The sequence below is a fragment of the Dipodomys spectabilis genome, unplaced genomic scaffold (genome assembly GCF_019054845.1).
Source record: "Dipodomys spectabilis isolate Male_0828 unplaced genomic scaffold, ASM1905484v1 ptg000024l, whole genome shotgun sequence".
In the NCBI taxonomy this organism is placed as follows: domain Eukaryota; kingdom Metazoa; phylum Chordata; class Mammalia; order Rodentia; family Heteromyidae; genus Dipodomys; species Dipodomys spectabilis.
Window position 1 is genome coordinate 12,361,121 of NW_024870701.1, and position 60,948 is coordinate 12,422,068.

At 40.8% G+C, this 60,948-nt stretch overlaps 1 protein-coding gene and 1 pseudogene across 2 annotated transcripts in view; both read right to left on the reverse strand.

The window, feature by feature from the left end:
• The window catches only part of B4galt6 (beta-1,4-galactosyltransferase 6), a 58,447-nt gene extending 44,034 nt beyond the window's left edge, over positions 1-14,413 (reverse strand). The window contains exon 1 of one of the 2 annotated variants that reach the window (XM_042675322.1): positions 13,868-14,413. In XM_042675322.1, the coding sequence (XP_042531256.1) occupies positions 13,868-13,982 (115 nt within the window). In that variant the 5' untranslated portion in view covers positions 13,983-14,413. Of the gene's footprint in view, positions 1-3,771; positions 3,829-13,867 lie in introns of those variants that run through there. The other variant, XM_042675324.1, reaches the window with a different exon arrangement.
• A 10,462-nt stretch (positions 14,414-24,875) lies between these two features.
• Positions 24,876-53,143, reverse strand: LOC122104255 (annotated as a pseudogene).
• Positions 53,144-60,948: the final 7,805 nt, after the last annotated feature.

Below are 60,948 nucleotides of genomic sequence, written 5' to 3' on the forward strand. Positions count from 1 at the left end.
GAAACCAGTAAGATCACACAAACGTTCTCAGGAAGAGGCTGGGCCTGAACATATGCCAACAGACTAAAAGAAGCCAGCAGAAAGAACTGAATGATTTCCATCACTAAAGGAAGAAAAAGGAAGGCAGTGCAAGTGGAGGCTCTGAAGGAAACAGGTGAAAAGTAGTCCAGGATATGATCGACAACCTGAGTTGTTTGGCAGTAATGGAAAAACAAGCTGGCATATCCCAGTATGTGGATGGTTTAAAAAAAAAAAAAGAAAGGAAGAGGAGACAGTATGGATGGGGGACAGAGAGCCAGACAATGAAGGTCCACATGGCTGTGGGGTTCACATGAGGAAGAGCAGGGGGAGCAGAACACAGCTGTGTAAACACCCAGGGCACAGGCACACACAGTAAAGATTTCCTGATGGTAGTGGGGTAAACTGGAATGAAACACAGAATCTGCTGCAGTCATCCAGGAGCGTACTTGTTGAACAGCACAGGTTTCTACAAAGGAGATGAATTAACATTTCCTAAGTAGCAACTTCAGTCAGGCACTGACCACATGAAAACTAGAAACATATGTAAATGAACATATACTTTTCATCAGGTTCTTATAATCACCTCCAGTAGGATGGGGTCCCCCCGCCCCCGCTCGAAAGATATTTCTATATCCTAACTCCTAGGATTTTTTCATGTCCTGAGTCAGATTCTGGTATATGTAATTAAATTAAGGATCTTGAGATGAAGAGCTCATTTGGGGGTTATCTGAGTGGACCCTAAATCCAATGGTAATTCCTCTTACAAAAGAAAAGAGGGAGAGTTCTCATACACATGTACACAGAAGTGAGGACAGAGACAGAAACTACAGTGCTGTGGCTATCACCAACAGGCCCAAAGCCACAACAGAATGTGTCCTACCAATACCTTAATTTCAGACTTCTAGTCTCCAGAACTATAATGACATACATTTCTACCATTCTAAGCCACTCGGTGTGTGGTAAGGTCTTATCTAAGTTTTACAACACTAATAACACCATGGATGACGATAAGACCAGGGGAAAAAGCAAACTCAGAAGCAAGTTATACAGGTGGAATTAAAAACTCAGATTCAATCAAGACCTGAGGGGAAACAATTTGGGTGACACAATAGAGCAAAGAGGTAGAAGACAGGGAAAGACAAAGAAAAAGGTAAATCTTCAGGTTTCAACTAATAGGGGGAGGAAGAGTCTAGCTAGAAGGCACACTTAAAGGTTACAGAAGATAAAATAGTTTTCCATGCTATCTAGAGATCATGTAAGGAAATAATACTTTAAAAAAGCAAAATATTGCTATAGTCTATACTCCTGCAAGTATATTCTGTCAAGTATCTCTGAGTTTCTAGGAATTCATAATAACCTAGATATCTGTTTCAGATGCTGAAAAAAATTATCTTGTTTGCACTCTATTTGATCCATGATTCCAGCCTGGCTTTTTAGTGGTGATTTGGAGATGAAGTCTCTTGGACTTTTCTGTCAGTCTGGCCTATAATGATGATTCTCCTCAGTCTTCTAAGTAGGTAGGATTGTAATAGTAAGCCACTAATACCATACTGAAAATTTATCTTCTTTCTACACTTAGAACAATGCTTGGTAAATCCCCAGAAATTATACCTCCAAACTTGAAAGAAAATGTTATTTCCAATAACAGTGTCGTAACCCCGAGATTAGGCCAAATCGGGTATCAAATATTGTTCATGCTGTTTAGGAAAAAAACATTGCTTGGTTTAAAAACAAAAATATAAACATTGAGGCCATGTCAATCTATTAAACCAATAATTCTTGTTATATTAAAGCACTATTTAAAAAGTATCGTAGGGCTGGGAAGGTGGCTCAGTGGTAGAGTGCTTGCCTTGCATGCTCAAGGCCCTGGGTTCGATTCCTCAGCACCACATAAGCAAAAAGAAAAAAGACGGAAGTGGCGCTGTGGCTCAAGTGGTAGAGCGCTAGCCTTGAGCTGAAGAGCTGAGGGACAGTGCCCAGACCCAGAGTTCAGGCCCCACTATCGGACCCAAAAAAAAACAAAAACAAAAAAGTATCATAGCATGGTGACAGTAATGCAAAACTAGGTAGAAGGCTTAGGAAAATCTTTTGTGCAAACCATTATCAACCTATTCATGGCTTATTAACAAATAAAGAGAATGAAAGAATTCTGTGTCCAGTGTCTCACTTTGCCTAGCAACTAACAAATGCAATGTTCACATGCAGTAGAGATCTATTTCAAATCTTAGCCAACAGCTCAAATTTTGCCAAGGTAATACTAAATATTAACAGGAAATTCTTTACAGATCTCTATTTCACTTCCACACTACAGTTAAAACAGTTTTAAATAAACTTTGGAGATTATTTGTATTTAAATAGTGATTTAAAAACACTTTTTAATGAAAATTGTGGTTCTAATACCTTATAATAAAAATGTTTAGGGGCTGGGAAGGTGGCTCAGTAGCACAGCACTTGCCTTGCATGCATGAGGCCCTGGGTTCGATTCCTCAGCACCACATAAGCAAAAAGAAAAAAGCCAGAAGTGGCGCTGTGGCTCAAGTGGTAGAGTGCTAGCCTTGAGCTGAAGAGCTGAGGGACAGCACTCAGGCCCAGAGTTCAGACCCCACGACCGGACCCCAAAAAAAAAAAATGTTTAGGACAGAAATATGTCTACCCAACATCTATATACTTATTGCTAAGCAATGTCAGAAACCAGGGGACCCTGTGGATTCTTCTCTAAAGAACAAAATCTAGGAGCACGAGTATCTAGGATTGCCTAAAACACAAGAAGTGCTGTTACAGCAACTAGTCCTAGATTAACAACAGCTGATACTTAGAAAGTAGACTTCATAAATGTAGTAACATGGAAACTCTAATCAAAGATAGTTGTGCATCCTGTCAGTGTTCAGTCACAAAGCCATTCACCTAAATAAAGGCATAGCTTCCATAAACTATTAGAGGAACTGAGTTAATGAGCTACACTGGGGGGATGGGGGGAAAATCAGCACCCGGAGGAAATGAGGGAATCAGACAAGGGAAAATGCAGGCAATTAAACTGCTTCTAAAAATCTACATCAGAGCCGGGCGCTGGTGGCTCACGCCTGTAATCCTAGCTACTCAGGAGGCTGAGATCTGAGGATCGTGGTTCAAAGCCAGTCCGGGCAAGAGAGACTGTGAGACTCCTATCTCCAATAAACCACCAGAAAACCGGAAGTGGCGCTGTAGCTCAAGTGGTAGAGCGCTCGCCTTGCTGAAGAGCTGAGGGACAGCGCCCAGGCCCAGAGTTCAAGCCCCACGACCGACAAAAAAAAAAAAAAAAATCTACATCAGGAAACGAAATAATACATACTCAAAGATCTAAATATAAACAAACATACCCAGGAAACATGAACTTTAAAAAAATTAGTGGCTTTGGGGCTGGCGGCATAGCTGGGGTGGTAGAGCACCAGCCAGTGAGCAAAAGGACCAGATAATGAGTTTGAGTCTCAATCTCGGAGGGGAAGAGGGTGGGTAAAATCATTTTATAGTCCACAAGATGAATGTGAAGCAAATCTCTATCCATACAGTGAGAGCTATGAGCTATATGTGCTCTCTTTCAACAATACCCCATTTCCTTATGTTTTCATGATTAAAATGCCTTTTCAAATTTCAGTTTACTCATGAAAGGAAAATGATCTAAAACAAGAAGCAAGAAAAGGGACACTTGGATGAGGAATGAAATTCAAAGACTGCCAAACCCAGAGCTTATTTTCAAATCAGTAAACAAGGTACCTGATAATTCACCTTCAGTCTCTTGATTGAAATGTAAAGTTCAATTTCTCTTGATTCCTATGAGTCAAATTGGAAATTTCACTGAATTGAAAAGTCAAAAAGTTTCCCCCATTTTTAACAGATGTGGCCCCACTATGTCACCCAAGCTGGCCTCAAACTCTTGGGCTCAAGGCGTCCTCCTGGGCCACACCGGTATCAGCACTTGATAAACAGAATTATCAGGACAATCTATGCAACATGGTTTCAGGAAAATCACAGTAACATTAGCAAGCCTCAAATATATAAAAATAACAGAGTATTTCAATCCAGATATCTTGTTATGGCAACTGGCCTCATCTAGCTCTTTAGACAACACTGTAGGTATCATAAGGCTATCAAATGCCAAGAAATGTTATTTTGAAATTATTTCCATTAGGTAATCTATAATGCTGTTCTCTTCAAGAACTTTTACTAATCTTGTTAAATGATTTACATTGTATCTATTAATTAAGAACACTAAATAGCACATTTACAGTCACTGCACTCACAAAAGAGCATATGACACTGGTTCTCACACACAATCTGGATTTTTAAAAAAAATCCTCCTGATAAGACGGTTACCTCAATCTTAAAACAAGTTTTTCTGGTTTTCAAAGAGTAAGATTAGTTTTATGAAGGATTAAATGATACAATATGACCAATGTAGAAAATTAAAGGCATCAAGCATTAAATTTTTTCTCCATCATTTGGAAATACATAGTAGAATTACATGGAGTCTATGCTAAAAATGAATCAGAACTGGAATCATAATCTCTACTGAAAGTCCTAAATGTGTAAAGGGACTCCTAGGGAGGAAGATGGGGTCCAGTGCAGCTGCGGGGGGGGGGGGGGTGTTAAATCAGAGCAGTGAACAGGATACATGTAATCAAGTTATACAACATGCATACATGAAAATGTTACATCAAAACCCATTTATCTGTATAGTTAACATATACGAACCAAAAAGAAAACATAAAAAAGAAAATACAACACATGAGGTTAATCGGACTAAATGATCATACATGCACATGAGAATTACCTTTATGAAACTCCTCTGTACAATTTAGAACATAAAAAAGAGTCAAAAGAAAATGACAAGACAGGCTATGATGGGGTGAAGGCAGGCCAGTACAGAGGGTAAATGGAAGTGAATGTGGATGAAATATGCACATATGACTACAGAAGAACGAACTCTGTTGAAAATGTTTTAAGAAGGGGGAAGGGAAGGCAAAAAGGGAGAGAGAGAGAGAGACGGAAAGAGAAAGAGAGAAATGAGTTTGATCCAGACACATTGTATATATGTCACAACAGGGCTGGGAATATGGCCTAGTGGTAGAGTGCTTGCCTAGCATGCATGAAGCCCTGGGTTTGATTCCTCAGTTTGATATACAGAGAAAGCCAGAAGTGGTGCTGTGGCTCAAGTGGTAGAGCTCTAGCCTTGAGCTGTGGCTCAAGTGGTAGAGCTCTAGCCTTGAGCTGAAGAACTCAGGGACAGCGCCCAGGCCCAGAGTTCAAGCCCCACAACTGACAAAAAAAAAAATGTCACAACAAACACCAACCCCTGGTAGAACTAATAAATGCTAATAAAAATATTTAAAATAATAGAATATCAGGCCTGGCACCAACCAATGGTTCACACCTGTAATCCTATCTAGTCAGGACACTGCTATCTGGGCATCATGCTTTAAAGCCAGGTGGGGACTAAAAGTCCCTAAGACTCTTATCTCCAATTAAACACACACACACACACACACACACACACATGCAGGAAGTCGAGCTGTGGCTTAAGTGGCAGAGCACTAGTCTTGAGCAAAAAACTCAGGGACAGTATCCAGGATGTGATTTCAAACCCCAGAACCAGTACAAACACACACACTTACATAAACACACACGCACACATACACACACACACACACACACACACACACACACACACACACACACACACACACACACACAAAGTGGTGATACTTCCAGAAAAAAAGGCTTATTAAAGCTGACCACCTTAAATAAGGCTTAAGCAAATACATATTTGAAAACTATTCCTTTGGAATTGTCAAGCATAACTAATGACATTTGTAACAACATAACAATATCCTGTCCATATTAACTTATATTATCATAGTGTCCTGTACACAGCTTTCTAAGCTAGCACAGCCTACAAACACATCTTTAGTGAAGAACAATGTAATTTGGCAGAACAAAAACTTATTAAATAGATTAGTCCTAAACATACATATAAGCCAAATGCCCTATTATTTATACTTTTGGAAGAGAAGAAATGGTTAATTACAGTTTATGTCACCATAAATTAGTGACATAGCCTAACATCCCTTAAACTGTTTCAGCTAAGTAGGGTTTTGCTGTGACTTAAGACAAACTACCAAATTCTGCTATCACCGAAAAGCAAGTATGCCCACTGCAGTCCGACCTATGAAGCATAACAAGTCAAACTGTCCCAATATAGGATTAGATATACTATTCTAAATGAGTAAGACTGAGATGCGACCTGAAACTCTCAGGTGAGACCAAAGTATGAGGTAAAAGTGTCTAATTGTAATTGGAGGAAATGCTTCATTATTCAAAGGTATGTTAATGGCATCCTAAGTATCCTCAGACAATTTAGTTTCAACTTTCAATTGACTGGATCTTCAATTTGAATCACAATATTTCTTGAATACTATTGTCTTTGCTATGATCTTAACAAAAAGCAAGTCTCTGAAATATTAAATTACCATAACCTATAAAAAATTAAAAAGAATCAGAGGGGGGGCTGGGAAGGTGGCTCAGTGGTAGAGTGCTTGCCATGCATGCATGAGGCCCTGGGTTCGATTCCTCAGTACCACATGAGCAGAAAAAGCCAGAAGTGGGGCTGTGGCTCAAGTGGTAGAGTGCTAGCCTTGAGCAAAAGAAGCGCAGGGACAGTGCCCTGAGTTCAAGCCCTAGGACGGGCAAAAAAAAAAAAAAGTATCAAAGGGACAGGAACTAAAAAGAAATAGAGGTGAAGGGAGAAGTAAAAAAAAGACTAAAGGAGAAATAAGGAGTGGGCTTGGTGGCTCATACCTATAATCCTAGCTACTCCGGAGGCTGAGATCTGTGGATCTCAGTGTGAAGCTAGCCCTGGCAGGAAAATCCCTAAGCCGCTTATCTCCAATAAATTACCAAAAAGCCAGAAGTGGAGCTGTGGCTTAAGTGGTGAAATACTAGCCTTGAGCAAAATGAAGCTCAGGGACAGCACCGGATCCGGAGTTCAAGCCCTAGGACCAGCACAAGAAAACTGAGAAAAGAAGAAACAAGGACAGGCTGTCCTGCTTAGGTGGGGAAGCTATTCCCACCTTTACATCTTCCCTTAAACAAATATGAAAGGCAGGCTTAAAAGGAAAAAGGAAACAAAAAGTCCATGACAGGAACCAGCCAGGTGGCACAGGTTTGGCCACCAGAGTACAAGGTCAACACAGTACACATGTGCAGTTTAAGTTAAGGACAGAGGACTGTGGCCCCTGCCAAGCAAAGCACCCTCTCTATCCCCAACGGGGACAGGGGAGAAGGAGAGAGGTATCATGTATATGAAATGGTAAGGAATTCATCCACATTAATTCTTTAAAAAGGGAAGGGAAGGAAAAAAACCCACATAAAGGCCACTTAATGATGTCTAGTCAATCAGTCACTTATGGATGTGTATGTGTGCACACACGTGCATGGGTACCCATTACCCTGCATGCCCACAATCTGTCTCATCATTAGTCTTACCACCAAGGTGATCCAAAGTTCTGCCTTTTCTACGGGATACTCATTTCTTCAACCTTAAGAAACTTCCTATGTCCCCCAAAGCCTCAGATTTCCAGGCCAAAATAACATGTCCTTTAACTCAGGCACAAGAGAGCTAATCTTTTGCAAAGATCGGCTATTCTAACAACATGGAGGATAAAGGCAGGGCATATGACGGTCTTCCTTCCCTCTTTCTTCATCCAAAAGCTAGCTCTGCTGACTGTGGTATTCCAATGATAGATAAAGCAGAGACCAATCTTTGGGAGTTTGATCCTGAGGCTTTTTTGCCAATGGCTTTGACACCAGAGACATCAAAGTTGCCATGTCCAGGGTTCTCATGGCCTAGGGCCCTCGTACAGAGGAGCAAACACAAGACTGTGAGGGGAAAGCAGCAGTCACTGATAGAACCACCAGGACACAAGGGTTAAGAGTCCAGAGCAACTTACAGTAAACAAGCTTTTCACAGGATGGCTTATGTGCTAAAAATGACCAATATTTGGGATCTTTAGGAATAAGGCCTAGGAAATATGTTTATCAAAGCATATTTAAATGTTAGAAACCTTAAAGCATATTTTAAAACCACCAAAAAATACTTGGCTGAGTTAAGAAATTAATGTACAGCACTGCCTCAAAAGAAAAATGAGAACTGGACACCAGTGGCTCACATCCGTAATTATAGCTACTCAGGAGGCTGAGATCTGAGAACCAAAGTTCAATGCCAGCCTAGAAAATGTCTATGAGATTCTTATCTCCAACTAACCATCAAAAAAGCTGGAAGTGGATCTGTGGGTCAAGTGATAGAGCACTCTCCTTGAACAGAAAAGCTAAGGGACAGCTCCCAGGCCCTAAGTTCAAACCCTAGTACCAGCACCAAAAGCTGGGCTGGGGGGGGGGGGGGGGGAGAAGCAACCTTAACCTAGGATTATGAGACATCCTTAACCTAGGATTATAGTCTTTGTCTCTAATAGGTATTCTAAATGCTTCTCCAATTCACCACCAGAAAACTGGGAGTGGTGCTATGGCCCAAGTGGTAGAGCACTTGCCTTGAGCTGAAGAGCTCAGGGGCAGTGCCCAGGCCCAGTTCAAGCCCCTCCCTCCAAAAAAACTGATGGTAAAGGGCTAAGTTGCAGTGCTTCAGAAGAAATGCAATTCAGCTGTGTGAGACCATCTCTAAGAGGGCCTGCCACCAGTTTAAGTGAGGACAGATCCTTCAGACTCTCCTGTAACAAGGCAGAGGAGTGAAGGGGCAGCAGAACCTCCTGAGACAGTTCCAAACTACCCTTGAGTCTCCTCTATAGTCTGACTTCACCCCTAGTTTTCCAAGTTTAAGAGTGCAGACTTGATGAGTACTTCCATTTGCAGCACAATTTACTTGCTAGAGGAGAGACAGGTAAGTGTCTTTCACCTCCGCTGAAGACATCCAAATCCTTCTCCTGGCCTCCATCTATCTACTGAAAAATTCTTTCTAGATGGCCCTCAAGCATTAATTCAGTTTTTCTGAAACCTAAATAGTTCCCTCAAAACATGTACCTATAGTTAGGCACTGGTGGCTCATGTCTGTAATCCTAACTACTCAGGAGGCTGAGATCTAAGTATCTTGGTTCAAAGCCAGCCTGGGCACAAAAGACCCAGTGAGACTCTTATCTCCAATTAACCGGTCAAAAACCAGAAGTGGTGCTGTGGCTCAAGTGGTAGAGTGCTATCCTTGAGCACAAAGAGGTTCAGGGACAGCATTTAAGCCCTGAGTTCAAGCCCCATGACCAACAACAACAAAAGTACCTACCATTCCACATTCCTATTATTAATTACCCTGATAGTGAAGTTAGAATCTGAGCACCACCTTACAGCTGTTCCCTTTACCATCCTGTTAACTCCTTGATCTGACCTGAGGCAACTATCAACTTTGCTCTGGATCTCTGGGCTACTGCAACAACTTCTTACCTGTTTTCCTATGCCTCTACATGTTCACGCCAGGATTATTCTAAAACAAAGAAATGCATCATGAACCTTGGCAAAACGTCTGCTGTTTCCTGATACAAGAAGGAAAAAAAAAAAAAACAGCAGCAGCACCAGACACATGGTCAGTAAAAAGGCTCAGAGGGAAAAAGATAATCAATACCATGGCCCAAATCAGAAGAACCCCAGCCTATAGCCACACAGATTAGAGCACTTGAGAAGGAAAAACAAATCACAAGGACCTTTGCAACTCAAAACAGATTGTACCATAGGAAAAGAACACAGCTAGGCTCCCCCAGCTAGGCCCAAGAGGCAAATGGGCAGCAAAATGCAGGCTAAAGGGCAAGTTACTGTCTAATGAGGTAACACAGAGAAAAAACAAAATGAAATGCCTAGTGTGGTTCATTACCAAGCCTCCTATCCCAGGATACATGCTTCTACACACGTCCCACCCATACTCCACCCACCCCCCCCACTACCAACTTCACCAGGGCCAATGGACACAAACCACTTGGAGGCCTAAAGAACCAAGCACTTACTCAGGTTATTAGTTAATACTCCAAAGGGAGCTCATAGAGATTCAGAGCAAAGTAACCTGACCAGATTCCACCTCTACCCAACTTCAGTGTATCAAGAGAAGGTCAAAGACTCCACACTGAGTCAAACGACAGGGAAATCCCTGATCCCTGGGGCTAGTCTTTGACCCTAATCCTCCATCCCCATGATACTGCCCTACTGCTTAGAGGTACATCCATTTCCTTCTTAATCACAGACAGCTTAGACAAGGCTGGATGAGCCGAGCCGTTCTCTACGACAAGAGCTTCAGGGTACCTGTGATGTTCTTTAGGCTAGGCCACTGAGTCACACTTCCCAATTAGTCCATGGCACCCCATACCCACAGAACCACAGGACTGCTATTTTCTAGAAGCTTTGTTCAATTTGCTCCCTTAGACCAGAATCCCTTTGCTCAGTCTAGATAAACCCTAACTGTTGCCCACTCCCAACTCCAGCTTCTGTGGGAATCTTTAACCAGCCTACAGTCGGCAGCACAGACTTGACAAGGACTGCTCTTTGTGGAGTTCATCCCCACCAACAACCGTGTTTTACTCATCCTTGTGTCCCTTGTCTCAGTGTGCACCTTCTCTTGGGGGCTCCATTTGTATTTGCTGAAGCAATTTGTAAGTCAGCTCATTTCCTTTGATACCACAGGGAAAAAAATGACATTAGACTAAAAGTTGCTATATGGAAAATGGCTTTTTATTGAATGCAACCAGCTCAAAAGTTTAAAGGGAACTTGTGCTCATCTCTTTGCAGCCAAGTACAAAGGCATACAGAAGATATTGTGGCTCCCATTCTGCTGTGTGGGTTACTGCAGTACATCCATCAACTTCCCAAAGTAGAGCCAAGGGAGGTTGCCTGCCACCAGTTTCCCTCAGACTACCCTGTGTTTCCAACACGAATTAGAAATTTTAAGGAAAAATATGGGCCAGACACAGTGGCTGCTTCTTGTAATCCTAAATTCTAGGGAGGACATGGGAGAACTGAGGTTCAAGGTCATGCTGGGCAAAATGTTGGTAAGACCCTATCTCAAAATACAAACCAGGCATGTTAGCTCACACCAGGAATCCCAGCTATGCAGGAACAATGGTAGAAAGACCACAGTGTAGTAAAAAGCAACTAAAGCCAATTGTATTGGAGAGCAGGACAACTCAAATGGTAGAGACTTGCTTAGCATGTGTGAGGCTCTGAGTTCAACACTCCAGGCAAAAAAATGTTAAAAAGTAAGTAGCTCTGAGTTCTAGGAAACTCATTGTAGATTAAGGCCCAAATAGCCCAGGAAATGCTGGGCAACATCTGAAGACAGTGAAAACTATCATCTTTTTGGCAGCAAAAAAAAAAAAGTTCTATGTTTCTATGTCTAAATTATTTCATCACAGATTTCTTACAGTATCATTAGCTGTACAGAGACTGTTCTTGGAATGTTTTATATTGTAGCCTAAATTACTACAAGGAAAATTTTATGATGACTAAAATGTATACTGTGTACAAGTACTTTTACATCAAAATTCTTGATAGATGTCAACCAATTATATTTCCCTACATTTCCAGACATGTGTTTGTCATGTGCGTCCCTGACTCTCTCCCTCCTGATCTGACACACATTTCAGTTGTCAATGGTGTAACCTACTGAGGTGACATTAATCACCTAAGAAAAATCCACACGGATTGACCCTTAAGAATCTACAAATAGGGCTGGGAAGGTGGCTCAGTGGTAGAGCACTTGCCTTGTACATGCCTGAGGCCCTGGGTTCGATTCCTCAGCACCACATAAGCAAAAAGAAAAAAGCCATAAGTGGCACTGTGGCTCAAGTAGTAGAGTGCTAGCCTTGAGCTGAAGAGCTGAGGGACAGCGTCCAGGCCCAGAGTTCAGGCCCCAGGACCGGACCCAAAAAAAAAGAATCTACAAATAATATATTAGGGCAATAACCAAAAAAAAAATTACTATCAAGTAAAACACTGGAATTCTGATTTAACTGTCTAAATAACATAATACTTAACACATTACTCAAAATACAAAGTAAGGGAGTAAGGGAGCTTAGGTATATAGTTCAGTAGTAGTGGGCTTGCCTTTCATACATGTGTCCTTGGGTTCAATCCCTAGCACCACAAAACAAACAAGGAAAGAAAAAAGAAAAAGGTTTTCTTTTTCATCTAAGTGCAAAAAGAAAAAAAATTCTCCAGAATCTTCCAAAGTCAAATGTCTGGTAAAATAAACATCAACTAAAGATATCAAGGAAAAGCTACAAATTTATAAGACTCCCAAAATGACAAGTTTATGACTCCCAAAATGACAAAAAAACATGAAAAGAAAAACAGAATATACCTGACATCTATCAAGTAGCTGACATGGTTGGATTAATAAATATGTCCTGCTGTGTTTTGTTTTGTTGAGACAGTGTTTTACTATGTAGCCCTGGAACAACTTAAGATTTTCATATCTCAGTCTCCCAAGTGCTCGAATTACATACTAAGGTGAGAACAATTTGTGGACTGAAGTGTCTAAGGTGAGCCCCAGCAATCCCTCCTTCAAAGAGAAATACAGAAAGACAGAGATAGAGATAGATGCAGAAAGAGATATACATACCTGAAAAATAACAAAGAAAAGAAGTGTAGAATGAGATGTGGTTTAAGCCAAAGCCAAGCACCACCAAAAAAAGGCTGGGGGGAGGTGGGGGGAGTGTGAAGAAAAAGAAAGAAATGAAGCAGTGTGATTAAGACTTCTCTCCGGCAATTCATTACAACCATCTACTACAATCAAGACAACCTGCCCATCAGAATTCTATCTCAAATTACTGCATCTATTTTCACTAAAAGCATTACATTTTTAGCTAACTCAGAGGAGAATCATTAGCTCAAAAGACTACTAGTGTTTGAACAGGAAGTGGCACCTTAAATGCAGCATACCCAGGGAAGTTCAGCACACCCTCAGAACTATGATGTACTTTAATGCTGGTATGGTTTCCTATGTTTCATTCATTAGAATGCTACATTGTCTTCCTGTCAATCAAGAGACTGAAGGGAAAGAAAGTAGAATATTTAATAAGGAAACCAATTCAAGCACACTAGATAGAAATGCACTTTGGACCAAAGGCCTGCAGTGGTCAAGAGAAGGTTAAAAATCTGAAACTACACACTGCTTTGCACAATTGCGTTAATCACAGAAGTCACCCTAATAGGCAGCTGAGTTAACTTGCCCTTGAAAAACAGACTCAAGCCAGCTAGCTGATGGGACCACCCTGCCTTTACAGGCCAACTCAGCCCCTGAAAATTCCTCAAGTCTGGCACAAATGTTCACTGACCCCATTCTAAACCTGTGACCTAGAACGCTAGAGTACATACACTCTCGACCTCAATTGCATCCCATGCTGCGGTCTCTCCATTGTACTTTCACCACGGATTATCAGATACCTGCAGTTGCCTGAATAAAAACCCCGACTGAACCCTCCACTGAAGCTTAAGAAAGACAGGCAATCAAATGGATGAAGTAGTAATGAAATACTCAAGGAAGCGCGGCAGGCCATCATACCTTATCTTACTACATCCACTTAATAACATTCTTTAAGTTCGAAAATACGCATCCATGAATAAAACTCTGATCCAAGCCAAGCCCCAAAGCAGATCACTTGACAGGTCTGAGATAACAATTCAAATAACATGCTTGCTTTCTCCGAACCCCCCCCCCCCCAACACACACCGCTGAGCCCCATTGGCAAACCCCAAAAGCAACCACCCAGGCACCCCAAATTTATGGCGACCCGGGGAGATTGAGGGTGTGTCCCAGTCCGGTGCTTACCGATGCCCGGAGCCACATAGATGAAGTAGAGGCAAGAGGAGGAGAGCGAGAAGATGAAGATGAAGACGAGGAGGAAACGATTGGAAACCCGCATCATCCGCCTGAGCACGGACATCTTCCTCTCTTCAGCCAGCAGCTCAGGCTGCGCTCTCGGGCGCGACTCGCGGAGCCACGATCCAGGCCCTAAACTTCCACGGATGCTCTAAAGACACCCCGAGAACGCAGCAGGGGCCGCACGGCGGGTGGAGTGTGGGAGAGGGCCCGAGCGGGGAGGGAGAAAAGAGGAAGACGAGGAAGGAATGAATGGGAGGCCAGAGGTCACGGAGGGGGAGAAGGAAAGAGAGGCGTGGATGGCCTCGTGGGTAGGGGAGAGGCAAGCCAAGAGACCCGGACGGGGAAGCCGAGGAGGCCGCGGGCGCCCGTCCTCCCCCACCCGGCACCGGCGGGAGGAAGGAGGGGCTGCAGGTGCGGAGCGGAGAGGCGCCGGCTGCGCGCCGCGGCGCCCTGCGGAGACCGGTGTCCGACCGCAGCAGGCGGGGCCGCCCGCGGTGGGGTCCGGGAGAAGCCCCGCGCCCCCGCTGCCCCCCCACGACCCCCCCCCCGGGCACTCGGGTCCAGCCCGCCCGCGTGCGCTCCGAGGGCCCCGGCCTGCGCCTCCGCCTCCGGGCCGCGGCGTCTCGTGCCCGCGCGGGGCTAGCGTGGGCGCCCGGGCCGCAGCCGCTGCACGCGACGCGCGGACACCCGCGAGGGCCCTGGGGGCCGAGGAGCTGGGCGCTCGCCGGCGCGCAGCCTCCACCTCATGCCGTGCGGGGCTCCGGAGCCCTGCGGCTGCCGCGGGAGCCAAGCGCAGGCCAGGGCGGCGTCCCGGCCAGCGGCGAGCGCGCTGCCACTCGGTCTCCGGCTTCGGTCGCTGCGGCCCGCTGCCCGTCCGGCTGCAAGGGCGACAACGAGAGCGGCATTACCCCCCGCGGGCTCGGGGTGTCGCGCCCCCGCCGGCGCCGCCCCCGGACACCGGGCGAAGAGCGGCCCCGCACGATGCGCGCGGTGGACAGCCCGGGAGAGCCGGGAGGGAAGGGAGGGGCGGGCGCCCTCCGAGCCGCGTCGGGACCCGGGAAGGGGCGGGCCTGCACGCGCGGGCGGGGGGAGCCTCGAGGAAAATCCGGACTGGCGGGTGCGCCCGGAGACCCCCGCCGCAGGCTCCGCCCGCTCGCTCGCTCGGAACTCGGCAGGCGGCGCTGCGCCCAGACCCGAGGAAACCTGGAGCCCCGGTCTCCAAACACCGCGCGTTCTGATTGGCCCGCGCCCCTCCCGGCCAGGGCCCCCTCCGCTGCCTCCTGCGTCACCGCCCCCACCCCCACCCCGCCCGCCGCCGCCGCCGCCCCGGGACCCCGCACTCCACACGCCGCGCGGGGCTGTGGGACACGTCTGCGGTCTGGGATGCGTTCTGCGCTTAGGGATGGAACGTAAAGGATGCCGCACCCCGAACGGGGTTGGGAGGTGATTTCCTCCCCAAATACTGGGCAAATGAGGCGTCTTTCCCACCTGGATTTATGAGCCCCCGCCCTTCCCGTAGAAACACACAATCTGGGTGCACTGTGGGCCTTCCAGCTGGTCACGGAGTAAACCCCCCGAGGTAGTATTTTGCAGCCCATGAGCCCTTAGCATCAGCCTCTTCCAGCCTAAAGACAAGCAGCTCCTGGTTTAACGCACATCCCAGGGCCAGGAGCTACCCTTTGTTCAAAAGAGGCTTCTATTTGCTAAATTAATCCCCATTCTGAGCTGTGTCGTGTGTCGTGTGTAACAATGTTTCCTTTTCAACCAATTATCAGGAAGTGGTTGAATGGATGCCCTACTACCATTATTTGCTCCATATTTTCGCACTATCATTTGATTGCCAATGAGTCTATTCCCTTCTTAAGCGAGGTATGCATGCCTTAGATCATCTGATTTATTGCTGTGAGACCTGGATCTTGGGATGCCTGAATTTATATACCCATCCATGTCTTGTGTTTTTTCTCAGCCCTCAAACATAAATGTACTACCGTTTTGCACTGCTGTAGAATTAACCGGCGCAACTGTTGTAAAATGTCAATTGTCCCTGATACGTAAGAGGTTTTCTTACATCCCATGAGTTCGCTGAAAGAAATCACTAAATTCAATTGTGTGTGTGTGTGTGTGTGTGTGTGTGTGTGTGTGTGTGTGTGTTTGAGATAAGAGCCTCACAGACTTACCTGCCAGGGCTGGCTTCGAACCATGATTCTCAGATCTCAGCCTCCTGAGTAGTTAGGATTACAGGCGTGAGCCACTGGTGCCCAGCTCAAATTCCTTTTTAAATGTTTTAGTTTCTTTCTGGCATACTTTCAGGTTCTCAGGCTAATTTCATATTTAATGTGAAAAATAATGACACTTAAACATTTTTAGATGCTTAAGGGGAATTTGAAATACAAAGTGAAAGTTACATATTAAATAAAAACAAACTCACTTAGGGGAAAGAAATGCAAGCAAAAACAAAAACAAAAAAGCCATGAATAATGAGAAAGCAAAACTTATAGTACTGCCTGCTCCAATCCCCTTTGCTTTCCACTTTATTTGCATGTGTTCAACTGATTGTTTACAAAGTTGATACTAAACCAGATGTTGTTCTGTACACCTGTAATCCCAGATACTTAAAAGACAGAGACAAGAGGATCGAGACATAGATCCAGTCCAGCCCAAGCAAATGTAGCATGACTGTCTCAAAAACAAGAACAAAAGGGCTGGGGACATAGCACAAATGGTATGGCAATTTGTGGAAGGCTAATTGATGGAGAGTCATTCTATAGTAGAGGGAAAGCCATTCATGCCACTAGTCTAGAGAGAGACCCCTGTCTTTACTGACCTGCCAGTGGGCCATTCTTCCCTTTTTTTTGCCCGTCCTGGAGCTTGAACTCTAGGCCTGGGCATTTTCCCCGAGTCTCTTTGTGCTCAAGTCTAGCACTCTACCACTTGAACCACAGCTCCACTTCTGGCTTTTTCTGAGTGGTTTATTGGAGATAAGAGTCTCTCAGACTTTTCTGCCAGGGCTGGCTTCAAACCAAGATCCTCAGATCTAAGCCTCCTGAGTAGCTAGGATTACAGGAGTTAGCCACTGGTGCCTGGCTGATTGTCTTTGTTAAAGGAAAGCTTACTAGAAAACCAAGAGGGAAGTAGAAGCATCATAAAAATTAAAGATTAATTTGCAGGCTACTTAGGGATATGCCTGTCTTTCCTACTTTTAACCTCATCTCCTTTGGTTTGTCTTGCTCACCCAGTGCAACCCAGTACTTATTAAGATCAATTCATCTTCCCCTGGAATAAAGCACCATTTTGCCTGTCGTACCAAAAGGCAAGCTCAGCCAGTGCAGTCATTGTGAGGAGGACACCCGGTGAGTCAGAGCTTCTGAAGAGAATGGAATATTAGAATCTTTTTTGATTCACTCTAAAAATCTCTCCTTTTGATCATTCCCTGCCAGCAGAGACAAGTGATGCTTGGCAATTTCTTTGGAAACACCAAATTTTTGGTGAGACAGGTGAGTTTCTGGTTAAGAGTCTTAGAGATGTTCCCACACACACTATGCTGGGATGGGTTTCCAAGGCAGATGCTCTACCATTATGCTAAAATCCCAGCCCTCAGCAACTTTCCAAAATAGAGATAGGCAAAACTATTCACAGCCCAAGAAGGGCTAACTGAGGGTTTTCAAGCAACTGATAACTCCTCAAGAGCATGTAAACAGATACATAACTGCTGAAACCAAAGACACTTAATTTTTCTATGACATTGGAAAAGACCTCATTAAGAGGCTGAGATCTGAGTTCAACGTCAGCCTGGGCAGGCAGGAAAATTTGTAAAACTCTTATCTTCAGTTAACCAGCAAAAAGCCATAAGCTGAACTGTGCCTTGAGCAAAAAAAATCAAAGGAAACCTGAGATCTGTAATAATAATAGATGACTTACAATGTTTTTTTTTAAAAAAAAAAAAAGAACTAAACTTTGAGTCAGTTGCTCTATTATTACCATATATTTTCTTCCTTGTTTTCATTTTGTCTTTTTGTCTTGTTCATTTCTCTGTCTTTAGGAAGGCAAGAGGGCCACAGAAATGGAGGGATAAAGGGTAACAAATGCAGCCGTGGTACTCATTAGACACTATGTGGAAAATACCCTATACAACTTATGGGTGGGGACAAGAGGGAAAAACTGGGAGAAAGCAAGAGAAGTAGTAACATGATTCAAAAAGAAATGTACTTATCGCCTGATTTATGCAACTGTAACCCCTCTGTATTATCACCTTTATAATAACAATTTTTAAAAACTTTTAGGAGACTGAGTACTTTCCAGAGATCTTGTCGAAGGGGAAACATCATTGAATGGAGCTTTGGCCTAACTCTTTCAAAAGGAGATTTTTGTTAACTCAATCGTATTCTTCATGGACAGAATCTCATCCATTTACCCACTGCTACCTTGGGCCTCTATACTCCTGGTTTTGTGTGCAGGTGAAGAGGCTTTGGAGGTATCAGACTACCATATCTTTTATTACCTTCTTCTGACCAGTATGGACTACCATACTCTTAAAGGTCTAGACACCCAGATGAGTTAATAAAACTATGCTACAAAGCTTAGGATGGGAGCAAAACAGAAAAATATCCTTGTAATGAGATAGGTGACATTTTATTTGGCTTTTGTTGGATGAGGGTGAACAACATCCACCATGTATTTTAAATTCATTGATAACCTGGGCACAAAAAAATTAGTTTATGTGTATAGGGAGAAAAATAAAATAGCATATAGAAATCTCAGCTTTATGGTTGTTACTTTCAAGCTTTGTAACAAAAATTGCATATATAGTAATTACATTTATATCAATACATAGTCTTCCATCTGAAATTCAGCTAAATTAAATTATTAAATTGATAAATTATGCTTAAATGGAATTTTGACTTACAAAATTGGCTGTGCATTATACAAAAGTTGATCATTAGCATGATTAATAACCTGACTATACACTTGACTAAGTTATACTAAGAAACTTTTCTTAAATAAAAATTTTCATTACAAGTACAGTAGAATTCTGTTGAGGAAAAATTACATTAGTCTCTTTAATATTTAGGACATTTACATGCTAAGGATTGAACCCATGATCTTTCCCTTACTAGGCAAAAGCTCTATCACTCCGCTACTTCCCTAGCTCAATATTTAGCTTATATTAGAAACATTATTAAATAGATTGGTCTTACAGTTAAGTGCAAACATAAAGCCATGATTTAGTAATCTTTTATTGTATTTATGAAATATTAGAGAATTTTATAATAGTAGTGCCTAGCGGACAGAGGTTGGGCAGGTGGGAAGGATAAAGGAAGTTTAATACTATGGAAATATACCCTTTGCAACGATGCAAACAAAACAAAGATACTTGTGTGTTTTAAGGAGAGGGGAAGTCAGGGAGTGCCATGGATGGGGTGAAATTGATTGGAATATAGTGTAAACATGTGGCAATGTAACAGTCAAATTGCCCCTCTGGGTAGCTAATATAAGGTAATGAAAAATAATAACAAAAGCAAAAATTGCTGGTGTCATGGCTTGAGTAGTAGAGTGACTGCCTAGTTAGCAAGTTACAAGGCACGGAGTTCAAGCCCCACTACAATCCTCCCCAAAAAAGAAAAAGGGTAATTAATTTTGATAATGTTATAATGTGATCGTTTCCACATGCCATCAATATAAAAATCGTCCATGAGGGAAAAATGATTTTATAATAATTCTGTGTTATAGTTTAAAACTGTTTTGGGGAAAACCATTGCAAGAATCCCTTCTTCATTTGACCCAAATTTTACACTGATCTCAAAGTGCCTTTAACTCTTTCATCTTGAATCCAAGATCATTCTTTTACACAAATGCCCTACGGGAATTTCAAGTAGTCAGATCACTTTCACATCATTTTCACAAAGCCTTTTGGAAGTATTATGGCAAGTATTATGTCATGTGGGGATGAGAAACTCAGGTCCAGCGAGGTAAAACGACTAGCCTGGAGCCACATGGTATTAAGGCAGCAGAGCTGGGAATGGAGCCAAGAAATTGTCTGCCTGCTTCAAGCCCTTTCTCCTAACTCTAGCTCCCAGATTCATACCACATACTTTGCTTACCAGAGTAAACCTTTATATGTAGTGTGAATTGCCTTTTGTTTGTTTGGTTTGCATTTTTCTACAAATAAATATGTGCTACTGGCACACACACACACACACACACACACACACACACACACACACCAGCACTGGGGCTTGAACTCAAAGCTAGGGTGTTCTCCCTTAGCTTTTTCACTAAAGGCAGGCACTCTATGACTTGGGCAACATGTTTAAACCCAGCTTTCGGCTCCTTTATTGGAGATAAGAGACTCAGAACTTTTTTGCTAGGGCTAGCTTTACACTGTGATCCTCAGATTTGGGCCTCGGAATAGCTAGGGTTATAGACATGAGCCACCTAGCTTCCACGATTTTTAACCAGTTTTGTCTTAAGCCTCTATGTCAGGGAATCATATAAATGGAACCTGTACTGGGAAGGAAAACATGGTATAAAAAATTAAGGCCCCTCTGTCTATTCCTTGTGTGTAATCAGTACATATATCAAATGAGAAAATTAGTAGATTCTGTCAGCTTTATTTATTATTTTTCTTAATGTAATCCTAGGTTTCTTCAACAGACTGCTTGCTTTGCTTGAATCGGCGTTGTCAGAAAATAGCTTCTAGCTGGCCCCCAACTCAAGATTAGTAGTTAATCCTAGGCTGACTGGAAAAAAAAAAAAAAAGAAGTAACCTGCCAGATGAAAATCAGGACTTGATCAGAGGATTTTGGGTTCAAAGGGTGGATGAATCCAAAGCAATGAAAAGCAAAGACAGAAGATAGCCAAGTAGCCATGAGACATAGAAGGTGGCCCCAGTATCCTCCTTGAAAGGGATGGTCATTACACATCTCCTAGGTTTAATTGCAGGAGGCTACCTCCATTTATCCATGGCTTTGGCTTCTGAGGATCCTCATACAGTCCCCAAAGGCTGGAAGAAATCAAAATCTTCACACCTATGTAACCCTGAGGCACATGGTAGCTCCAGTGTGCTTGTCAGTGGGACTAAGTTCATAAACATAACTTCCTGTCAGTAGTAGAGTTCAAACCTTATGCCTCTAGGGGACACTGCAGCCTGAATGCAGCAACTTTGACCACTCAGCTGCTTTGAATCCTGAATTGGTTACTCCTGTGTGTATGCATATATGTATGTGTATGTGTGTATATATGTATGCATACACATATAAACACACATGCACATGTATATGCATATACATATGTATACATACCTATATCCTGGGTATATGTATGTATGTGTATGTTTAGTATTTATATGGTATATACAGCATATATATATGGTATATGTATTCTCATTAAAAAAGAAAAAGTTAAGCATTTGTGGTTCAGCCTCTAATCCTAGCTGCTTCAGAGTCTGGAATACAGAGAGTCATGTGTTAAGGCAAGCTCCAGGCAGAAATATCCTCTAGACACCATCTCCAAAATAACCAATAAAAAAACAAGGCTGGAAGCATGGCTCAAGTAGTAAAGCCTAGCCTAGCAAGTATTTGAATCTCAGTACTACAAAAGAAAAAAGAGAAGAGAGGGGGGAAGGGAAAGCGAGGGAGAGAAAGAACTATTTCTTGACACAGAACTAAATTAGTCCACTATCACTAATGTAATTCATTATTAGTCCACTATCACTAATGTAATTCATTATTGGTATCACGCACTAACCAATTACACAACTGGTGTCATCCAATTGAATTCCTTAAATGTCATTTTCTGAACACAGTTTTGTGACATATAATGGTACTTTATGCAAAATACAAAAACAGGACAATAAATAATTGGATGATCTTGTCAATTATAGACTGACACATTCTTAGACTCTCCTATAATCATGAGTATTCTTTTAGGTTTAATATAACAACAAGTAATAATCTACCTTATCTTACCTAACGCATATTAGGAAAAGAGCTATCTTCACAGGTTTATGTGGCTGGGAAGGTGGCTCAGTGGTAGAGTGCTTGCTTTGCATGCATGAAGCCCTGGGTTTGATTCCTCAGCACCACATAAGCAGACAAAAGCCAGAAGTGGCACTATGGCTCAAGTGGTAGAGTGCTAGCCTTGAGCTGAAGAGCTGAGGGACAGTGCCCAGGCCCAGGTTTCAGGCCCACGATTGGCAAAAAAAAAAAAAAAAAAGGAAAATATGTAGAGGAAAGAATATATATTCTAAAAGTGTTGTGTATCATATCAAGAATCTTATAGTTGAAGTTAAAAATATCCAAAAAATGTAATTATGATACAGAATAACTTTTTGCCAGTCCTGGGGCTTGGGCACTGTCCCTGAGCCTCTTTTGCTCAAGGCGAGTGCTCTACCACTTCACTCATAATGCCACTTCCACTTCTGGCTTTTTCTAAGTGGTTTGTTGGAGATAAGAGTCTCACAGACTTTTCCACCTGGGCTGGCTGCAAACCATGATCCTCAGACCTCAGCTTCCTGAGTAGTTAGGATTACACGTGTGAGCCATGGGCACTCAGCTCAGAATAATTAATTTTTAATGAGTAAAATTCATAAGCTATTTTCATATTTAGTGTTACAAGGCACCTAGAATTTTCTTAGCTTATTCTTTTAATGACTAAATCGCTCAGGAGAAAAACACTTTGGACACATTAATATGTTCATACTGACATAGAAATAGGATGCAGCTATACTCAATGACATGTTTCAGTGTGTCTGTATCTGATTTAAAAAAAAAAGAATTGTAGAATACTGAGGTCTGGACAAACTCAAGTCCACAAGTTCATAGTTACAAGGAAGGACTATATTACTATAAAAGTTAAAACTTTTAGGAATGTCAGAGTTATCCAAAATAAAGAAAGAAACCAAATCCTTTAAGTATGAAAAAGCCCAGTTTACTGTAACCAATAAGGAATGACCCAGAAACACAAGCACCTAGCAACATTAGGCAGATACTTAAAATAATCCCAATATATTAGGTCAAAAAAAAAAGAAAACTTTTAAACGTAGATCATTATATAAATTTGCCATACTTTCTTTACCTATGTTATTATTTGTTCATGGATATTGTTTTTTATTTCAGAATAACAATGAATAAACTAGCACAAACAGACATGTATATTTGCCTATCTGTTGCTTTATACCTAGAATTGAAATTCGAGGTTTTATGATCTATACATGCTTAGATTCAGAGGTCATGGTAAACAACTTCTAAGTGTGGTTCCCACTAAGAACAAGTGAGCATGCTTACCTCCTCAACAACTACTACATGGAGTCAACGTTAGTATTGTTAGCATTTCAGGTTAAATGAATTGATGCCCTCCTTTGACTTTAATTTTCACTTTCTTGAGGGTTAATAGAATTTGGCAATTTTTATGTGTTTATCGGCATATAATGTTCAAAGCATTTGTTAGGAATAACACATTTTTGGTGTTAAAACTCGTCATAAAACTGGGACTAGATGATCTGTGTGTGTGTGTGTGTGTGTGTGTGTGTGTGTGTGTGTGTGTGTGTGTGTGTGTGTGTGTGTGTGTGTGTGTATGTGTTGGTCCTGGAGCCTGGGTCTGGGTGCTTTTCATGAACTTTTTTTTTTTTTTTGCTCAAGGCTTGAGCCACAGTTCCACTTCCTAGTTTTTGTTTGGTTGTTTGGTTGGTTTTTTTGACGGTTACTTGGAGATAAGAGTCTCACAGACTTTACTGCTTGGGCTGATTTTGAACCATGATTCCAAATCTCAGCTTCCTGAGTAGCTAGGATTATAGGTGTGAGCCACTGGTGCCTGGCTAAAACCTTATTTTTGAAGCCTATCTCAAATGAGTTGCATCCTGATAATGTAGCATCATCCTTATTCAACTTATGAAGAATATATAAATTGGCAAGAATTAGCCAACACACTTGGCTGAGAAAATGAAGAGGTAAAAGCAGAGGGAAGAAAGAATTTTAACTTATGTAATTATTACAAAAATTAATTGAAAAAAATTCACCAAAACTAATGGGAAATTTTTAAGCAATCAAAAATTGCATACACACTTACCCAATTTTGAACTGGTCCATGCTCCTAGAAATTAGAAATTACAACTCTAACTTATAGGAGATCCTATAGTTTCTATAGAAATATTCTAGACACTGTACCTAAGTGATTGCTAAATAATTTCCATTTTTAGCACTGTTTAGGATTCTCTTCAAGCTATTGAAAGACTTGTATTAATCTCCTAATCTTTTTATTGATGTTTAACATTTTTAAAGCTCTTTATGTATCCCAGGCCTCAAAATAATGAGGCAAGTTATCTTCCAAACTGCTGTGATTACAGGCATGTGCCACCATCCCCAGCTTATCTGAGATTTGTTATTCTTACTTCCTCATGTATTACCTTGAATGTATCGTAAATAATCACAACTGTGCAGTCTGATTTCTGTCCTCTTCCCCATTCCTTGGTAGTCATTCAAAGACAACTTATATAAAAAATAGAACTGAAACAACATGACTCAGTAATAATTGGCACTTGCTACAAATGTCATGTGAGCAAAAATCTCCCTGGTACCTTTTGTGTGATTTCTGGTAAAGATGTCACAGCAAAGGACTCTGGCTGAGGTCATCTCATGTTCTCTTCTGGATACACTGGCTCATTTCACCCAGCTGAGAATTTGAAGAGGCTCTGAGAAGCCTTTCTCAGACTAGCACTCCTTTTCCTGAAGAGGCTGGGATGTATAACAATAACTCTAACTCTATGTATGTATAATAATAACTGTAACTCTACTAGAGTTAGAGTACCATGATTCTATGACTTTGAAAGTCAAAGAGGTGTCAAATTATTTCCTTGGATTTAAAATAAAACCTAGAAGGAGCGGCTCAAGTAGAGAAATGAACAGACAGTAGCAGAACAGCCTACAAGTACATCATGTGAACTTAGAACTTGGAGAAGGTCTCACTGTGTTTTCTGGTCTGGTCTTGAATTTCCATCCTCCTGTCTGGTCTTCTGGTTGCAGGAATAGATGCGTACCAACATGCTCAGCTGTGGAGAGAAATACCATTAATAGAACAATATGACAGATTATTTACTATATAAATGCCTTTTATACATACAACATGTTCTATTTTTAAATATAACAAAGCACATATGAGAGAGATAGCAAATTATATTACAAAACTGGCAAAAATTTGACAGCTTACCTCACACAATGAAAACCTGTGAGATCTTATAATACCATTAACAGAAATCGAGAGTAGGATGAAATTGAAAGGAAATGCATTAAACTAATGGACTTGAAATGCAAAGGATGGGAATTCAATACTATAAACTGTGAGTTCTGCCTACTTATAAGCTTGAATGTTGAAGATGACCACACTAGAGAATTGCAATCAACTCTCTCCAAAATAAATACTTTAAGACATAACAGTAAACATGCTTCTAAGATAAAGACAACTCCTTGAGTATAACTCCCTGATTGACAGTAACAAATTTATGATCACAACCAGTTATATTCCTAGTTATATTTCTAGTACTATTCACCTGACTTGGCCTGAAAATATTATTGTCAAGGTAAGAAAGAAGCTTATTCTATCTTGAAAGGATAACGTCTTTCCTTCGGCAGATGTAAACAGGAAGAGTTTCCAGGATCTTCTGCAAGAATGTAAGGCCATACTTGTGAACAAGACTCACCTTCTAAGAAGAAACCATTATTCCTTGGGCTGAGGTAATATTCATAGTGTAGATGTACCATACCTTCACTTGCCCACAGTGCAGATGTGATCCAGGCAAGCTAGACATTATTATACATCCCAGCCTCTTCAGGAAAAGGAGTGCTAGCCTGAGTAAGGCTTCTCAGAGCCTCTTCAAATTCTCAGCTGGGTGAAATGAGCCAGTGTATCCAGAAGAGAACATGAGAAGACCTCAGCCAGAGTCCTTTGCTGTGACATCTTTACTAGAAATCAGACAAAAGGTACCTGGGAGATGTTTGCTCACATGACATTTGTAGCAAGTGCCAATTATTACTGAGTCATATTGTTTCAATTCTAGTTTTTATGTAAGTTGTCTTTGAATGACTTATTTCAACAGAAATTTCCCTATTTTTTTTCTGTATGATTAAAAAAAATCCATAAAACTACTGGGGTGGAGGATGTACCTAGCATACAGGAGGCCATGAGTTCTAATTTTAGTACTAGCAAAAAAAAAACCAAGAACCTTGCCAATAAGAAACTTCAAATTAATATAACTGTAAAAATAATAGAATAAAACAATTAAAATAAATTTTATGCTGCTACATTCTATAAATCCATGATTCTTAAAATTCTGTTGTCTTAAACTGTTAATAGCAGAGTGATTTTTAACAACATGAGTTGCATAGTGATTAATAAGTAGACCTTTATTTTTAAATATTCTTGATGAACTCCCAGATCCCTGCCTGTAAAATGATATTAAAATCTTCTAGGATTGGAATTCTACGCCTCCATCAGAAAGAATGACATTGCCTCATTTGTTAGGAAATGGAAAGAGTTGGAAAAAAACTATATTAAGTGAAGTAAGCCAGGCCCAAAGAAACATAGGTCCCATGGTTTCCCTTATTTGCAATAACTAGTTTATGTCTGAGACAAGCAGAAATGGTCAGATAAGTTGATGTTAGGTGAAATGAACCCCAAGATAAGGACTCAAATGTTTTTTTCTTTCTTGCTATTGTTTCTAACATATTTATAAGATATTTCTTTGTTGCTTTGTATGTCCCTCGCCCACGGTATAACTCCTGTTTTCACTGTATTTGTGGAGGAGAAGGGAAAAAACAAATTGTTTAACTAGGGATACAGGTGGACCCATTGCAACAATGAGATGTACAAGTCATGTCGAAAAACGAACACTTTACAACCTTGGTGTGGGAGCGGGGCGGGGGGGTGGGGGGGAGTGGGGAAGGGGGTTGCGGGGAGATGGGAAGGATGGGAAAGGGAAACAAAGGAGGAAGCAACAATGCTTGATAAGAAATGTACTCATTACCTTGCTCATGTAATTGTAACCCCTCTGTCTGGTATTTTCACAATAAAAATTATTTTTAAAAATCTTCTAGGATAAAATGAGGAAGAGGTGACACTGTTCAAAAAGAAATAGACTCATTACCTGACTTACATAACTTTAACTCCTCTGTACATCACCTTTACAATAAAATTTATTTTTTTTAATCTCCTAGAAGCCTCTATCAGCTATGCAATTCTACAGAGCCATGCTGTACTATGGAAAGGGAATATTAATACTGAGAAGTAACGCTCATTAAAATGAGGTATGGAGTGGCTTTATCTTATTTTCCGGGAAACCATCTTTTATAAGTCATTTAATCCTACAACGTAATACATACAGCAAGAAGGAAGCTTGTTAGCAAAGGCTAGACTAGCAGAGGGTAGGCTCCAGGTTATACTCAAGCAATAAAAACAGCTCTGCCACCTGCCCTTCAAAAACATTAACCACATATCTTCAAAGATGACGAACACCTAAAATTCTGAACAGTCATCTACGAAGAAACCTGGGAATCTGGTCCCACAGTAAGGGAGACTGCTCAGCATACTGTGGTCTGCTCTGTCAGAGGTCAGAACACTTCGAGGCAGGAGAAGCCATGAGAGGCAAGATGGCTTCTATCTTCCCTAGAAAGGGAGACACCTCTACACTGCGGGGAGAGCCCCTTTCCCTCAAGAGTATTCAACAAACAATGCACACATAGGTTTCTGTAAGACTTGAGCTCTAGCTGTGACATGGAGGCAAAACTTTGGAGGACTGAGCACCGGAGCTGCCAATTTTTATAAGGGGAACAACAGAGGATCTCGGTCAAAGGTGACCATACTTTTATGTTTATTGAAAAGTTCTGTTGTGTGGAGATGCATGAAAAACAAGTGCAACTTCTAACCTGGATTAGAATCATGCCATAGGGCAAGAACCAGGAAGAAAGCTTTTAGAGGCAACATCCCACAAGCCACATGGTGCTTGCCCTGCCTGGTCCCTGGCTCATCTCCCATGACCTGACCAGGAAGCTCTCCATTCAAAACTGAACTAATCAAGGGGCTGGAATAAAGCACTAAAAGAAGAGGAAGAAAAAGAACATGATATTCCAAAAGTAGATAACCATATATCAGAAAGATTATGCCAAGAATGAGATTGAACTTGATTTTTTTAACTTCAAATAAAAAGATAGAGTCAACAGGACTCAAAGGACTCAAAATGTGCTTGGTGGAGAGGGAATCAAAGAGAACAATAATATTGCCACAAAATTATAGCTACAAAGATACCAGAAATTAAAACAAACTGATGAAAACATAATAGGGGTCTGATCTGAGATACTGGAGAAAACTAAGTACAGTAAAATAATAGAATGATTTGTTGAATGGTAACTTCTTTGTAACATTGCTTAAAGATAATAAAAATATAATTTTAAAAAATATCAGAGAAGGGTGGGGAAGGTGGCTCGGTGGTAGACTGCTTGCCTTGCATGCATAAAGCCTTGGGTTTGATTTCTCAGCACCACATAAACAGAAAAGGCCTGAAGTGGTGCTGTGTCTCAAGTGGTAGATAACTATCCTTGAGCTGAAGAGATGAGGGACAGCACCCAGGCCATGACCGACAAGAATTAATTAATTAATTAAATCAGAGAAAATGGATGACAGGGAACATAATTCAACAAAAGCAAATTTGGTAATGCTGAAGAAGAAAACAATAAATGCAATTGAAAATAATTCAAAAATAAAATTTAACTTTAAAAAAGGCAGACTTTTTTAAATACGTTTTTTATTGTGAAAATATTGTACAGAGGGGTTACAGTTACATGAGCAAGGTAATGAGTATATTTCTTATCATTGTTGCCTCCTCCTTCGTTTTTCCCCTACCATCTCTTCTCTCTTACCTCCACAACTATACTCCCTGACCCCACCTAAATTGTAAAGTTCGTTTGTCAACATAGTGTCTTGTACATCTTATTGTTGCAATGGGTCAAATCTATATCCCTATTTAAATATTTTGTTTTTTCCCTTCCCCTCCCCAAATTACACCAACATCAAATACAGTGAAAATAGGGGTTATACCATGGGGGAGGGACATACAAAACAACAAAAAATCACATGGTGCTTTATAAATATGATAGAAACAATAGCAAGAAAGAAAAAAAAAACACTTGTGTCTCTTGTATTTATATTCTTTTGACTTCTTTTATTCTTATCAATTCTTGCATTTAACCAATCAGGATTTATTTCATTGTCTTTCTCTTTTCTGTCCTCTAAATTCTATTTCTATTATTCTATTAGAATTCTCACAATTCTACTATGTATGGCTAAGTTTGTATTGTTATTATTTTAGCTTGATTTGTATTATTGAGACAAGGTCTTACTCTATATGTCAGTTTGATATTGAAGTCAAGGTGCTTCTGCCTCGAAAAACAAAACAAAGCAAAACAAAACAAAATGTTGTTTTCCAGGGGAAATACTGTTGGCAAGTTGATACTTCAAAGACACCAGAAAATACCTCCTGGAATCCTGGTGGTCACATAGGCAAAGAATTATCCATCTCTACTCATAAGATGTACGTCCTTTGCTATATGTGTGTTATAGCTCAGTTTATTTCTTGAATTTAAAGCAGATAAGATTATCCAAATTATTCAACCACAACTAAAGAAATAAAAGAAAACTGGACATGATAGCGCACACCGTAGTTCCAGCTACAGGTATTTTCCTTGAGTGCCAGGAAAAACTTAACTTCATCTAGGAACTCAACCGCCTTCCTCAGCAAAATTAAAACATGCATATTATACTATAAGAAGGAAGATAACATATTCTTAAATCATACTAATTTTAGATAACATACATATGCCTCTATCTCACAAGTATCACAAAGTATATGAATCTTTTCCCCCTTCTGTTGAAGGTTTGGTCAATCTTCTCTAGTTTCTTTCTGGCTAACAGGACTTTGTACCTTCTTTCCCAGTCAAGCATTTTGAAACAGAATAGTAACCTATTCCTTTTACTTATACAAGGAATTGACAAGAACATTGTTAACTTTTTTAAAATTTTTGTCGGTAGTGGGGCTTGAACTCAGGACTTGGGTGCTGCCCCTGAGCTCTTTTGCTCAAGGTTAGTAGTACTCCATCACTGGGAGCCACAGAACTACTTCTGGTTCTCTGGGCTGGCTTTGAATGGCAGTTCTCACATCTCAGTCTTCTGAGTAGCGAGGATTACAGATATGAGTCACCTGTGTCCAGCTCAATTGTTAAACTTTTAAGATGAAAATTAAAATTTCAACCCCTCTGTACAGTATGTTCACAAAAAAATTAAAGTAAATTTAAAAAAAAGAAAATTAAAATTTCAGTGGCATACTGTATTTTACCCATTGGTTTGGCAGAGAATTCACTACTTTGGCAAGACACTGTCAGTGGCAGTATAAACTAATAACTCTTAGAAAGCATTTGCCAATATTTATTAATATTTTAAATACAAATACTCTTTGGTATAGCAATTACTATTTTAAAAAAATTATCCTGAGATCTGGAGGTAAAGCTCAGTGGTAAAGCACAGGCTTTACCCAACGCCCTGGAATTGATCCCCCGGCATCAAAACCAAAACAAGAAATAAAAAATAAGAGCCTGCAGTTAGATTGTATATACATATGAAGATATATGCCCAAGAATATATATTTGCAGCAGTGACTGGAAGCAACCTAGTTAACACCACTAAGGGACTATGTAAATACATTCTATCAACGTAATGAACAATAATGGTTGTAAAAGACTTGAATATATTTCATGTGAGTTGATGCCTCCTGACAGCTAAGCTATAGAAAACTGTGTATAGTGCTCCCCTTTTATCTTTGAAATATCTACAGACAATGCCTCAAGCTAGATACTCTGTGTGCAACAATAACAAACAAAACTACACATAAACTGTGGATGAGTTGCCAGAATTTGGGTCAAAAAGCCTCTGCTAAGGTATTCCCAACAGACTAGGCTCAGCACCCATCCCTAAATGCCAATTAAAGAGATGAGCAGTAGAGAACGATAGAAACAAATGTCTTCAACTTGACTGTACTAGGAAGCATGGGTAAAGGGTTGAATGATGCTAGGTCCCCCTGCCAGGTACAGACATGAACATCCAGATTGTGAAAGAAGAGGCTAAAAGCAGGTGTCATTCCTTAGTCACAGTCCTCAAGCTGTGGTCTGGTTGATTCCTTTTCCTGTCAGGATTGGTCTGGAGAGACCTTGTAGCATAATAAAAAAAAAGTCATTGCTGCCCAGGGGGTAGATTCAACTCTTGTCATAAAGATTGTAACTGAGCATCCATCCTGTCCTTCTGAAATCCAGAGTGGCTGCAGGAGAGAGGGACTCAGGAGGAAAAGGTTAGCACGGCAGCAACAGAGCCAGAGAAGAAAGTAGGGTGAGCTAGTACTGGGGCTTGAACTCTTTGTCCTCATGCTCTTTAAAAATATATATATTTTTTTTCTGGTACAGGGCTTGATCTCAGGGCCTGGGCACTATCTCTTAGCTTTTTCCACTCTACCACTTGAGCCTCCACTGCTCTCCTGGCTCTTTGCTGGTTGATTGGAGATAAGAGTCTCATGGACTGTTCTGCCTGGGCTGGCTTTGAATCTCAATCCTTAGATCTCAGCCTCCTGAGTAACTTGGATTACAGATGGGATTCGCCAGTGCCCAGCTTGCATTCTCTTTTTAACTACTGAATTTTTTTTCTTTTTAGTGTGTATTAACCTTTTGACTTAAAAAATACCTAATGGCATGATTTTATTTAATAGGGGGAAAAACTTTTTCAGATGAGGAAAGGGTGGTCTCCATAACAAAGATGTGAGGAAAAGAAGAAATACAGTCTCTTTCACAAAAATGTTTAAGAATTTGGAAAGGGATGAGGGAGTCTGGGAATGGCTAAAAAGTGAGGAAACGTGAAAAATGTAAGAATGATTGATATGACTACTTGGGATAACTGAGGCTGGAAAGGGAAGAGAAAAAGGAGGAGGGGGGCTGGGAAGGTGGCTCAGTGGTAGAGCGCTTGCCTTGCATGTCTGAGGCCCTGGGTTCGATTCCTCAACACCACATAAGCAAAAAGAAAAAAGCCAGAAGTGGTGCTGTGGCTCAAGTGGTAGAGCGCTAGCCTTGAGCTGAAGAGCTGAGGGACAGCGCCCAGGCCCAGAGTTCAGGCCCCACAACCGGACCCAAAAAAAAAAAAAAAAAAAAAAGGAGGAGGAAGAGAACAAAAGTGACACAGACTTCTAAGAAGTTGTAAATTATTCTAATCCTTCAGAAAAAAAAATAGATATTCTCATGGCCTGTGTTATCATATGTGATTAGGATGATTGAGAGGATTCTGGTGGCACGTGCCTGTCATCCTAGCAATGGCTTGAACCCTAAAACAGGTAGATCACTTACTCAGAAGCAGATGCCCCCAAGCAGGGAACAAAACCCTATCTCCACAAATAACCACAAAGGGGAGTGAGGGAGGTGGGGAAGGGAAGGGATAGCCGGAGAACAACAAAGGAGTATATAACAAGGCTCAACAAGAAATGTACTCATTACCTTACTCATGTAACTGTAACCCCTCTGTACAGCATCTTTAAAATAAAATAAAATTTTAAAAAGCAAATAACCAGCATGAAACAGGCATGAGCAATAACACAGCTGCCTAGTAAGTAATTATCTCTTGAGTCCAAACCCTAGCATTGCCAAAACAAGAAAAGAAGTTTCATCCTAAACCAGCAACTTGGACAGTAACTGATATGAGAAAACCTAAGGCCATGGAAAAAGTCTTCAGCAACAGAACAGAGGTGCTGATTTTCACTATTTTCGAGGTTGGAGATACAGCCAGTATTAAGAAAGTGAGCTTAAATAGCTAGAGCTGTAGGGATCCCAGGGAGATGTGTGATATAAATAGAAATAAAGGAGAGCCAGATGAATGCACTCAAGGACAGATCTGACTCAGGTATTCTAGCAGATGTCTAAGAATCCACGTGGAGAAATATGTAAAGCTCTGAGCTCAACTACTTTGCATTGCCTCTTTTGCATATCAGCAAGGTTGAGTGGTTAAATACTGTTCTGGGAATTGATAGTCAATACTTTATGACTTAGAAAAGCATAAACTAACCAAACTTTTCCTAAATCATGTATCCAGATGCAAGATTTTTCTATCCTTGTTTTCTGTCTGTATTTCTAACAAATCAACACCAATGAAACATAGATCTTAAGTTCTTTATAGATTTCATTTCATGAAATCTAACTGTTATTAACTTCATGTTATAGAAAAAGTGAGTTCTGGGGCTGAGAATGTGTCTTAGTGGTAGAGTGCTTGCCTAGCACGCATAAGGCTCTGGGTTTGATTCCTCAGTACCACATCAGCAAAAAGCAATAATAAAATTATATATTAAAAATATTTTAAAGAACAGTTCTTAAAAGATTTGTATCTCCTATTTACCACCATATGAAATAGAAGTGGCCATGTATATTGTTTGCTTGAGACATCTTTGATAAAAGAAGCAATATCTGTCATTTGTAAATTTTCTTGTTCTAAAGAAAGCAGGTATGTTCTATAGATACAAATTATGTAAATAAAAGTTATTTAATAGGGGTTGGGAAGGTAGCTCAGTGGTAGAGTGCTTGCCTTGAGTTCATGAGGCCCTGGGTTCGATTCCTCAGCACCACATAAGCAGAAAAAGCCAGAAGTGGTGCTGTGGCTCAAATGGTAGAGCACTAGCCTTGAGCTGAAGAGCTGAGGGACAGCACGTAGGCCCAGAGTTCAGGCCCCATGACCCACAAAAAAAAAAAGTTATTTTATACTGTTAAAAAAAAAAAAAAAAAAAAAGAACAGTTTGGAAAGGTAAAAAGGTTTTCTCATAGTTGTCTTCTTGGAACACGATGGATCCAGCCTGCAATCCTGCTTTTAAAAGTGTTAGAAGACTCTGATCTCCTGAATTTGAATTTGGCTTTAAAAAAGAAAACAAGTCTAAGATAGGTACTTTCTAATAGCTATCAATATAAGGCACCTGCTAAAGTCCAAACTCCTTAGGCAAAATTAGGACTTAAATATTTTTCATAAAGATGAAACTTTTATTTTTCAAATAAGAATTCCTAAAACCAGATGCCTGTGTTAACCAGGCAGCTAAAATAAATGGTTAAAGTAGGCAGGTCATGAAACAAAAGAAAATACCTTCTGATAAGCTCAAATTAATTGATGCCTTGAAGGACTGTTGGCCTGGTAGTACCAGATATCCTGTAATTAAAAAGAAAGGACCTGAGGGAGGGAGGAAGGGTGAGAAGAAGAGAAGAAGGGACAGAGGGAGGGAGGGAAGGAAAGAGGGAGGGTAAAAATGTAGGAGGGAGGGAGAGAGACTGGAATTCATGTTCTTACTTGAAATCTCTCAATTCTTAAATGTTCATGACTAAATCATGTTTGTTAAAAGCAAACTAAGTCCATCTATTGAGGCCACAGATCATGACTCTGGTAGGACTGTTTTAGAACCTTAAAGCATATGTTTTAATTTAGCTAGTCATGGACTGCATGCAGTTGTTTCGATTTTAATTACAAAGAGATAAAAACTAAGCATTCCAATTTTCACAAGTGTGCTGGCAACACTTCCTTTGGGGAGTAGCTGTGTGGGGTTTGTGGCCACAGCACAGGATAGGGAAGAGCATAACCCCCCATGCAGAGAGTTCTGAGGGACAGCACTGAACTAGACAAACAAGGAAATTTGAGCTGCTGTCTTGTCCTTAGCCAGGACCTACTGACTTATAGAACAGTGTGAAAGAGACTGCTCCCAGGATATGAGACAGGGTGAACAGACAATCCGCAGGCTAGGCTTTGTAGTCGCTGAAAACAAATTAGATACCAGACCAGGACAAGCCTGGGAAGCCGGCCAAGTGTGTTTAGCATCCCCAATATCCCTGACCTGACCCTCCATCCTCTCCTGTTCTCAAAGACCAAGCCCTCGCCTTTACCCACATCTCTCTCTAATACTTGGTTTTAAGTTTTCAACCACAGTAAAGTGTAAAGGGTAGATGCTCCCAAGTCTCCTCACCTCTTGTGGATGTTTACATCGCAGGATGTAAAACTCTGAGATCAACTGCCAAATTTAGATGATGATGGAGCAGAATTTCTTATTCTCATCAGAGAGGTCCAAGAGCATCTCCCTGCAACTCCTGAATTCCTTTCCTGGTTTTATGGCAGGCCCTGCTCAAGATCTAGGTCAGTAGTTTGAAAAGCAGGTCGCCTGTGAGGATCACCTGTGTAAGGTTGCAGCTTTTACAAATGAAAGTACAAGACAGTTAAATCTGAGCTTCCGATTTAATGATAAAGTTTGAGTATGCATATGTTTTATGTGCTGTGTAACATATGTTTTACCTGGAAATCCTATACCAATGGTCTTCTTATAAAAATACAGGTTAGGGTTTGTTGTTCGGTTTGTTTTTTTTTTGTTAGTTTGCTTTTGGCATTTTTTTTTCTTTTTGGTCTCTACTAATACTAATGCTCCTTGAGACTCAGGAACCCTGATTGTATTTAACTTGTCTGCTGCTGAGCAGTGTTAGATCTCTTAGCCAAGTTTCCCTCTCCTTTAGAAATGTCTTTCCAGGAGAAGCTCATGTTCCCACAGTCAGATATGAAGCTGCCACCCACATTGCTCTATTTGATGGTCTTAAACCTCTATAAAGTAGGAAAGGCAGAGTCTAGTTGTTAATGAGCAAATTGTAGCTCAAAGACTTAAAGAAAAATTTTCAAACCAAATGACTGATTAGTAAATGGCAAACTTAGGACCCAACTTCAGATCTTCTGGTTTTTAATTTCAACTCTTATGTAAGTATTCAGCTTAGTAAATGAAAGATGACAATAATGAGAGATAGAGAGGAAGAATGCTCCGAGAATTTTTCATTACAAGTACAGCTAGGTAACCAATTACCACTCTACTGACTCATACCTCTTTGACTTACCAGTCAATTATGAAGCTGACAGGAAAGACTTGGGCTCTAGTTTTGCTGGGATTATAACTAGAAGGTAAAATACATGCTCACTTAGCAGCTTGAGCAAGGTCCTTGGTTCCATTTTAGCACCAAAAGAATAAAAAGGCCAACATCCAAAAACCCTAGAGGTCTGAGACATAAGTCAAAGTGAATAATCAAAATAATCTAGAATAGTCTAGAAGTCAGCTTTGAGACTGGTCATGGCACTGACAACAGAGAATGCCTCAAAGAATGTTTTATGTCCAGAACTGTTGTTAAACTGAGTAATGAGATGCTCATGTACCGCAGCCACCTAGTTCATAGCCTGGAATTTCCTCCCAGTCAGGTAATGAGTAGCTCTGGACCGGATCTGCTCTAGTGTTCTGCTCTGCAGTGAACAAGGTCAGGGAAAGGTTACCCGTGAAAAGAGAGGCAGCAGGGAGAAGCCATAAAACTAGGCTCCCTGTCTCCAGAGGAGACATGACTCAGTGCCCCCCCTGCATGCAGAGGGGAGGTTGCAGAAGCTGAGCCACCCCAGGAACTCATCTTTTTCACTTTGCTGTTCAGACAGACTCCTTGGAGACACCCTGTGTCCACCATTACAAGAAACACTGTGCTGCAGAAGAAGTTAACTTATTCTAAAACAAGCAGGTAAACACACAGAAAAGTGAATTTTCAAAAGAATTAGAGAAATAGAGCATCAGGTATCCATGTTCATAAATGTCATGTTTAGTCTTCTCTATAAGCCATAAAAAGATTGACTCTTAGCCAGGCATTTGTGGCTAGCTCTTATAATCCTAGTTTACTCAGAAGGCTGAGATGTGTGGACTGAGGTTCAGAGCCAGTCCAGGCAGACAAATCAACAAGACTCTTATTTCCAACTAACTAGCAAAAAGACAGAACTGGAGGTATGGGTCAAGGAGTACAGTCCCAGTGAATGAAAAAACCTAACTGAGACCACGAGGCCCTGAATTCAAGCTGCAGTAAAACACACAGAGAGAAAGAGAGAGACAGACAGACAGACAGACAGACAGAAAGAGAGAGAGAAAGACAGAAGACAGAGAGACAGAGACAGAGAAACTTGTAATATCCCTGCATACTGATACTTGGTTGAAAGGTGCACAGTGCAAGCACTCAGAGCATGGCACCATGCTCAATTACCTTATTATCCCTTGGATAATAAGGTAATTTTCAGCATCATGCTGAAACCCAACCAGTTCTCTCACAGCTGAACAATCCTTCCTAGACTGTAACAACATGAATGAGTTATTACTACACTTGAACCTAATTAGAAAAGCTTTAAGATAAAATCATTCTGGACTTGATTAACCTCTTGAAACACTCGATACTGCCCCTGAATAAGATACGATTCTATCATATTGCATGGCCTGCCATACTATGGTTTCCTTTTATTTTTCACTCTCTTCTGGTCATACAATTTTTTGTATTACCATAACACAAAAATACAAAATACATAACACAATAAATACATAATACAAAGTTCTTTACAGCTGAACCAAGGAACACTATTTCTACAGGGAAATTTTTTTAGTAAGTCTGAAAACAACATTGTTGCTTTTAATAAGACCACAGAGGTTGGTAGACAGTGGGTGTATGAGCTTACGTGTTCATCTAAAACAGTCATCTTACACGGAAATTATGGGGCTAGGGATCAGATGACTTCGCAAGTTATTTCTAGACTCATATTACACTAGTGAATGGACCGCTAGCAAAATAAAACATTTAAATACATATGTGTTCCTACCCTTAATCTGCAAACACTATCACTGGGGAAAAAAAAAAAAAAAACCAGCAAGCCTATTTTCTCTTGAGGTAACAATCTCCCTAGGCCTATTCTGGTATTGTGCCGAGAATAACGAGGAGGGCAGGGATTGGTCAGCTGGTGGCAGGCTTGCCATTTGAAGTTGCTGGGTAACAAAGAGTGTGCTCAAAGCAAGAGGCCAGACACCCAGGACTTGTGGAAACCGATGCCTGCCCATAAGACAGGACACAGGAACATATTCAGAAGGGAATGCAGGGAGGTCTTTGTAGAAATCAGAGTGCACAGAAGCCCCAGCATTTTCTGGAGATAAATGATGGCCTTTATGTTGGCACAAATCACCCTTAGTTATTTCCTCTCAGGCTTTCTCCTTTTACTAAGAAGCATTGCCCTGGGTGATCTCACATACTATACTATCCGAGACTACTCTCCGGCCATCCCCCACCCTCCCCACCCCCGCCTTCATAATGTTAATGAAGGACAAAATACATACTGGGATTTCTTGCAATCTCTTTCTTTCCATTACTTCTTCTAGATGTTTGACTCTGCTTTCCATCACATGGCCTACCTAATACTTCAAATGAGATAAAAACACTTCTGTGTTAAATAAGGATGGCAAACAGGTTTTCATCTCCGGTATAAACTCGTATCAGGATCAACAAGGTCCAATCCTATGGGGGATTCTGTCCTGGGTATGGGAAATGAAAAAACTAGAATATTGGCCAGATATTCACCATTCTTAATCCTGGCAGGGATCAAATGTATAGGAAACAGTGCATTTAAAACATGACAGTGGAAATTAGTGGTGAAATCCCAAGGCATTCTTTTTGTAGTGAGGAACAAGAAACTTATCATCAATAATAATACTATGGGAATATTTTAGTCAAATGATGACAGGCAAATAATTATGTGCTATACATACTGAAAAGATAATAACAAATCTCTCCTTAGTTTTAAATGACATACTGCCTTCCCCAAACCTCTAGAGGAACTAACAACTCAGAATAATAGAGATTTTATTTTTTAAATAGCTAGTAACTAAAATGTTTAAAATTCTACAGTTACAGCTTCTAGAATATGACTTCCTAAATTGGAATTCCCCCCCCCCCCCACGCACACACATTGCTGTGTGAAAGTCAGCTAAAAGCAGAAAAGAAAATGAATGAAAGTCCATAGCTGTATTTTCAGCATTAACTACAAGAAAGATGTACAATGTAGACTTCCAAGTACACACATATCTCTTGGTCAAGCTTGGCCAGAAGGCATGCTAGGATTGATAAGAGAATACTAATTAATCCAACAAAAAAAGAAACATTTCTTGGGTCTAAGAAGTTCTTGTAGGTGAAAGGTAAAATTACCAACAGGTAACTTTGACATTCCAATTGCTATCGCCTCTCTAATTATGACAAAAGCAACTGCAGCCAGGAAGTCCATAATTTATTTGGAGAAACATTTCCAGGTCGGTGGTCTCTTTAAACCAACTGCTACTTGGACAAAAGATTTAGATGTACTGCTTCTGATCACCAAATGGGGCTTATGTTGAGCTTCTAACAAGACATTGCCAAAGTAAGTCCTCTTTTTCAGAAGAGAAATTGTTTCATGGTGAGTGTGTGTGTGTGTGTGTGTGTGTGTTCTGGGATCAGGGCCTGAACTCAGAGCCTCACTCTCTCAGATGGCTTATTTTATTTTATTTTATTTTGGGTCTGTCACAACCCACCACACTCAGGGACAAGGTAGTAACAGAGACGGAGACTGGACTGTGGAATTGGGGTTTGGGGAATCAGAGGACCTAAAGCTTTCCACCAGCTTCAGGTCCCAAGGTTCCATTAACCAAGGTTTTTATTATGTTTTGTATAGGAAAGTATGTGCAGATAGTAAGGTATAAGCACCAATATATGACAATATTTTGTGTACAAGTGGTAGATGATTTCTTCATCTCTGGATCTAGCGCTAAACAGTAAAAACTTACAATTTGTATAAACTTTAGTCTATCTCCAGGATCCCAGGCAGGTTAGGGTCGAATTAGCCCACACCCAGGATAGATCTGAATTCCTGTTACACCAGAACTGATTGACCTTTCCAGGAAACTCTGAGAGTTCTGAGAGTATGTTGGGAGAAAGCCTTCCAAATTCCCAATCCTTTCAGGCTTCACAGCTCAGCTTTTTTCGCTCTAACAGGGTCAGTCATGGGGCTTGAACTCAGGGCCTGGGAGATGTCCCTGAGCTTTTCTGCTCAAGGTGAGTGCCCTACCACTTTGAGCCATAGGACCAGTTACTGTTTTCTGGTGGTTAATTGGCGATAATAATCTGACCAAGTTTTTCTGCAGGAGCTGGTTTAGAACCTATGATCTTTGGATGTCAGCCTCCTAAATAGCTAGAATTACAGGCATGAGCCACCAATACTCCTGGCTCGATTTCATACTTTAACCTGATCTCATTCTTTAACTCCAATTGACATATCAAAACCTACCCCTGCCAGCAGTACCATAAATCTGCTATATGGAAAATGACACCCATACTGTAAGGAAGAGCCAGGCCTGATATATGGGAAAAGCAAAGATGCCATTTTTCATTCCCAATGAATGAAATAGGGAAAAAAAATTACATTGGAACAAAGCAATATTCCTCTTCTTGGTACAAACCAAACTCCTAGAGTGGAAAGTGCAGTGGGCATACATATCTAAACACATGTGAGGAATGCATGAAGCTAGTTGTTTCTCTTGCCATGAGCAATGTCAGAAATATGGGTATTAATGTGTGTCCTGGGAAAGAGCAAAGAGGCACCAAGATGACCGGTGGGCTTCCTGAGGAATGGGATGGGGAGATGGAAGGGATTTCAAAGCCATGGCAAATGGCAGAATTCAGCTGTAGTGCCATCACAGATTCCAGCACTCCCAGGTAGGAAGCATTATTAGCCCTTCTGAGAATCCCAGAGCCAGAGAAGGAAGCAGAGAGTGTCCAGGTCTCACCTCCTGTTGATTCTTGGGCATCATGAAGCAGGCCTCTTGAACGCTTTCAAATGTATCTAAAAGAAAAACAAAAGAGAAGAAATCTAAAAATGGAACATTCACCTGTATGGGGTCGTTTGAATTGAAAAGGATGGAGATAAAATAATGTTATTCGTGTGTGTGTGTGTGTGTGTGCGTGCGTGCGTGTGTGTGTGTGTGTGTGTGTGTGTGTGTGTGTGTGTGTGTATGATCCCTGCCAGCAGCTCCCGAGTTGTGACTGTACTACCCTCTAGAGGCTACCTGGAGAAGTGCAGGGGATGAGGTTTCTGTCATGCTCTCATCAGAGGCTCCAGTTAGTCTGAGTGAGCATAGGCCCCTAGGAGCTGGAGGATAGTTTGCTGTGGCTCCCAGCCTTCCTTTCAATAGGCAGTGTAGATCCCTGAAAGGCTGATGGTCCTTGAATGAAAAACATCTCTAGACACAAAGTCGCATGTTAAAACACAGTTGCATGGGTCTTCAATCACTAATGAAATGCCAATACTTTTTTTTACAGATGTTACCACCTCCTTTATCACCATAAAGTGTATTACCATGAAATTCTAGCACCCTGCATATACTGAAAAATTAAGGATTCAATCACATGAATGGAAGGCGTGTTTACCTATTTCTAAAGGAGTATTCTGGTAGTGTTTAAAAAAGAAACAATCCAGCGGGTGCACCATCAACATTATGATTACAAGTCTTAGTGCTGCGATTATTGTGGCAGGTGCATCAAGACTGTTCACAAATTCAATTTCTCAGAATACGACAATTATCTTTCAGAACCTGGAAGAGGTCTTTCTTCAATTCCTCCAGCCAGCTCAAATACTGCCACACTCACTGCATATGCAAGGCCCTTAGCACGTTCTTGTGAGTCTGCTTGTGCATACACTCAGACAACATCTGTACTGGAGACCCACACAAAAGCTCAGGAGAGCTTGTACTTCCTCACCAGGTCATTGATTGCTTCCTGTAGTCTGAGCCATGTAATTGCTTGTCTCTCAGCATCCGTGAATACTAATAACTATCCCGTCTGCATCGTTCACTTGGAGTTGTCTGTTGGGGAGATCTGTGTAGAGAGCACCCTCATTGTGGTACCTCCAGGCCCCTCAGAGCCTAGGCTGCCTCAATCCAGAAATAGCATCACCAGCTGTCAAGTTAAACCAAGTCAATGATGTTTTCCAGCATCTTAGCAGCTTTTCCTTTCTTCTAATTTTGTTACTTGCTTCATCTTCACTTCCACAGCTTTACTAAACCCTGCTGTGCCAGGCCCATGTGCTTCAAAGTAAACTCCTATGTCGAACTCATGAGCCTTGTGGTGCAAATGTTTGACACTAGTGTTAGTGCAGTAAACAGATACCTTCATAACTTCCTCATGATGCCATATTGAACTTCCATTCGCATACATAGTTTGCACAGCACCAATATTAACACTTTTCCAGCCTCCACCAGGAGCTCTTCAAAGAAACTGCTTATTAATGTTGCTAACTCATCTCCATCTATGAGATAAAAGTCACCATCTGCACCACAATAGGAATCGACAATTCTGTCTGCATAACCATGGAAGAAGCAGCAACTCTCCACTGGGTTCCACTTCCATTCCAAATCAGAGAAGAGAAGCAAGTGCAGGGCACTTGGTCAGGAATCTGTGATCTACTTGCTCACAAGGCCATGCTACTGTGTTCCAAAGTCTGGAACCACTGCTCTCAAATGTTCAAATTGGGCTTTCTTCACCAGATGCCTACACACTGAACAAAACCTACACGTGGTTAGCTGGTTACACAGACCAAAACCTTGTAGAGGCCTGTTGGTAAGTGCCACAAAAGCTATAGCTTCTGGCAGTGGCCTTCAAACCTGGCCTTTCTGTATAGAACACTGGAATTTCAGCAGCATACCATCTAGCTGGGGAGTTGTCAACAAGCCATCATCTTGAAACTGGCCTCCCAATAATCATACCATTCTCCTGTGAAAGTTGCTTATTGCTTGGTGGATTGCTATGTGAACATCTTGCTGCAGATCCAAGACTCAAACAGGTGGCATGCTGCTCCCAGGAAGGGGCCAGCATGTCACCCAAAGGATCAACCAACTTCACACTATTGTCTTCACCAGGAACTGGCAGAGAGGCTCCTCAGTGTGCCACCATTGTCCCAGACTTGCTAATATTGCTTCATTACCCAATTTTAGACACAAAATAAAGTTGTAAGATGATTACTCATTAATATTTATGAGTGTAAACTTTGCCATGTGAGTGAACTGAATAGCTGGTGACAGTAGCTCATGTCTATAATACTATCTACTCAGGAGGCTGAGATCTGAGGGCTGAGGTTCAAGGCCAGCCCTGGCAAGAAAGTCCATGAGACTCTTATCTTCAGTGAACCACCAAAAAGTCACAAATGGAGCTGTGTTTCAAGTGGTGGAGTGCTAACCTTGAGCAAAAAAGCTCAGGGACAGTGTTCAGGCCCTGAGTTCAAGCCCCAGGTACAACACACACACACACACACACACACACACACACACACACACACACACACACACACACAAAGAACTGAATGGTAATGTCATCCTGACATACTCAAAATACATAGAAAAAACTTTGCAATTCTCACTTCTGGCCACAGGGTACAGAGAAAACAAACTGAACTACATTGTTTATGGAAATTTACATTTCTATTGGTAATTTAACAATATAATCAACATGTTTCTGACATCACAAGTCATTGGTAATATTTTTCACATTTACTCCCAACTAATTTCTTTAAAATACTGTTTTAGGTTTTGTTGGTTAGAAAATTATGGCACATTATTGACAATTTCAAAACTATGGGGAGTATAATATTAGAGAGTTAATTAAACTAATATGAAATAGACTCAAATAAGTTTGTTATGTAATGAACATGTAAATTCAAACATTCTTTTAAGCCTTTTCTGAAAAGAATTGATTTAATCTTATTTTAATTGCTATTACATTCTTTGCGCATTACATAATGGTCTATTTTAGCGATGGCTTAGAGAAGAAAGAAGCAATCTAGTTCATGTTTATTATGTTTCTAATAAGCATTGCTGAAGAGTATAAAGTAGCTAGGAGCAATAGATTGTTTTAAATGATTTATAAAGCAGACTAAAGACACACAGTGATTTTCCAGAACATTAATCATTACCAGCATGATCTACGTGATCATTATGCTCAGTGCTGAGTCTTCGCATCCCTCACATTTTCCTGGTTTAGTCACCATCCCCACATAGGCACTCTGGACCGCAGTATCTAACGCCTTGAGCTTCAGGCATGTTGGATATTCCATGTGGTTGTTCCCTGTGTATCAAGCACAGAGTGTCCAAACATGGGCTCACCCCAGAACTCCCCCATGCTCAGTGTTCACTGTCACTTACTTAGTCAACCAAGAAGCTACAGTATTTTGTGCTTTAAAATTGTTAACAGTTTTTTTTTTTTTAATGTGCCAATATTAGGGCTTGAACTCAGCTTTTTGGCTCAAAGCTGGTGCTCTACCATTTGAGCCATAACTCCACTTTTGGCTTTTTTTTGCTGATTAATTGGAGCTAAAATTCTCATAGACTTTCCTGCCCAGGCTGGCTTTGATCTGTGGTCCTTAGATCTCAGCCTTCAGAGTAGCTAGGATTACCAGTGTGAGCTAATGGCACTTGGCTTAAGAGTAGATTAAATATTTTCATCACAATATAATAACCATATGAACTGTTGTATACATGGTTAATCATTTTATAATGTGTATAAATATTTAGAAGTGTTGTACATCATAGATATAATTTTTATTCATCAACTATACCTTTATAAATTGGGAGAAATTAAAAATAATAAACGAAGCATACTCATAAATCAACTGATGATTGCTTTCACTTAGGAATACAGGTAAGAAATATGTATTAAATAATCAATCAAATCTAGCAATACATTAAAGAATTGGTAAAACCAAATAGAGCTGGAGTTAGGAATCAAAGAAAACTTCAAATACTAGAAAAGCACGATTTACTATCATAAATCATAATTATTATAATTGTGCGATAATGTCAACTAGCCATTCTTCATACTTTAAAACTACTTAAGATAGGGCTGGGAAGTTGGCTCAGTGGTAGAGCGCTTGCCTTGCATGCCTGAGGCCCTGGGTTCGATTCCTCAGCACCACATAAGCAAAAAGAAAAAAGCCAGAAGTAGTACTGTGGCTCAAGTGGTAGAGCACCAGCCTTGAGCTAAAGAGCTGAGGGACAGTGCCCAAGCCCAGAGTTCAGGCTCCACGACCGGACCCAAAAAAACAAACAAACAAACAAAAAACATAAAACTACTTAAGACAGAGTCAGACTTCCAGAATTATGAAAGTTTATTTCCTTGAAATCAATAGTAAACATCTCAAGGAACCCTAAAAGTGTTTTCCTTCCATTGAGAAAAGAGGTGTGGTTTGTGCTAACCAGTCATAATCAACAACATTGGGGACATTAGACACTACTGGAAGTTGAGAGAAATAGTATAAAAGTGAAAAGAAAATGCCCTTTGCATTCTTTTTCCTGTTTATAAAAGAACTTAGATTCTCCAAAAAGAGGGATGGGAGGGTAGCACATATCAATATTACATCACCACAACTATTCCAGAAAGACAGGCCACAAACTTTCTCTGCTGATAGAGACTATTGGACCTGATCAGAAGTACATGGGTCAGGTGTTTGGGGCCAGGCATTCAGAGCCTGAGCTGCCAAATATACCTCACCTTCCAATCCTTCAAACGGAAGAAGTGAAAAATCTAACCCCAGCTTACTTACCAAATGGAATATTGACCCTTAAATTCAAAATTGATGTATGATAATCTAGTGACTTTGTTTTGTTAATTTTATCAGTAGACTTATGACCAAAAGAAATCTCATTATGAAGTGACATTTGTTAGTAAAGCTTTAAGCCCTCAAGATGGGATTTCTGGAGTACCTGAAACAGGGCACAGGATAAACTAATAATCCTGCCACTTAGTCACAACCTATTTAATCCAAGTTTGATTTTGCAAATGCATTTCTCCGAAATATTAGATCATTCATTACAATTAAATGGGCAAGACAGGCATCTGCTCCAGTAAGATCTCAAATATTGTAACAAATTGAATAAACACTAATTTGTTTATTTGTTGATATGATTATGGAATTAACAAAGTGGCCTGCTTCTCAGCATGAAAAATTAAGATCCAAATTACTTAATTATGGCTTATTTCTGTTACAAGTTAAATTAGATAGAAAAAAATCTAATAACTAAAAAATTTAAAAACTAAAACTAAATACATTATTAAAAGTAAAGACCATTTATTCTGGACATGGTGGCTCACGCTTGTAATCCTAGACACTACAGAGGCAAAGACTGGTAAAACTGCAGTTGAAGGGCAGCCCTGGCAAAAAGTTCTCTGGATTCTATCTCAACCAATAAAAAGCAAGGCTTGATGGCCTGGAACTGTCATCCCATTTATGATGGGAACACAACTAGGTGATTGTTGTCCATCCCAGCCCAGACAAAAGGCAACACATACTCAAAAACAAAAAAAAACAACAACAAACAAAGAAAGCAAAAGAAGAACTTAACTCATGGCTCAAGTGGCAGAGTAGTTAAATGATATGTACGTACATATCATTTGAGCTTAGTTTGAAATTTCTACCTGCAGATTCATGTGATCCCCTGCTCTTTCTGTCTAAAGGATGTCCACACCCTAACCTTCAATGAATTGTGTTATGAATGAGATGTACTTTTTATCAAGCCTTTAAATTATACACACTCTCTATACATTTGTGTGTGTTGTGTGTATGTGTGTATGTATGTAAGTATGTACATGCACGTGTGTGTGTGTGTGTGTGTGTGTGTGTGTGTGTGTGTGTGTGCCAGCACTGAGGCTTGAACTTGGGGCCTGGGCTCTGTCCCTGAGCTTTTGTGCTCAAAGCTAGTGCTCCACCACTGGAGCCACAGCTCTACTTCTGGCTTTTTGTTGGTGATAAGAGCTCACAGACTTTCCTAGCTGGGCTGGCTTTGAACCACAATCCTCAGATTTCAGTCTCCTTAAGTAGCTAGAATTACAGATGTGAGCCACTGACACCTGGCTATCCTCTTTTATTATTTTCTATAACTCATTAAGATTTCAAGGAAATAAAAAGTTAGCTTAGGCAGTTTTTCACTATTTAAGATTAAAGAAAATGAATGTGCAGAAGTGCCTTTGTATTTCCCTCTGGAGAACAGTAACTGGTGCACAGTTGGTGGAAGGGAAATGGTCACTTCAGGATTCCTTCATTTCCACAAGGAGAATGCACCGAAGAACAACCTAGAACCGCTTCTCACCGCCTCTAACTGGCATTCATCCAGACAAACACACACACTTACTTGAAGATAGTGAAGGCAGAGTACAGGTTCACATACGATCCAACTTATCAGGTAAAAGGGGGTATAAATGTACTTTTTGAATAAGAGAACCTTGGCCTTCCCAAACCTTCTTATCACTAATATTTAAAAGACTAGAAATTATTTCCCTATATTTTACCTTAAAGAACGTTGGCCAGGAAGCAAAATTACTAAATTTCCAAACAAACATCAAAATTCAACATCAGATGTCACCATACTGATGTTTTAAGTTATGTATTCAATGATTTTTTTCCAGTCTGTTTTATTGTTTCTTTTTCCCTTTAGAACATGTAACAAATATCAAACACTCTCCCCTAAATCATCATGAACCAGATGACTTACTGTCTTCTTGGAAGGATTGTGCTTGCCACATTTAGGCTCTGAGAATATTACTCAGAAAAATTCACCAAGTATGAATTGCTGCATCCACATTGAAGCAACGTTTGCCACTCTTGGTTCCACATTAAAAACCAAGTAGGAGGGTAGGAAGGTGGCTCGGTGGTAGAGTGCTTGCCTGGCATGCATGAGGCCCTGGGTTCAATTCCTCAGCACCACATAAGCAGAAAAAGCCGGAAGTGGTGCTGTGGCTCAAGTGGTAGAGTGCTAGCCTTGAGCTGAAGAGCTGAGAGACAGTGCCCAGGCCCAGAGTTCAGGCCCTATGACCAACCGGAAAAAAAAAAAGTAGGAGGATTTAAAAAAAAATACCCATGAGCTGGGCGCTGGTGGCTCATGCCTGTAATCCTAGCTACTCAGAAGACGGAGCTCTGAGGATCACAGGTCAAAGTCATCCAGGCAGGAAAGTCCATAAGACTATTATCTCCAATTACCCAGCAGAAAACAGATGTGGTGCTCTGGCTCAAGTGATAAAGTGTTCTCCTTGATCTGAAGAGCTCAAGGACAGCACCCAGACCCAGAGTTCAAGCCCCAAGACCAACAGAAAACAAAACAAAAGCAACTACCCATGGCCTAGCCCTTCCTAAAGATTTTAGTTTAAATGGTAGAAGGTGGAGTCTGTCTTTGCTTAAAATACAAATGGATGGTTTTAATGAGAAACAAAGTTAAGGCCCTCAGAATTGGAGATAAACGCTGACACACTTGAGTCTGTATCAGAATCACCAACGAGGCCGCTCCCCAGAAGTATTGTGAGACAGGAAAACAGATATTGCTTTTCCTTCTGCTAAGTTCATATTTCAATACACGTCTCTGTTCAGATGTGTGTTTCTTTCCCTTCATACTGGCTGTTTCTCAGACACCAGCTCAGGAGCCTATGATTCAACTCAAGTCTGCCTCTAACCAGAGTTAGCACAGCCCTACAGGTTAAGAGCTCAGTCCCACTTCTGATGAAACTATCGTTTCCTGATTATCCATGACTTATGCTGGGTTGGCTATAAATCAAAGGCTTCAGCAACACTCTTTTCAGGTTCTGCTAGTATGATTCACAAAAACCAATTAAAGAGATTACTTACTTTTGCAGGACTATTTCAAAGAAGATTTTTAAAGGCTATAAGTGAACTACCAGATGAAGAGTCAGTCATACAGGATGTAGTTTAAAAGAGTCTAGCACAGAGACACCCTGTCCCATAGAGTTGAGGTGCACCCCCTCTTAAGCCTTGAATATATTCACCAATTGGAACTTCCCCAAGTCCCACACCTCAGGGAATTTTATGGAGATTTCACTACTTGGACTGATTATCAATCTCTGGCCCCTCCCTCCTCTCCAGAGGAGATTCCAAGCTTTGAACCATGGGTTGGTCTTTCTGATCATCAGTTCTCATCACGTAGTCCACCCAAGAGTCACCTCATCAGCCAGGTATAGTGACACACATCTGCAGTCCCTGGGAGGCTGAGATGGGAGGATCACTCCAGTCTGGGAGTTTAAGACCAATTTGAGGGCTAGAAATGTGGCTTAGTGGTAGAGTGCTTGCCTAGTGTGCATGAAATCCTGGGTTCAATTCCTCAGTACCACATAAACAGAAAAAAAGCCGGCAGTGCACCATGGCTCAAGTAGTAGAGTAGTAGCTTTGAGTAAAAGAAGCGCAGGAACAGTACCCAGGCCCTGAGTTCAAGCCCCGGGAATGGGAGGCGGGGGAGGGAAAGACCAGTTTGAGACTAACATGGCAACATAATAAAATCTCCATCTCAAATGCAACAAGTCATCACACCAGAACAAAAGAGATTCAAATTTTCATGAAAATTCCAAGGATTAGATTAGAACTGGAGTCAAAAAATGAAATATTAGAATAAAGACATGCTGCTCTCCCCTATCACTAAGGAAATTATAAGGGTTTCAGGAGCTAGGAACACAGAGAGAGAAGACAGACAGACAGACAGACAGACAGACAGAGATATATGTATGTATGTCCCATCAACTCAATCAGAATTTCTATATGAAACAACCTAGAAAACTGAATTTCTGTAAATTACTTGAATTGATTTCCACTTTCCTCTTGTCCATCCTCTGTGACATTTTCAGACATGTTATCATACCATAATTGCTATGCTAAATCTCCAACGTAAGCCTACATTCATTCCATCCAGATTATTTTAGGGAGAGATCTGCCTTTTCCCTCCTTCTCTTCCTGTTGAGCACTGTCCCAAGATTTATTCCACAAGTGCTACATGGTTACTGATATTCTGACAGAAGGTACATTTTGCCACTTTGCCACATCAAAGGATCTCACCATAACATAAAACTCTTTAAACAAGAACAGCTTAATATTAAGCATAAAACTTTTATCAGACATTTCTGGCCCCTGTCCATTCTTAACCTTCAACAAGTTGTGATCTGCACCTGTAAGATGTGGGTTTCTCCACCAAAACCCATGTTGAAATTTAATTGGCAATGTAATAGTATTGAGAGACAGTAAGGCCTTTCATAGGTGTTGGATCATGAGGACTCTGCCCTTATGAAGGAACTAATGAAGTTCCTGTGAGAACTAGTTATCATGACTAGCTTTTTCTTTCTTTTCTTTTTTTTTTCTTTGTTGGTTGGTCCTGGGGCCTGATCTCTGGACCTGGGCACTGTCCCTCAGCTCTTCATCTCAAAGCTAGTACTTTACCACTTGAGCCACAGAGCCACTTCCAGCTTTTTCTGCTTATGTGGTCCCGAGGTATCAAACTCAGGGCCTCATGCATGCAAGGCAAGCACTCTACCACTGAGCCACCTTCCCAGCCCCATGATTAGGTTTGTCTAAAGCAAGCCTAGCACCTCCCCTGCCCTTGCATACATACTCCCCTTCCACACATGCTCATCTGCCCCTTCCATGAGGCCCTTGCCAGAAACAAGTGGATGCCCTTAGATTTCCAAAAGTATGAGCAAAAACAAACGTCTTTCTTTATAAATTATCCAGTCTTGTATATTCTGTTGAAGCAACAAAAAACAGATGGAGATGAATGTCTTATCGCTTTGACCCTTATTCCACTCTCAGAATAACCAGTGCCTATAACTCCTTCCCAGATTATAGCAGGAGCCTCCTCACTCCTCATGGCTTAGCTCTTCCCACCACTACACCAAGGTACAAAGGTACAAGCAATGGCACAAAGCTTAAGGAGGTGGGAAAGACTGGCAGTTGCCGATTACTGGGTGATCTAAAATTCTAAACATCAGATGTTTCTGGCCCAAGTCCATTCTTAACCTGCAACACGTTGGGATCTGCAGCGGTTAAGATGTCAGTTACACCAAAATCTAACCTTCATTAACTGAGGTTTAGACTCCATACATTCTATCCAACATATTTGTTGGAAGAAGTCATATTATTACATCTACCACTTTTTTTTTTCAGTCGATCATGGGGCTTGAACTCTGGGCCTGGATGCTATCCCTGAGTTCTTCACCTTAAGACAAGCACTCTACCAGTTGAGCCACAGTGCCACTTCTGGTTTTCTGGTGCTTTATTGGAGATAAGTGTTTTATGGACTTTCCTGCCTGGGGCTGGCTTTGAACTGTGAACCTCAGAGCTCAGTCTCCTGAGTAGCTAGGATTACAGGCCTGAGCCATCAACACTCGGCATCTACTTCTTTTTGAGGGGTAAATTGAGGCATCCTATGAGATATGTCTGGCCAAAGGAGTTGAATGGGAAATAGAATAAGTGGTAGAGCCAGTCATAGTGACCCATGACTGTAATCCTAACACTCAAAAAGGTGGAGGCAAAAAGATTGTGAGTTTCAGTCTAATTGGCAGAAGGACAAAAAGAAGGGAGAGAAAGAGGAGGGGAAGGAAGGAAAGGAAGAGGACTAAGAAAGAGAGAAAGCTGTTGGAAAGCTGATTATTGCTTAGTTCAGTTCATTGCTTCAGACTCTCTTAGACTTCCTCACTTTAGAGGAGACTCTGTGCTCCTATGGCTCACCCTCCTGCCCAGCAAGAGCAGCACCCAAGTACTCCCAAGACTGAAGCTCCATCCATTTGAACATCGTGGCTGCCCTGTTCCAGCTGGCTATTCTGCTGATCTCCTTCATATCTTAGATCCATCCTCTGTTCTTTGCCTTATTTCCCTTGCGGAGTAACTTCCCCTGCCTCTTTTTATTGCCTTTACAATATGTACCTTTTCCAGTATACACAATTTCTGTTTCCTGCCTCTCATCCCACCTGCTTTTCTTGTCTCCCTTACCAGCCTTCACAGGTCTTCCTGTCAATGCTTTCCTGTTCTACTTTCTCATGTGAATTCCTTCAGTACTTTGTCTTTGCAGAGTAATCTGTGTAACGATGAAACAGATGGAATCTGTAGTCTTTCTTGTGCTAGCTCAGATTGTAGTATCAACGCACATTTGATCAGTCTTACAAGACAGGAGAAAAAGTCATTGTATGCTGACACCACATATACTCTGTCAGCAAGTGATTGAGAAGGCCAAACAGTCTGTTCTCTTATAATTCAAACATATTGTACAACATTTTATACATAGTACCACTTTGCAAATGTAGCATTCTGTCAGCATAAGCAGGAAGACAGCATATTTTTAACCAATAAGTAAGTCAATGCTATTTCCTAAGTAATTTTCAATGGTTATAAACCTCCAAATTCATCAGCAAATCTGACCGCAACATACAAGTCATTAAGAAATTTCTCTCTTATAAGTGAAATTCATCATTAGATTCCGCTGTAATTGTTCTAAGACATTGAATCATTGAGGGGTTACAGGGAATGATAATGTGCAACTAGTATATTGCATACAAATTCTCATGCCCACCACCATAATTTCACACCATAGCAACTTAAATTGATAGGCACTTAAAATAGACTGTAGATTACTCTAAAAATAAAATGATCCCTAATGGTGTTCACTTCTCAATAAACTTAGAGAAAAAAAGGTGGAACATCTTCCATTCCTGTTGTCAGGTACACAATAATTGCCCAGAAATTTTTTTAAAACACATAATAGTCTGAAGCCTCATGCTAGCTAATCATAGTATCACCATTCCCGTCTTCCTAGAAATAATGAGACTCTTCTCTTTCTAGAACAACAACAAATTCTTCAAAAGTGTGAGGGGCTAATGCATGTTTAGATGCTGAGAGATTATAGGTAAGTTTTGTCTTTTCTTTCCTTTCTGGAATTACAGAATTTCAGGAAGGTTTTCTGGGTTTCACAGATTAAATAAGAAGATGTAATTGGAAGGTCATAACAACAATCTTTTTTCTTTGTCTGAGACAAGACTCAACTCAGTATCTGATGTTTTCACTCATTGGCTGGTGCTCAACCACTTGAGCCACATCTCCAAACCCTCCAACTTTAACATGCCATCATTGTGCTATTTTAATACTTACCTGGAAGCTCTATGCTAGTCTACCCTTCCCAGTCATATCTGCCTCTTTTCTCCTCTTCTTCTTCACTCTTCATGTTCCTCTTTTTTTCACCCCAAATGAATAAAGCTAAAATTTTAATATATTGTTAGCAATGTATACCAACAAGTCCCCTGAGTTCTTCTGGAAATGAGTGCCAAGAAGTTAGACACCAACATTCCTGATCTGATTCCTCAAAACAAACAAACAAAAACTAAACTAAACATAGTTTACCTTGTGATCCAGCCATACTACTGCTGGGAATTTATCCAAAAGATTGTAAGTCAGGATACAGAAGAGACACTTGCACACCCATGTTGCCATAGTCAAATTATGTAAACAGCCCACATGTCCTTCAATGGATGAATGGAACAAACAAGTGCAAATGTGATACACACACACACACACACACACACACACACACACACACACAAAAGCCCAGGGCTGAATGGATTCACTGCTAAATTTGACTTGACCAGCCTTTTGAAGAACTAACACCAATATTCCTCAAATCATTCCATAAAATATAAAGGAAACTTATCCTATGAATCCAGTATTACTCTGATAGCAAAACCTGATAACGATACAACAAATACAAAAAAAATTAAAAGCCAGTTTCCTTGATGAGCACGGATGCAAAATTTCTCAGTTGGTACAGCACATTAAAAATATCCAATACCACGATCAAGTTGGTTTCATACCAGGGATTCAAGAAAGGTTCGACATACACAAATTGATATACAAAATATAGTACATAAACAGAATGAAGACAAAAGCACATCATTATCTCAATAGATACAAGAAAATCCTTGACAGAATTCAGTATCTTTTCATGATAAAAGTTCTCAATTAAAGAAGGAAAAGAACACACTATAACATAAGGAAGACAATATATGATAAACCTATAGTCAACTCTGTACTAAATAAATAAAAGCTGAAATTATTTCTTCTAATGTCAGCAAGGAGACATGATATTTATTCTTCCCATTCTTAGTCTATATAATGCTTAGGTTCTTAGATCAATAAGGCAAGAGAAGGAATTTCACCTCCAAAATAATCAGCAAAATGCCAACCACAAGTAGTAGAGAGCCAACCACAGGCAAGAAAGCCAAGTGACCACAAGGCTCATTATGTCCAAATTCTGGTACTAGAAAAAAAAAAGGAAAATAAAATCTATCTATTTAGTGATGTCAGACCATTTAGTGATATCCTAAGCTATCAGTAGCTTCACAAATACTCATGCTAACACCGCCAGCCTGTGGTCCTTTCCCTTCATTCAGGTCTCTACTCCAAAGCCACCTATTTACAGTCACCTCTGCCCTCTGTGCAAAATAATACTTCTAAAGTCTCTGTGTCTTCTGCTTTTTTCTTCTTTATTGTACTTTTCTTAACCTGACATATGTTTATTTCCTGTTGGAACCTTCACTCAATGAACTGTTTTAGGTAGAGCATGCTCCATACATGGTAGAACAAGGTCTGGCTGACAGTAGCATCTCAATAAATATTTGTCAAGTGAAATAAAAGGGGGAAAGTTCAAATTACACTTCCTATGATTGAGGTGCTAGGCCAGGCATAGAAAGCAAAATTGGACATAACCTCTGCTTCAAGGAATCTTCCTACTTGTTGGATGACAAGAGGCAGTAATAGAGAAGATGATGACAATCGGTGGTAGCATGGCTATGTACGCACAGGGAAAATCTAAAGAACAAAGTACAATGGGTTTTCTGGAGGACATGAGAACTAGGCTTCATCGCAGAGGAATAGTAATGACTGCCTGGTTTCCTTGGGAGTTAGTCTTGTCACTGTAAATTAGGACATTGTGATGGTCTGCTACAGAGTTGTGTGACGTCTCAGTTCCCACACAGTCACTTGATATGATAGGTGCTGGCATGATAAAACTTTAGAGATTGTGATTTTTTTTATTTTATAACTTAGGTAGAGGAATGTATCTGAGACAGGGAGAAAGATCATTTCTCCTTCTGTGCCTTCATGGAAAGAAGTTATTCTAAAGAGAGAATCAAATTGATGATAGCCAAGAAGATAATTATGTCTCATTTGTTTTTCCTCTGAAAGAACAATGGACAAAGATCCTATCATATATTGATTGAGAAGATTCTGCAGACAGAATGGCTGGGTTCAAATATCTGCTCTGGTACTTATTAGCTGTGGGACCTGAAGCAATTTATATAATTTTTCTGTGCTTTAATTTCCTCAATTATAAAATGGGTGGGGGAGGTAGTAAATAGCATCTCTCTCACAGTGTTGTTAGGAAATTTATATGTAAGTAAATTATTCATCCGTGTGTCCAAGAGTTCTTCCCACATAATAAGTGTATTATTTGGAGACTTAAAAGGACAGCAGGCATGATTCAAGTGGTAGAGCATCTACCTAGCAAGCAAAAGCCACAGTACCTAAAAGGATGACAAAACTATTAGAGATGTCCAACTCAAAGTTTCAGGGAGCTGGAGATGTGACTCCAGATATAGAGAGCACTCACCTAGCTAGTGAAAGGCCCTGAGTTCAACCCCCAGAACTGCTGAGAAAGAAGAGGAGAGAAAGAGAAATTTAGACTTAAATGAGTGAGTTATAAGAGTTTTGTGGGAAATTAACAAGAGAGGAAGATCAAAGGAAATTCTTCTGATATCCAAATGCACTGCCTAAGTAACCTTAGTCTTATATTTGTAGTCTGTGGTATTTTGTAATGACAACACAAAGAAATGCCAAAGACCCAAAGTCTCACTGTCAAATTTTCAGGACCAAAGTCTGAGTTTGTCTGTGTATACCATAGATGAATTTTTAAAACAGAGTCATATTTATCAGACTCATATATGTGCTGTAGAGCCAGGCGCTGGTGGCTCACACCTGTAATGCTAGCTACTCAAAAGGCTGAAATCTGAGGATCATGGTTCAAAGCCAGCCCGGGCAGGAAAAGTCCATGAGACTCTTATCTCTAATCAACCACTGGAAAACCAGAATTAGCTCTGTGGCTCAAGTGGCACTCACCTTGAGCTGAATAGCTGAGGGACAGCACCCAGGCCCAGAGTTCAAGCCCCATGACCACCACCACCAACAACAGCAAAAAGGTGCCGTAGAGACCAAAAGGGTTATAAACAACCTAAACACCTCCAGGAAACCTGGAATGTACACTGTCACAAATAGTGCTTCTTTTGGGCTAGGAAGGTGGCTCAGTGGTAGAGTGCTTGCCTTGCATGGATGAGGCCTTGGGTTCTATTCCTTAGCACCACATAAGCAAAAAAAACAGGAAGTGGTGCTGTGGCTCAAGTGGTAGAGTGCTAGCCTTGAACAGCTGAGGGGCAGTGCCCAGGCTGAGAGAGAGAGAGAGAGAGAGAGAGAGAGAGAGAGAGAGAGAGAATCTTTTTCCTGATGACAAATACCTAAGAAGCTGGGGTTTTTTCTTGGTGGTACTGGGATTTGAACTTAGGACCTCATGCTTGTTTAGATGCCACTTGAACCTACCACTAGCCCTGCTTTTTGCTGGTTATTTTGGAGATAGAGACTAGAAAAGCTTTCTGTCCTGGCTGGCTTCAAAAATGATCCTAAAGATCTCAGACTCCTGAGTAGATAGAATTATAGGCATGAACCACCAGTAATCCAGCTTCAATTATTAATTGATGGTCACTTGGTATATTCATTTCAAATGTCCACTTGATTAGATTGAGCAACTTCTAGGAGATGAGAAAAAAAAAACAAAATGCACCTCTAGCTGTGTCTGTGGAGGTATTTCCAGAGATGATTTAATCATGAGGGTGCTAAATTAATGAATGTGTTAATCCATTCACGTATTCAAAATTTAAATGGATTACTGCAAGGTGATGGAATTGTGAAAGGTGGCAATCAAAGCTGCATCATGCGCTAGCATCTTCCTGTTGCTCTTCTACTCTGATTCCTGTCCATCATGATGTGATCTGCTCTACCATGCCCTCTTCACTATGACACACTGAATCTAGGAGCAAACTAAGTCCTTCCTCTAAGTTATTTTTCCCCGGGTATTGGTCAGAGTGCTGTTAAAATTGGCCAGACTACTTAGAAAGCATAGATCTGGAAGAAAGGGAAGGGAATTGTTTATTTTTGTGTCTGTACTGGGGCTTAAAGTATGGCCTTGTACTCTTGCTTGTTTTCCTTCCTCGACTAGTTCTCTACCACTTGATCCACATCTCTACTTCCAGAATGTTCCTGGTTAATAGGAGATAAGAGTCTCTTGGGTTGAACATCTTTCCAGGCTGGCTTTGAACCATGATCCTCATATCTCAGCCTCCTGAGAAGTTAGGATTACAGCAATGAGCTACCAGTGCCTGGGAAACTTATTTATAAATATTTTATTTTCTATTTATTTATTATTTATTTACATTTTATTTTTTATAATTTTTTAAAGATACAGTATATCCCAATTTTGCCAGCCACATAGTCTGTGATCAAAAACTATTTTAGTCTCTGCTTACTCAACTCACTCTATCTCACTGGCATTCTCACTCCAAAGTGTATACAGGGAGGAACTCCCTCAGGTTTTGCCTCAAGTAACCTCCCTAAAATTCCCTCCGTTTCTTGTTGACCAGAAACTCTGATAACCCTGAAAAATAGCTTCCTGCTTGAGACTGCTGTCCCTCACAATGGCCATTCTGTTCTCTGTTGAGGCATCCTGCTGCAACTGTCCCAGGACACAGTTGAGAACAGATGGTGGTTTTGTGAATTTTTAGAAAAGTGGGACTACAGAAAATGGTGCAGGAAATGCGATTACCTATTTACTGCTGCTAACAGAGCCTCAAGGATTCCTAACCAGTTTGCCACAGGCCTTTGCCTGGCAAGAGCAGTCTAGATCCTTCAATGGGAAAACTGAGCAGCTCTGAGAATCCCCACAAATTGGATCCAGAAGCAATTTCATCCCAGTCTTTCTTGTCACCCATCCTACCCCAGGATGGCTTTACAAGAGAAATGTGAGCTTCCCTCAGGGAAGAAGCCCCTCACATACACAACCTGGAGTGACTCCATGGTTTATATGAGGCACTAGCAAAAGTCCCTTAGTCTTAAAAACACTCCTGGATCCCAAAAAAACGTGGTACAATGGAATTTTTACACAGACATTAGAAAGGATAGTATTATGTAGTTTGCAGGGAAATGGATGGACCTACAACAAATCATGTTAAGTAGGTAAGCCAAGCTCAAAGAGACATGTTTTTGCTCATCTGCGGAAGCTAGATCTCAAATACCCTAGGACATAGTAAATTACATAGTACTCCAAACACTCTCACACAGTGAGACCAAAGGAGGATACTCAGAGGAGGAACACAAGGTGTAAAGCCTATATGTATCTGACCATATAAAATAATATTTATTAAAATGAACTCCAGGAAATGGAAACAGAGGATTTTTTTTCTTTGTAAATAAAATCACTCCTTTTTTTTTTTTTTTTTTGTCAGTCCTGGGCTGAACTCTGGGTCTGGGTGCTGAACCTCTTCAGCTCACGGCTAGCGCTCTACCACTTGAGCCACAGCACCACTTCCAGTTTTTTCTGCTTATATGGTGCTGAGAAATCGAACCCAGGGCCTCATGCATGTGAGGGAAGCACTCTACCACTGAGCCACCTTCCCAGCCCGATCACTCCTTTCTTGACAGCTCTGTCACTTGTGTTCTCTCCAGATAGGCAGAGATAGATAGATAGATAGATAGATAGATAGATAGATAGATAGATAGATAGATAGATAGATAGATAGATAGATAGATAGATAGATAGATAGTGCTAGACAAAAAGAAGCAGATCAAACTGCCTCCTGATTTTACAGAGGCCCTACGTTGACTATCTCTCACATACTGCTCTGTATTTCAGTCTCATTTGTTGCCATTGCCTATGAGGAGAACAAAGACGGCACTATCTTCAAATTGCTGAGGTAAGATCATATTGTACCTAAGTAGCAGGAGTAATCTAAAACCCAGATCATCCATTTCCAAGCTTGTCTCTCCCAACCTATTCTTGTTTAGCAAGCCTTCTCTGAATGTTTCTCTTGCGTGCTTTCTTCAAGTCTTACCATTCAAGTTCCTCCCTACTTGGTGCTATTTTTCACAACACAGCCGGATTGTTCAGGCACATGACAGAACTATTGTTGAAGCTACATCCTTTATCAGACAAGTACTCTTATTTTACATTAATAATAACTGGATTAAGGAATCAAAATGCAAGCTGGGCTCAGTGGTTTACACCTGTAATCCTAAACTACTTGGGAGACTGAGATACAGAGGATTGTAGTTCATAGATACACTAGGCAGAAAAGTCTGAAAAAAATTCATCCTCAAATAACTAGCAAAAAGTCTGGAGAGTGTAGAGCTCCAGACAAACAAGCAAGCCAAGTGAACACAACAAGGCTTTGAGTTCAAATACATAGTACTTCTTTCTTTCCTCTTCCAGCCAGGAAATCTCTAAGAGGTAACACTAAACTCTATGAGTTCTGGGAAGGGTAGGCTGAGGCAAAACAGGAATAGCAGCCATTCATCACAGCCTGGTGACAAATCAAAATGGATACACTTTGTCTCTGCAAACATGTGTCACAGCAAAACAGATGTAAATGGGCCACATTTTTAAAGTGTTTTCCTTGATGATGTTATTGATTTTGGTTGGTCCTGAAAACAAGGCAGAGTGGTTTCAAACCTGAAAAGGGAGATTCTGAAAGAAAACCAGCCTAGGATGCAAGATAAACTGCATCCTAGTCCTCTTGGATAGCAAGGACTTGTTGCTAAGGAAATCTGTTTAGTGAGGGGAGCTGGATCAGAATGGGGATGAATTTTCCTGAAAGGAAACACTATGCATCCTTCCTCCCTTTCCTTCTGTCTAAAGCAGAAGCTGACATTATTCATGAGAGCAACACAAGCATTTAATGGCCCCATATTTGCATAATCACTTTCCATTAGTAGCTTTTTGCTGTCCTTGCTAATTACATTCAAATATTTCTACTACATCTGTTGGGTTTAACCACTTCCTCAGAAAATCAGAATCCCCAGTTATGGCCATATCCCAGGCCACTTAGAACAAAATTAGAAACATGGATTTTTTTTTTTTTTTTTTTGTGGGTCCGGTCGTGGGGCCTGAACTCTGGGCCTGGGCGCTGTCCTTCAGCTCTTCAGCTCAGGGCTAGTGCTCTACCACTGAGCCATCTTCCCAGCCCCTAGAAACATGGATTGTAAGAAACTGAATTCATTGGATTTGCCTGGTGACATGATACACTGTCAGAAAGGGCACAGTTATCCAAAATATCCTGGTTTCTCTGTCTTCTGTACTCAGTGGGCTCAACGTTATTTTGGTTTAGTTTTAGTTGTTTGTTGTTGTTTTGTTTTTGTTTTTGTCAGTCATAGGGCTTGAACTCAGGGCCTGGGCACTGTCCCTGAGCTCTTTTGCTCAAGGCTAGAGCTCTACCACTTTGAGCCACAGCTTCACTTCCAGTTTTCTGGTATTTAATTGAAGACAAGAGTCTCACAGACTTTCCTGCCCAGGCTGGCTTTGAACCATGACCCTCAGATATTAGCCTTCTGAGCAACTAGGATTATAGGCATGAACGACCAGTACCTGGCCAGTGGGCTCAACTTTGAGCAAAGTTGCTCTTCTCTCCAGGCTAATGGTGTCTTTATCTTTAGAGAGTTTACAATTCTATAAATCAAACTGTTCTAAGTAACTCTGAGAATGACCCCAGACTTGGGAGAAAGGTCTCTGGTATCCACAGCATTATGATTCAAATTCTGGGCTCGGGCTGGGAATGTGGCTTAGTGGTAGAGTGCTTGCCTAGCATATATGATACCAATTCTTCGGTATCACATAAACAGAAAAAGTCAGAAGTCACCCTGTGACTCAAGTGGTAGAGTGCTAGCTTTGAACAAAAAGAAGCTCAGGGACAGTGCCCAGGCCCTGAGTTCAAGCCCCAGGACTGGCAAAAACAACAAACAAACTGATTGTGGGCTAGTCTTCTCCAGTTGTGGGTTTGTTCTTTGAGTCTCTGAGGAAGAGCTGGCCTGGAGTCTTTGCCCCACTGTGTAGGTAGGGTTGGTGCTTCCACCCACGATTAAGTGTCTTGTTAGGTCGAGCTGGGACTCATTTCAGGAGTTGAGAGAAATTGTGATAATTCGGGATC